Below are 72,089 nucleotides of genomic sequence, written 5' to 3' on the forward strand. Positions count from 1 at the left end.
GAGGGCAGTGCTTAGCCCTATGCAAGAAAAGAAATGACTAAATGCGAGAGGATAAAGCATTTCTTAGCTTGATGTGTTTGCGTTTGGAAACTTTTGTCGGTGTGAAGATAGTGATCTTTCTATGTGTATGTATTTGAGGACGTTCCTGTTATGTTCATTGTGCCTGCATCCAAAGAAAAATCGTGAGTTTTGTGGGGGAGGGGGGAGGGGGAAGGTTGGTTCGTGCTCTTGATTCCTTGCCTTTGCTCTTGTCTGGAGGTCCTGCTTGAGTCACCTCGAGTAATGTCTGGCTGCTATAAAAAAATTCCAAAAACATGCATTTGATAAATTGTTTATAAAAATGTAGTTGTTTGAAATATGTGATAAGGCATGAGAGCAAATAATTTGTTGAATTGATGACTGTGACACGCTTTTGAGACATTGCAACCTCCTTAACTCAGAATTTTTAGGATCCTCCTCAAAATTCTACCCCAGTTTAAATGCATATTTCTGGCAATACATTCCTTGGTGGTTCCAAACATGATGAGATCGGGCAAACTCGAGTTCTTGCCCCAGTTTCCGACCATAGGGGGAATGAATATTTTATTATGATGTGACCGAACCCACAGGGCTGCCTATGTATCCCCTCTTAAATGGGAATCAGGTCAAGCGTAGTTCAGTTACATCAAATAGAAAGTGCAAACATAATCTTAAACATAGTATCTCTTGACTGCGTCCGAATTGATGGGTTTTGGCCAAATCTCTCCATCCATTTCTGCAAGTATAAGTGCTCATCCTGTTAATACTCGGTGAACCATGTAAGGGCCTTGCCAGTTGGGTGAGAATTTCCCCTTTGCTTCATCCTGATGTGGGAAGATCCGGTTCAGCACCAATTGCCCCGGTGTGAATTGCCTTGACCTAACCTTTTTATTGAAAGTTCTTGCCATTCTATTCTTGTAGAGTTAACTATGACACACTACATTCATTCTTTTTCCATCAATGAGAGCTAGTTGTTCATATTGGTTCTGTACCCATTTTGCGTTGCTGAGCTCGGCTTCCTGTATGATTCTTAAGGAAGGGATTTCTACTTCGGCGGGAATAACGGCTTCACTACCGTAAACCAGTAGATAGGGAGTTTCCCCAGTTGATATACGAACTGTGGTTCGGTACCCGAGTAAAGAAAACGGTAGCTTCTCGTCCCATTATTTGTAATTGTCTATCATTTTCCTCAATATCTTCTTGATGTTCTTGTTGGCAGCTTCTACGGCTCAATTCATTTGCAGCCTGTATGTTGTAGAATTTTGGTGCTTGAACTTGAATGTTTCACACATAGCTTTCATCAAGTCACTGTTGAGATTGGCGGCATTGTCAGTAATGATTGATTCAGTTACTCCAAATTGACAAACAATGTGGTCCCAGACAAAATCTGCTACGACCTTCTTAGTTACCACCTTATAGGATTCTGCTTCAACCCATTCTGTGAAGTAGTTTATAGCCACCAGAATGAACCTATGTCCGTTTGAAGCAGCGGGTTCGATTAGTCCGATGACATCCATGCCCCAAGCAGAGAAAGGCCAGGGCGAACTCATTGCATTGAGTTAGTTGGGCGGCACTCGTATCATACAGCATGTATTTGGCATTGGTGACACTTTTGAACATAGTTGATGCAATATGTTTCCATAGTCATCCAGAAATACCTTGCCCTGAATATCTTCTTGTCCAAAAAGAACCATTCATGTGAAGTCCGCAAGTTCCAGCATGTATTTCCTCAAGCAATCTAGACTCCTCCTTGGCATCGACACATCACAATAATCCCAGGTCAGGAGTTCTTCTATATGAAATTCCTCCACTTTGAAAGAAATGATTGGCCAATCTTCGGAGCGTGCGCTTCTGAGTGTGGGTAGCATTCTCTGAATATTCTCTTTTTTCCAAGTATTCCTTGATATCGTGGAACCATGGATTTTCGCCGAACTCTTCTTCAACATGAGCACAATAAGCTGGCTGCTTATGAATTCCTATTGGGATCGGATTGAGGAAATTCTTGTCCGGATGTTGTATCATGGAAGACAAGGTGTCCAATGCATCTGCAAACTCATTATGAATCCTTGGAATATATTTGAATTCTATCTTTGTGAATCTTTTGATTAGCTCTTGTACGCAATGCAAGTATGGCAATATTTTGGTGTTTTTAGTAGCCCATTCTCCTAGAACCTGGTGCACCAATAGATCTGAATCTCCGATTACCAGTAACTCATGAACATTCATGTCAATGGCCAACCTGAGTCCCAAGATGCAGGCCTCACATTCCACCATATTGTTGGTGCACGGGAACCTGAGTTTTGCGGATACCGTGTAATATTTACCGGTCTCTAACACTAAGACAACTCTGATACCCACTCCTTTGAAGTTTGTTGCTCCATCGAAGAACATCCTCCAACCACTGTATGCCTCGGTAATATCTTCTCCTACAAACGATACCTCCTCGTTGGGAAAATATGTTTTCAATGGTTCGTATTCTCCGTCTACGGGATTTTCTTCCAAGTGATCCGCCAATGCTTGCCCTTTGACTGCCTTCTGAGTTACATAGACGATGTCGAACTCACTCAGCAATATCTGCCACTTTGCTAACTTACCCATAGGCATGGGTTTCTGAAAGATGTATTTTAGCATATCCATCCTTGATATGAGATATGTAGTGTACGCATAGAAATAATGTCTCAACTTCTGGGCTATCCATGTCAAAGCACAGCAGGTGCGTTCCAACAAAGAGTATCGGGCTTCATAAGGCGTGAACTTCTAGATCAGATAATATATCGTCTGCTCCTTCCTTCATGTTTCATCATGTTGTCCTAAAAAGCAGCCAAAGGCCCCATCCAACACAGACAAATAAAGCAGCAGAGGTCTTCCTAGTTCAGGTGGGACCAACACGGGCGGTTTAGATAATTACTCTATTTTGTTGAAGGCTTTCTGGCATTCTTCAGTCCAGCTTGTTGCAGCATTTTTACTCAGCATTCTGAAGATTGGCTCACATATCACCGTTGATTGTGCTATAAAGCGGCTGATATAATTGAGGCGCCCTAGAAAACTCATCACATCTTTCTTATTCTTCGGAGGTGGCAAGTCCTGGATAGCTTTGATTTTTGGCAGGTCTAGCTCAATACCTTGGCGGCTGACGATGAAACCTAACAATTTTCTAGCAGGGACCCCGAAGGCACATTTTGCAGGGTTCAACTTCAAGTTGTATTTTCGAAGCCGATCGAAAAATTACTTCAGGCTATGTGATCCGAACTCCTTTTAGATTTGATGATAACATCATCCACGTACACCTCTATTTCCTTGTGTATCATATCGTGGAAGATAGTCATCATGGCCCTCATGTAGGTGGCCCCAACATTTATCAAACCAAATGGCATCATATTGTAGCAATATATTCCCTATGGTATGATAAAGGCGGTCTTTTAGGCATCCTCTTCATCCATCCAAATCTGATGGTATACTGAGAAGCAATCCACAAAGGATTGGAATTCATTCTTGGTGCAATTGTCAATTAGTTTGTGTATGTTGGGCAGTGGGAAATCATCCTTAGGACTTGCTCTCTTCAAATCTCGGTAATTGACAATACTCTAACTTTCCCATCTTTCTTTGGAACTAGCACAATGTTGGCTAACCAGGTCGGGTATTCGACCACTCGGAGAACCTTGACTTTGATTTGCTTGGTGACCTCCTCTTTTATCTTCAAACTCATATCTAGCTTGAACTTTCTGAGCTTATGCTTTACCGGTGGACACATTGGATTGATGGGTAGCTTGTGAGCTACTATGGATGTGCTTAACCCACTCATATCGTCATAGGACCATACGAAGATTTCTACATACTTATTTAGGAACCTGATATACTCTTCTTTCTCTGACGCTGATAGATGAATGCTTATACAAGTTTCCTTGACCGTCTCGGAATCCCCTAATTTAACGGCCTCAGTTTCCTCCAAATTAGACTTCGGTTTATTTTTAAAATTCTCTACTTCTTTGACAATTTCATCAGGTATCACATCGTCTTCCAGATCTTCCGAATCACTGTCCTTATGTTACGTTGTCTCATTACATGTCACAGTCGTAGGTTCATCAGGATATGTAATAATTATGCCGAAAAGAATGTAGAAAGATAATAATAAATATGAAAAGCAGTAATGCATTAATAAAACTTTAAAATGTCAACAAGTACGACTCGATGGCTCGAGTAATTATTTTAAAACAAAATACTGAAAATGTCTTAAATGCTCAAAACAATTTGGAAATAAATCATGCTAATTTGTCAGGCTACCCAGGAACTCGGCGAGCCTGGGATGGTGCAGCGGTCCAGTTCTCGAGAACAGCTCCCTCTTCCAATGTCTGAATGGTAAGGTCTTTCTCCTCCTCCTCCTCAACAATTGCACTGCAGTCCATGTCTTCTTCATCTAGAAACAGCTTTCTCATGCCATCCAAAATCTCATCTTCCTCATATCCCCACATCATGTCAGCCTGGTGCAGAGGTGGTATGAGCTGTTCCAGTGGATAATAAGGGGCGCACCATGACGTTGTTCAATCCTGATATTCTTGCACGGTATATTCATACCCGAGTCCAAAGGTCGTGCCATGGTACTGTGGTTGTACGGTTTTGGTGATCCCCTAAAGCTTTTTACAAAGACCCTTGCCTGGTTCATATCCCGTCCATAGCAATATGTTTTCTATCTTCTTGCTCCACCATCGATCCTTTCAATTGCGTTCACCTGCTCAATGCGGTGATATGTTTCTCCGCCCAACTTCCTCCTATTTTCGATGACTGGAATGGTCTGATTGGTGTAGATGGGGTTGCTTCAATCTCCATGAATGATCACCTCCTGATGATTCCATTTGAACTTCACATCCTGGTGCAAAGTAGAATCCACTGCCCCAGTTGCATGTATCTATAGTCGTCCCAACAATAAGTTGTAAGTAGTAGATATGTCTAGCACTTGGAACTCAATATCAAACCAAGTCGGACCCATCTGTATATCAAGGTTGATTTCCCCGATAGTGGCTCTCTGAGATCCATCGAACGCCTTCACATTCATGCTTCCCATTCATATCTCGTGCAGGCCCTTACCTAATCTCTTTAGAGTGGTCAGTGGACATATGTTTAGACTAGAACCTCCATCTATCAGGACCCTGGCAACGAACTTGTCCTCGAATTGCGCTGTGATGTGCAACACCTTGTTCTGACTCAGTCCATCTGGTGGTAACTCAGCTTCATGGAAAGTGATTTTGTGGCTTTCCAATACCTGTCCGACCATGTTAGCCATCTCTCCACTAGTGATGTTGGTGGGTACATAAGCTTCACTTAGCACCTTCATCAAAGCATCCTTGTGCACGTCTGAGTTTTGCAATAGTGATAAGATGGATATCTGAGCAGGAGTCTTGTTCAGGTGGTCAACAACAGAGTATTCCCTTGCTTGTATCTTCCTCCAAAGATCACCAGTGCCAGTCTCAACAACAGGCAGCTTAGGTGCAGCTTCCTTGATTGTTCCTCCCAGATTCTCGGCATTTGTTTCTTCCATTTTGGCTTTTCCTTTTCTTCTTGCTTCCATAACATAATCCCACGGGACGATATCAGACTTGTAAGATGGTGTGGGAGCTACCATTACAGTGAAGGGTGTAGCTACCTCAACTTCAAATGGCACCTGGGTTTGTACCACAACTGGCATGAGGGTGACCGGAGATGTTTTAAGAGCGTCTCCCTCTCGAATGAGTCCAATGGACCCTTCCTGGTCCCACTCCTCATCAGTTTCTATCACTTTCACTCCCTCACCTCTGTGATCCGGGAGAGGTTTATTGCAAACGTTCGGTGCAGCTTCCTTTACTTGTATAACCTTAGTGTCGATCAGTGTCTGAATCTTGTCTTTCAGTGTGCGGCATTCCTCAATGGTATGACCCATCATGCCTAAATTATAAGCACATGTTTTGTTGGGGTTGATCCATTGGGAGGGATTTTCTACAACAACAGCAGGAATAGGGGTGACATAACCAGCGGCCTTTAGTCTCTCGTACAGTTGGGCTATAGGTTTAGCAATTGGGGTGTATTGTCTAGGAGGAGGTCTGCGGTCGAAATTTGGACGTGGCTTTGGGTAATTTTGGTGGGCGGGTGGAGGTGAATGGTAATATGCAGGTTGAGTGTTATAGGTATGGTAGGAGGCGGCATGGTATTGGTATTTTGAGGGTGAGGGTTGATATGTGGGTGGAGGTGTTTGGTATGTGAGGGGAGACTTAGGGCCCTAGGCTACCATCACGGCACCCACTTCATTTTTCTTTGAAATACCTCCTGATTGCAAAGCTTTATTCATGGCCTGCAGCTCCTCGAAATTAGTTACCATCTCACTCTTGATTACTTCTTCTATACTTTCCCCTAACTTGATGATGTCTGAAAACTTGTGATTTTTGATGACCTTCAATCGTTCATAATATTGCGGATCTTGTGCTCTAACAAAGAACTTATTCATTTGTTCTTCTTCAAATATTGGCCTTACCTTTGCTGCCTCCGATCTCCAACGAGTAGCATACTTGCGGAAGGTTTCTATCGGCTTCTTCATGAGGTTTTGAATGTAGAAAACAGCTGGCCCATTTTCCGTGTTGAACCTGAATCTGTCCATGAAATCTGATCCATACTTACCCAATTAACCCACTTCTTTGGGTTTTGACTGATATACCAAGACAAAGCGTCTCCTGTAAGGCTTCACATGAACAGTTTCATGCAGATTTGTTGATTCTTACCCACTCCTACAAGCTTGTCGCAGTATGTTCTTAGATGCACTTTCGGATCACCAGTACCATCGAACATTTTGAACTTGGGAGGCTTGTAACTCTCAGGCAGTTCCACATCCAACTGAATGCACAGGTCTTCATAGTTTAGACCTTCAACGCCTTTCCCACCTTCAACACTCTGGACTTTCCCTGTGAGCTTTTTGAGTTCCTCCATCATGTTTCTAATGAGCAGGTCCTTCTCAGTTGGTTCGGGTATGTATAGGGTTTGCTACAGGGTATGGGGTAAGGTTTCCACATATATTGAATTGCTTTGATGAGTTCCTGGAACTTGGGTATATGGGTGGTCGTTGGTCGAGTTTTGGGGATCGGGAGTAAAATGTGGTACATTTTGGGGAGTGTGATAAGTAGTGGTTTACGGGTATTGAGTTGGATGATGGTGTTGTTGTTGAGGGGTTGGCACTGGTGGCGGGTTAAGGTTCTGGGGAGGTGTAGGATTATGATACTGGTGTTGTGCGGGAGGATTCGGAACTATGGGTGGTGGATTCTGATTTTGTGCGTTTTTGTGGTGGTGTTTGGTTCTAGGTAGTCGGGTTTTGCTGGTTGAAGTCGGGAACATTGAGAGTAAGGGAAAGGTTTGCCAGATTTCGGACCTGCTCAAGCTCGCCCTGTAGTTCCAGGATTTTCTGCTCCAAACATAAGACCAACTCATTCTGCCCCGGAGTACTTCTACCATCTGAAGTTTCAACATTTTCTGCCACAGCAATATTATCTTTCCTGATACCACTTAAATCATCCATTTTCCCTTTGCCCTTGCTTTTGCTTTTCGGGTCGCTAGGTGGAGGAGGAGGTGGAGGACCTCTGAATCTAGTGTGGTATGCCGATGATGCCAGTATGCACGAACCAACCTTTGGGAATAGGAATAATCAAAAAAAGAAAGAAAAAGAAAAAGATAACCAAGTGAGTAAGGTGAAATAAAAGAGTGTTTGCAATATTTAAACATGTTTCACAAAGTTATGCAATAATTTGCGTCCTAATTTGGGGACCTCATTGTGCCCGAGGTAGGCCTAAGCGACACATAGACTTGGAGAAAATTGGTGTCAACGTTTGCTTCATTTCATTAATGCGAAAATGAGCCAAAACAATCTTTTACTAAATCGACAATAATATAATAAAGTTACTAATGGCATTTAGCCTTATTACATCGAAATCTAATCTAAGCTAGAAAGTATAAAAGAACATCATCTCCTAATCTACTTGGTCCCTGAAGGACCTTCTCCATGCTTGGCTCTTTTGACCCCATCAATCATGTTTCTCAGATCGCGCATATCTAGTAATAAGTAAGCTTTTGCCAGCTTTCCTCCTTCATCGTCGTCCATGCCTTGACAATCTGAAAGTCTCTTTCTCATCTTCCCTTCTAGCTCCATCAGTCCTTGTTCCACGTATTCCAATCTTTCTGTTGACTTAGTGGCATTCTCCTTCCATTCCCTTATAGCCTCCATGTTCACTTTGTGTTGCTCCAGATGTTTAGCTTCGGACTCGAACACCCTTTTGCGTAGCCTCTTGTACTTCACTTGTGCCTCAGCCACTTTATCTATGATCCTAGTGACTCCTGGCTTGACGTCCCCAGCTACGTCGTCTTCCAGCCATGATAGATAGTAGTACATATGAACGGCGTGATACCTGTCTGGTTCAATAGTTTCTCCTTCCACAATGATCTTTTGGTTCCACATGTGTTGCGCTTCGAACTTTAATGATATGACATCTCCCTTGAAACCTGCCTTGTACTGGACCATATTTGAAACCCGAGGTATGACTAGTTTTCTTCCAGCTTGTCTCATTACCCTTATAGGAGCGTAAGGGTAGATGTCTTGCAGCCCGATCAATACCAAGTGAGTAGTTCATTTTTATTTGATTATGAACTCACTACTAGGAAACCATTCAAACAGAAAAGGAAATTGCTCGCTTGTCAGATTGGTGAAGAAACACACCCAACTTACAGCATTTCCAGGCTTTGCAAACCTGTCTGGAATAAACGATATTTTCTTTGGGTGATGGTTGGCTATGTAGTCATTTAGTGGCCTTCGCATAAGCTATTGATGATACTCACCCCTCTAAAAGTGTTCCAGCAGCCAGACTTGTAGCAATAGATTGCAACCCTCAAAGTGTCCAAACTCATGCTTGCACCGATCTAGAGTACGGTACATCTCATCTAAGATCATTGGGATGATAGTATAAGTTTGTCCTTCGATACCATGCATTAAGGTCCTGGTGACCATGGCAAAGCGAGTGTGAATTCTTCTTCCTTTCATTGGAAAGATCAACAACCCTAAGAAGCAGACAATGAAAACATAAACCCGGCGATGCACCCATCCCAAAGAAGTAATGGCTAGTTCATCATGATGAAGACAATATGACTTGACATGCCCATAGCGCTCGTAAAGAAACTCAAAAGGGGTGTATGATTTCTTCAGACAGAGTAGTTCATCATTCTTCTTAAAACCCAACATTTTAAAAAAACCGCGGGGAGTGCAATTCTCTGGTACTAGCAATCCCGGACTATCCCATGGTAACTTAGTGAAACCCCCTATTTCTTCTAGGAGAGGATTCATTTCTATATTGCCAAACCGAAAACCACTCGTTTCTCATCCCAGAATATGGTAGCAGCCTCGATCAATTCCCTATTTGGTTGAATGTTCAGCAAAGATGGCAGGTCACCAAGTACTCTCCTCACATGATTCTTGTCACAAGGTGAAAGGTCTTTCCACCAGTCAAATAGCAAAGGCAGGATATTTTGGACCATACCAAACCTGGGGATTTCGTGCTTCATTTTATGCAAACAAATAAGAGTTAGACCTTTCCCCCTCCAGATTCGACTACTTACGCAATAATAATCAACATGTTGGCTCATTTTCTCCAAGTACTGCATATAACATGATAGTGTCCTTTGGAATTATGGAAATACCGTTGGACTTTGGACAAGGTTTATCTAAGCGAGTTGTTACGTTAATAACGCTTCAACCCATACTAGGTTTAGCATGATGCATGTACATAAATTGGAGTGGGGTTTCTAGAAGGGTCTAGACTGGTACTCCCAAGTGGACAAGTTGGGAGGTAAAGGCACGGGATCGTCGACTGCACCGTTAATCGACTAGTCTACCGCAAATAAGCCTTTCCGATTTTAAAAGGGTGATTTCAGGAAAGTGCGGACACTCATCAAGAGCCGCTATGTTGATAATTGGCACGAGTGGAGTATGATATGGAGCATACTTTATGCATAAATAATAACACATTGCCCAAGTATTTGCATGATAAAGGTACATAAAAGCAGTAAATAAAATAGCAAAGGTAAACATGAAAAGAAGATAAAAGAAAAGAAAGACAAAAGAGAAGTCAGTTTAGCTCATGAAAATGTACGAGAACGTAATGAAGCAGGTAAGGAAATAGGGATGGGAGAGTCATAATATAGCAATTTTAGACAAGATAAAGGAGATGGAGAGAGGTCATACATGTCATAGCAAATAAAGGAGAATAATGGAAGGGATGTGCATGTGACAACAATTTAAAATAGATAAAGGTGAATAAGGGAAGGGATGTGCATGTCATAGCAGTTTAAAACAAATAAAGGTGAATAAGGAAAGGGATGTGCTTGTAATAGCAGTTTAAAACAAATGAAGAAAAAATAAAGAAAGTTGTAAGGCCCCATCAAATCTTACCGAAAACCGGGGATTTCGTGGTGCCGAGGTACACTTATGTGTTGATGATTATAGCGCGGTACGGACTTTTTGGGTTGAAGAATGCACTAAATTGTTGATGAAAATTTTTGATAGAAGAAGGCAATTTTGCGATCCGTTTCGCGACAGCAGAACTGTTTCACGAGCCTAAAAAGTCCGTACCGCGACAGGAGAACTGTTTCACGAGCCTCATAAGGGTCGCCGAGTGAATCAAAAACTTGAGTTAATTTTAGGACCTTTATGCAGTCCATTATGCGGCCGCATAATCGTTTCGCGGATCGCACAATACATCGTAGAATAATCATCGAGATTTTTGGAAGGAAGTTCTGCGGTGCATTATGCGACCGCAGAACAGGTCTGCGGTGCATTGTGCGATCGCAAAACAGGTCTGCAGTGCATTATGCAACCACAGAACAGGTCCGTGGGCCGCTGACCCAACTCGAAATAACCCGGTTTTTGGAGATCAATTCTGCGGTCCATTTTGCGGGCCGCACATCAACTCTACGGTCCACTCTGCAATCGTAGACTTGGAATCGGAGGGTTTATTTTTTGATTTTTATAATCCGGCCCCATTTTGATAAATAGACTTTGGGGCTCGTTTTGAAGGCAAAATTCTGATATTTTTAGAGAGAAGTGAGAGTGTTCTAGAGAGAGAAAGAAGCTCAAGTACTTTGTTCATCAAGATCTTGTCCAAGATTTGAAATCCAACAAGTAAATCTCACAAGATCTTCACTCAAGAGGTAAGGTTCTAACCCTAGTCTTCAATTTCAAGTGTGGGATAAAAGATGGGTGATTGGGAGTATGATTCTTGGGTGTGAGAGTATTATGTATAAATGCATGTACCAATAAGGTTTGTGGGAAGATTGTTTAGCCCAAATGGGTAAATATTGGGTTGTGAAGTGAAAGAAATCTTGTGGAAGAACCTTATAACCAATTTGAACATCTAGTGTTTGATAAAATGCTCAAATGAGCTGAAACCATGAATCTCTCCCTAATTATGGTTCAAATTTTATTATATCTCTAGTTGATTGGAAATGCTAGAAGTGTTGGGACGTTGTGGTAATTAAAGGGAATCTCAAGCAAGGTAAGTTGGCTAAACTCTTCTCTTAGATTGTGGTATTCATATAATTTATGTAAGTCCCGAGTTATTCATTATAAAATTGGCTATTCTGAATAAGCTTGTGTTGAAAGATATATGTTCAATATGTATCCCAACTGCTTTTATCATGTTATGTTATCATTTGAGAATGTGTTCAAAGTATGGGCTGTGCGTTTAAAAAGTTTTGACTTTAAGTCAAGTTCAAACGAAGGCTATTATGCCAAATTTTGTAAAACTCTCTATGTGCCTAAGACTCTTAATTGCTCACATATGTACTAAAAACCTTGATTTGAAATGCCTTGTTGTTGATGATGATGATGATGTTTGAAAGTGAAAAAGGTGAGCATGAAATACTAAATACGGCCGACGTGCCAAGAATGATTTTATAATTATGGCCACTAGTGCCAATGAAATGAAAAGATATAATAAACATTTTGGGAGTATCGATAGTCACCGAGGAAGGGTAAGTTGAAATAAACTAACCCCGAAACTACACGTGCCGGTGTAGGAGTTGATTGTGATTATTACCCTTAATTGAGACGAGATGATTGATAGAAAAGGATGATGTCGATCTACACAACATTGTGGTAAAACGGCCTAGCGGACGCCATGCTGCACACATGGTGGTGATTGTGCTGGAAATTATAATTGAAATTATAATTGTGGTTGATGTCTCAGATGAGACGGCCTAGCCGATTGGGTCGTGATTGGACTCCGTGCTAAAAGTATGGTCGTATTGTGAATGGTGGCATATTGGTACTAAATATCTCCCAACTTAAAATATGGAAATTTATTTGAACACTATCTTGGTCATGACTTGAGGTTTGATGTTGTTTGAGGCTTCCACTGATATTATGATTGTACTTGCTTGTATTATTAATCGTTCTATTGATAGGGTGTTTTATCATTTATACAAGTACTATTCCATATGTACTAACGTCCCTTTTGCCGGGGGCACTGCATCTTCAATAGATACAGGTGGTTCCACAGCAGGAGACATTGATCAGTGATAGTGGTACACCCTCTTCCCAGCTGACTTGGTGAGCCCCACTTCATTTCAGGGTCATGTATAATTTGTTCCTTGTGTATTGTGTTTGAGGTATAGCCGGAGCCTTGTTGCCAGAACTATCATAGTACTCTTTTGTATCTATTATAGGCTCCGTAGACATAGTGTGGGTTGTATATTAGTGTTGGCAAAGTCAAACAAGTTATGTTGTGTTTGAATTACTTGTTCCACTTCAGACTACGAAAATATATATTCTCTTTATTCATAAGTGAGTTTGGGTAGAAAGTATCTAACATGCTTGCTTGACCGGGTTCACGCGATTGAGCGCCGGTCGCGCTCCCCGAGTTCAGGGCGTGACAAAAGTAATATACATAAGTCAAGTTCGTTATGGTAAGAGCCTAAGTATCTCCCCAGCAGAATCACCATGCTGTCGCGCCCCATTTCCTTGTGAAAGCAGGCTTCGACGTGTGAAAACTCTTTTAAAGAAGTATTAAAAGAGAAGAGTCGCCACCTAACGATTTTTTAAGGTGCGTTAGGGCACCTATTTACAAATAACTCTGTTTGACTAGTCTGTGTAACCAAAGATCCGGTAAGGGCTCAAATTACCTCAAAGAGAAGGTGTTAGGCACTCTTCGAGGTCCATAACTGTGGGTCCCGGCCGAACTTTAAATTGTGTGGATTATGTAATTAGGCTAGGTGATCAAATAAATATGGGTAATTTAGAAGTCGGAGAGTCTTATTAAAACACATGAGAATCGGTAAAAATCTTAATGACTACAAGGATACAACTACATTGATCTATGTTAAATGACTAAGTGTAGATAACAAGTACATAAATAAAGGGGGTCCTAAGTTTTTTAGCCTAAAGGATCACCCCGTGCAACGTAAATAATACTTCGCAACTCCCTTGAGGTAGGGGTTGCTCATATTATTCAGCGGGCACATACTATCATCTCCCGCTACCCGATTACTATGTTAAAGTTGTTTACCTAAAGGCGCTCTAATTCAATTCTAGGTCGTACCCTATACGTGCACTACTCGTCCTATGCCTATGGTCCAAGAGGCTTTGGACCTCTATTTGGGTGGTTCTAGACTTCACTTAGGATGCTCAAAAATGATAAAACTAGCGCACATTCAAAACATATAGGACTACACATAAATGCAAGAAAGGGTTCAAGTTAACCCCCCACACATAAACAGCAAATTGCACGCGGGCAGATTCAGCAATAGACAGTTTCCAGTATCGTACAAGCAGCGTTGCAACTTTAGGCTAACAGATTTGCAGATTAAAGGCATTACAAACCTATAGGCATGATCTCTAGTTATCTGCGTAATGAGGAAGTGAAACGATCCTAGAATTCTAAATTACCGGTGTTGATTTTACAGACATGTTTCTTAGGTAGGTGATAGTGTCATATATACAGGATTTCTAGTGGTTAACAATTGAAATTGATTTTATACACTTTATCCTTATAGGCATGTCGTCTAAGTGTGGCAATGCGACGAAGTAACAAAGTAATTGATTAATTGATTAAGATCCTATAGTCATGATATCTAAAGGAGCAGCGTTCCAAGAGCAATAGAAACAGTTGATTGATTGATTAATTGAAACCCTATAGACATGGTATCTAGATGGACATTAGCAAAACATATGTTATTGTATCCTATAGGCATGCTATCTAAAGAGTTTAGTAGTACACCTGGAAACAAGTGTGGCAATTACTTGAGCCAACATGTTCTGATAAGTTAAGTGAAGTGTGTGCGTGATTCCTATAGGCATAGTTTTCTATGTGTACACAGAAATAAAGCATATCGAAGCAAAGTAACAAGCAAAGCAAGTAGGTACTATAGGCATGTTTTCTACCCGTTTATGCAAGAATTAGGATACCCCCAACCCATTTTTCACTAATCTCCCCATCGTCTGTTTACAAATTATTATAGGCCCAGAAAGAAATAATACATACTTAAAGATGACAAACTATAGACTGCAACAAGTACAAGCCCGCTAAGGCAATCACAAGCCCAATACAAAGTAATCCAGGGATATCCCAGGCCTTCAATAGCCTTACTCCCGGGCAAAGCAGGTGGCCCAAACCACAGGCTCACAAGAAAACAACTAGAGTGCCCCTGAATCATATGACCAAGTCCAACAACACATATGGCCCCCTCCCAGGCCCAAAAAATAAATTATTTACCTAAATGGATGCCAAATTTGACCAAACGGGTAACAAACGACTCATAGAATTAATTGAACAACTTAAACACTCAGTTCTTAAAAATGTAACTAGCAGCAGCTTTAGTCAAGATATATAAACAAGATCATGCTAAATTGGAAGGCATACAAGACATATATAAGGCAAGTTTATGCTTATCAGTCCAGAACAAAGATTAAGAGCAACAAGATTAACCATCGTAGGATAGTAGACTATTTCAAACAAAGTTTCAAGAAAAAGCATGGTCCAAAATTATCCTAAAAGCCTTAGTCAGGGGTTTGAACATGGGAATCTAGTAGTGCTATAGACAAGAGCAAGTGAAGTACAGTCTTAACATGGAGGCTTTGACATAAGAACCTAATGAGAATGCGACAACATAACAACATGCTAGTGGGCATAGTTTTGCAGACATATCACTTAATTGAATCACGAGGCTTAACATACTGAGCATAGATCATAGCACAAAGACCCTAAAAGCTCATGTTAGGTAAAAGACTAAAAGCATACATCAATTCTAGGCTAACAGGGGAAACAGACACCAGGATTCATGCTAGTTGACTATACATAAGAGAATAATCTAAACATTGAAATCTACCCAAGAGATTTTAGGCAGTGCTAAAGGATACAAGATTAACAAGTCGAGGAGTACAATCACCAGAATTGCAAATAGCAGAAAAACATGTTCAGTTGGACATTAAGACAGTATTGTAACATGGGATTCACATGGTCATGGTCAGTTTTTAAAGAAACAGTTGATTAAACATAAAAGACTCAGCATAAAGGAATTCATTCAAGCAAGGAGATAATCCCCTAAGAGTTTCAGTATAAGAACCCAAGGCAAGGAATGAGAAGGATCTCATAACAAAAAATAGGTAATCAGAATAGTCAGAATTATTAAAGTTGCACACATATAATAGGCATGCATCAAAGCTTAAAGTTCAAACAGGTTCAGGTGCTAGAAAAACAAAAAGGTACAGAATTAATTCCAAAGGAAAACAAGAATACCAACAGAGGCGAACAATAGCATATTGATTCACAAAGGCCTAAATGGCATGAGCATACAAAGCATGAACACAAGCAAAAATAAAATTACGAGAGTCTTAGTACTTACCAGTTTGCAGAACTAAAGAGCAAATAAGGTTGAAAACTAAATGCCAGCAGCAGCTTGCTTATCAGTAGCAAAGAGAGAACGGCAGAAAACCAAAAACTCTCAGTGTGTCAGAGTTTCCAAGGGTCTCAGATGAACCCCGGGCAGTGCTCACACTGAGAGAGGTTAAGCAATCGAATTCCGGTGGCCTTAGCTTTCAACCGGCCAAGAACAATAGATTTAGAATAGTATCGAGTGAGTGAGAGTATGGGAGAATAGTTCTTCCGGTCCGTTAAAGGGGATTAGGGGTGGGGTTTATATAGTAGTGGAAATCGAACAAGCAAACATAGAAAAAAATTAATCAATCACAAAATAAGGATAGAATATCACATGCAATCAGTAATAGAACCGGTAAAAGAGAAATTGAAATTTCAAACCCTAGTTGAGTCCAATGGCCATGAATCTGGTCGGAAATGCGAGAATCGTTCATTGTAGAGTATATATAAATAAAATATTGCCATATCTTCACAAAATCGGAGTCAATCAGGCTTGCTATTGAAAGGATTTCTTACCAAAAAATAGAACAAGAACTAAGTAACACCACAGATGCGTATACAATAGCAAAGTATCACAAAATGGGTAGGTAAATCATGGATTTATTCCATTTTAAGGTTGGAATCGGAGAGAAATCAGGAGGCGGCCGCTGGGGTTTCTCAGAAGAGGGAAGGGGTTGAGAGGTTTTGAGGGCGACTGATAGGGGAAAATGGGATTAGGGATTAGGTCATGGGGATATAAGGAAAGGTAGGGAATTATTATGGGTAGATGATCATTTGAGATTAACGACCAGGATCAAAAAGGGAAGTGGGGCGGGTCAGGAGATGGGTATAGGATAGTGGGCTGGTGGTGCTAGGTTAAAGGGTATTGGGCCAAGGTTTTTGGTCCGAAAATTGGTCCTATATTGGGCTAATAATTAAATACACAAAAATTGATAAAAAAACTAATTTATAAAAATAATTAATAGATAATAAAATATTACTTGTGAAATAAAATAATTGAAAATATTAACTTAACATTTATAAAAATAAAAAAAATACTATTTTAGCATGAATAATGTAATATATGTAATTATGCATGGAATATAGGCTATTATTGCAAACTTATGTAAATGGCTCAAAAATGCAAAGATAATTATATGAAATGAAGTAAAATATTATAAAACATATATGTAGATGTAAATAATAAATTTAGATGATTAAGTCATTACAAAATAATTTAAAAGGATAGTTAATAAATATTCAAGTAATTTAATTGCAAGAAAATCAATTTTATAGCTTTAGAAATTATGAAACATTATAGAAAATACTTGTATAACTCTTGTAAATTAAATAATGATGAAAAATGATATTTTGAAAGTATATATACTATTTAAAAAAATATGAGGGCAAAATTGGGTATCCACAACGGGCGGCGGGAGTCTGGGCACCTCCCCCAGCCTATGACGTAGACGGTGCAACTAGAATCGAAACCTCCTGATCTAGGCTCGTGCACAGCCAAGATCTGATAAGGCCTCCTGAAGGCCAGGAATAACGATAGGCATTGTCGGTGCCCGAGCTGGTCCCACCGGCTCTATAATATCCGATATTTTCTCCTTAGTTGGAGCAACTGGTGGATCCACATATGCTGCTCTAGCTGTAGTACGAGCTCTACCTCGCCCTCTACCACAGCCCCGGACACTCGCGGCCCTAACTGGTGGTACTGGTGGCCATCCTCTGATCCGGCTGCATGTGTCCTCACCATTTGTGAGAGAATAGCAAAGTCGAAGTTCAAACTTAGGAAATAACAAATTCGCGCAACAAGAATACAAGAAATTGAAGTTTTCTAAAAGTTTGGTAGCCTCTCGAAGATAAGTACAGACGTCTCCGTACCGATCTGCAAGACTTTACTAAACTCGCTCATGACTCGCAAGACCTAAGAAACCTAGTGCTCTGATACAAATTTTTCAAGACTAAACTCCCACCGGAGCCACGACGGCGCCTAACACTACTTGCTAGGCAAGACAATAGTCATACAAACACAACGAATTTGGAGAAACATGGTTTGATAAGCTCAACAATGGAAATCAAATGAAATATTAGATGAATACAACAAAAATACTGCTACAACTATCCCAAAGATCTGGCGTCATCGAGTACATGAAAACTACTGAGTATCATAATACAAGGCCAAATTCTCAATAAAACTATCTAAATAGTAGAATAGTAATAATAGAAATAATGAAAGAGAATTTCAAGGTCTGCGGATGGTATAGCAGTTACCTCATAGTCTCCCAAAAGCTAGTGGCAATAGAACTCTAGAGATCACCTTATCCGGAAGTACCTGGATCTGCACACGAAGTGCAGAGTGTAGTATGAGTACAAACAAAACTAACATTAGGCTGAAAGCAGTGCCGAGCACAGAAACAACAATCGGAAACCAATATTAATAACTGAATACAACTCAGGATATAAAGGAAAATAGTGTAAGCATGTAGCTCAATGATATCATGTTCAGCTCATCCAAATATTAGGAATTTAGGCATGCTTTCCATATATAAAAGTTAAAGCCCAGCACAGATAAAACATTTCATTTACCAGCTAGGATGAGGAAGGTACATCTTTATGCCTACATGTCAAATATAAATGTCAACTCAACAATATTACAGTGGATCCATCAAGAATAATCACACTTAGCACTGTACGGGTGCCTGGCATATCTGTCCATCATCAAGCACGTATATAAAACATTGTGCCTGGGCCCACTACTAGTATGCCAGACTCCGAAGGGGCGGATCTTACCCAATCACTAATCATAATCATAAAGCCCAATAGTGAGGTCTACTGCATGAACCACCCCATATCAATAACACTTAGCTCAATATGAGCCTGGCGTATGCGTTACATCAAAATCAATACCAAATCGGTTCTATAGCCCAAGCTCGGTCATCAACCGGTCAAGTCTCAGTTAACCACATCTCACAGTATTTAATTCAACAATGTTACACATATGAGGCATCAACAACATATGAGGAATCAAATAAGACAGTACTAAGATATATCATACATTGATATAGCATCATGACTGAGAGCATGTGTACAATTAAGGTAAGTAGCTCAGAAACAGAAAAATGGCCCTATCGAGTCTCAAACAAATAGCACATAGCCTAGAGATGATTTTTAACATGCGTCAGAACTCAAATGATCATACAGATTAAGAAACACGAATATAACTAGGCATGATATCAAACCAATCCCTTAATAGTCTAAAAGCCACCTCAAATTATGAATACACTGGTGCTCGCACACACGTCCGTCACCTAGTACGTACGTCACTCCAATACCTTTCATATTACATGGTTCCCAGAGTTAAATACCCTCAAATCCAAAATTAGATATATTACGTACCTCAAAACGCACAAATCAATCATCCAAAAAGACCTTACCACGCGAATCGGCCTCTGAGCGACTCGAATCTAGCCAAAGCTACTTAATATCATCAATAACAACCATCAGAAACAATTCCAAATGATAAAGCTAAAGTCTTGAATCAAATATGCGAAGTCAACCCAAAAAAGTCAACCCCGGCCAGCACCCCAAAATCCGATAAAATTCACAAATTCTGAACACACACTTAATTAAGAGTCCAACCATAATAAATTCATCCAATTCCATCCTCAAATCGACCCTCAAATCACTGAATCTCACTCTCTAATAACATAGCCCAAAACTCCCAAATTTCACTTAAAATTCACATAAACTAGGTTTAATAATCAATGGGTAATCAATATCTATCACTAAAAGTGATCAAACTTTACTTACCTCTTCAATTGTGTCACGACCAAAACCGATGGGCCACGATGAGCACCTGGTACCTTACTCAACCGAGTACCAACATAACGTATCTTTTCGTATCATACTATCATAGATAACTGAGCCGAAGAGGCTACCGTGAGATAAGTAGAATATAACATGAAATACCAACTTATACTTAAGACATACGGGCCTATAAGGCCAAAATAACCACTCGTACACTGAACATAGGCCGACAAGGCCATACAGTCGTTTACGTACATGACATCTGTCTACAAGCCTCTAAGAATACATAATTGTCATAAAGTTCGGGACAGAGCCCCGCCATACCAAACAATACACGTCTAAATCATACTGACCAAATAAGCAACTCCGGAGCAAATGGAGTGCACCAACACCTTCCGCTGAGCTGATAGCCTACTTGGAGGACTCTCGACCTATCTATCGGGACCTGCGAGCATAAAACACAGTGTCCCCAGGCAAAAGGGATGTCAGTATAAATAATGTACCGAGTATGTAAGGAATAAAAATTAGTAAACAATAGACATGAGAGAAACATGGAGTAAAAGACTCAACATGTAAGTCTGAATAACTCTGTGAATCATTAATATATGCAATGTCATGCATATGAGTATAAATGGCATACCATGCTTAGGTATATGCGTTCATAACATCATCAAGCCTCTGAGGGCATTCCCATCATATCGTCTCGGCCACTGTGGGCAAATCATCAACGTATACCAGCTGATCAGGTGGTGGTGTATATATAATGTCGTAACCTTTTCCCATATCCTATATACATATAATATACACGTATATAACACCATGTGGTCATGGGTCAATGTACATATATAAATGCATGAAATGCACAAGAATTTCGTTAATAAGATTTATCGGAATGTCATAAAAATCAATATACCTTTCGGATAAACTTTATCAAATACGTATTTTTCTGAGACCCATGAACAGAAGATATAATAATAATTCACAAGGGGAATCAAGAATATAGACACCCCTAGTATTTCTATGAATAGAGTCATTTATGAAAGTTGCGTATTTTGCTTGTTTCATTTGTATTATTTGGATCATGACAAAAATAAAGAAGGGATAGCCTTAACATACCTGAACCGATTCTGTTTGCAATCCCTCTAACCCACGTCTTTTGCAAAAAATACGTAATGGCGGATCGAAGTAGGGGAAATTTCGTATGATATTCTTGAGAAAGATTGTACCGTACTCCCTTAGAATCATAAAATTCTGTTGCTATTATGCTAAGAAGTCTCGTATGAATTTTGTTTCAAGAAAACTCACGTTACTACCATTCAAATGCTTGTATGAATTGTTGAAGCATTTTCATCTGTTACTTAGTATTACTAAGTAATGACCATCTTCATTAGATAAGCCTTTTGTATTTAGTGGGTGTGGGCCCCACTTATGTGTGACTAAGCCACAAAATCCTCTAAATAAGCCACCACCTCTTTAAGCATATGACTAGATGTCAACTTGCTGCCAACTTTCCAAAATCCCACGTGGATTGTCATCCCCCTTATAATTATCCAACAAATCTCAATTAAATATTTATCCAAAAATCCAATAATTAACCAATTACCCACATAATTAAGAATGATCTCAAATTACATAAAATACTACTCAATTTTAACACACTTTGTACACCTTACTATTATGGTCATGTGGTACCTTGTATGGCACTAATCCATAAATACCGAGTATTTTAGCTTGGACCGTATTTTACCCCAACATGTCAAACTTTGACGAAAATTCATTTTTTTTATTTGCTTACCCTCTCACCTTCACGAATTTACTCATCACTTGTTTGAAATAGCATAATGCTTATAATCTCAAAATAATCTCCTTCCCGAACTTACGTCGATTAGCTTACGACGAAACTTTAACGTATGAAAATGCGGAATGTAACATCTCATTTCCGAGCTTATATCAATTTACTTATGTCGTACTTCCACGTATGAAAACATGGGGTGTAACATCATTCCCCCCTTTGGAACATTCGTCCTCGAATGTTGATTGATGCACTTATCATTTTCATGCCTTATGTCTTCTTAATACTTTAGTACTCTCCTTTCTATCTAGGCAATTGTTCTGTGAATAATTTCAAAGGCCAGGGCATTTCCCCTTTTAGGCCTCTTTCTCACACCACGACTTATGGTTGGAATCCTTTCAATCTCGTAACCATTGCTACCTTCTATCATGCAGCCTGTACGACTCTGACCTTGTAAGTGCGCCTATGCGACTCTTCTCTCCTTTTTCCTACAGCTTTTAGCCCATCTCTAGGCCTCACTTTGTAAATATATACAGAGCTTGACAAGATGTCCCTCTGGGCATCTATAGGTATACTCAAGTTCTTCGCTCGGTACTTTGTCAAACTTATGAATATTGCTATATCTTATTTCATAGGCCCGGTTATCTATCCACATGACTTTACTGCAACTAAGTAGGTCATAATATACCATAACTCTTACCTCGATTTATCGTTACTGAGGTATGCTACCAAACTCCAGGTTACGTTCGTTGTTTATCCCATATTTTGTGACTTTTGTCCCTCCATTGTTGATTCATCTTAATGTTGATCTATCATCTACCACTGATAACTTGATCTCTTATGTAACACCGCCGCTAGGGCTCACGTCTCATCGGGGAACATCTGAAGTAATTTTCCTGACCCACCTGGGGGCGATACCATACTTCCATAACCGTATTTCATAGCATTCCAACATGATTCATCTTATGGGTGGGGTATTCTAATCTCGTGCCGTCCATGAAATCAAATCATTACTCAATCGAAGGCCCAAACATCATCCTTTATTTATCACAATTATACCCTTAGTCTACCACCAGGGCATCATTCCATCTCTTCTAAATGCTATTAGTCTTAGATTCCTTTGAGTTCATTCAGGCTATACTGAACTTTCCATAACTTAGAGAAACCATCAACTCTCTTGTTTTCACGGGCTTAATCCCGAGGACTTATCCATTTTCGCCATCTTCACACTTGCATTTTTCTTATTTTTACTCCTGTCTTCCTAAAACCTTGTCGCTTTACCATACTTTAGCTTGCGACCTACACATATCGATTTATACTACTCGCAATATTCCTTCAACTTGCTTGCACCATAGATTTCCTTGTGTTATTCTGGAACATCAAGCGAGACATCGCATCGTCTCTAACTCTCCTTTACTCTATTAGCTAGACCTCTCGATACTTAGAAACCATAGGTTGGAAGATATGCCACTGACGATGCCGCTATCATTCCCGGATACTGAATCCCGGTGCTTCTAGCCTTCTATCTGAAGTATGGACCATTCACAACCTTATGCACTTGAGTATCTTGTATGTTGTTCACCTTTACCTTACTTGCCTTAAAATCTTGCATCACATCTTATATTCCTTTCATAACCTCCATTCCACATAGGTATAATTCACCTCCACAACTTGAAGCTCTATTATAATACTTGCATCTCTGGTGCATACACAATCCGATGGGAGCTTCATACTAACTTCTTATGAGGCTGGTACTCTTCTAACTGGCTTTCTCGTAGAGCCATTATAGAATATGGTTGTTGTAATATCTCTTTTGTACCTCTGATATTAAGAGTGATTCTATAATGTTCTCAATCATGATTTCTATAATTTTCTATATCCAATAATTTCACCTAGGGGTACGATGATACTATTTGTGAAGAAGAAAGATGGTTCCATTAGGATGTGCATTGACTACAGGCAATTAAAAAAAGTAACCATCAAGAATAAATATCCACTGTAGCGCATTGATGATTTATTTTACTAGCTTCAGGGTGCTAGAGTGTTCTTTAAGATTGACTTGAGATAGAGACACTATCAGTTGAATATCAGGGCTTCGGACATTCCTAAGACGACTTTCAGAACCCATTATGGGCATTATGAGTTCTTGGTGATGTCTCTTAGCTTGATTAATGCCCTAGTAGCATTCATGCATTTGATGAATAGTGTGCTCTAACCTTATTTGGATTTATTTATCATTGTGTTCATTGATGATATCTTGGTATATTCCTGCAGTAGGGAGGACCACAGGCAGCATTTGAGGACGGTGATTTAGGCTCTAAGGGAGAAGAAGTTGTATGCTAAGTTCTCCAAGTGTGAGTTCTGGTTGAATTTAGTGGCATTCTTAGGCCACAGGGTGTCTCGTAAAGGGATCAAGGTAGATCCGAAGAAGATTAAAGTTGTTCAAAGTTGGCCCAGACCATCTACGACCACAAAGATCAAGAGTTTTCTGGGTTTGGCTGGTTATTAACGTCGCTTTGTGGAGGGATTCTCGTCTATTGCAGCTCCGTTGACCAAGTTGACTCAGAAGGGCGCTCCATTCAGATAGTCTGACGAGTGGGTGGAGAGCTTTCACAAGCTCAAGACTCCTTTAACTACAACCCCAATTTTAGTATTGCCCTTAGGATTAGGGTCGTATACGGTCTATTGCGATTCTTCGCGTGTTGGTCTTGTGTGTGTGTTGATGTAGTACAATAGGGTAATTTTCTATGCATCACGTCAATTGAATCCATATGAGATGAAGTACCCGGTGTATGATTTGGAGTTAACAACCATCATACACGTGCTCATGATTTGGAGGTATTACTTATATAGCGTGTCTTGTGAGGTGTATACGGATCATCGGAGTCTCCAACGTTGTTTAAATCGAAAGACTTGAATTTGAGGTAGCGGAGATGCTTGGATATGTTGAAGGATTATGATATCACTATTCTTTATTATCCGGGGGAAGCTAACATAGTAGTCAACGCCTTGAGGAGAAAGGAGGAGAGTATGGGGAATGTAGCATTCATTCCCCCTATGAAGAGGCCTTTAGCTATGGATGTTCGAGCGTTGTCCAATATATTGGTGATTTTGGATATTTCGAAGCCAAGCAGAGTCCTTGCTTATGTTGTTTCACGGTCGTCCTTGTTTGAGCGCATTAAGGAGTGCCAGTGTGACGATCCCTATTTGATTGTCCTTAAGGACACAGTGCAACATAGTGATGCTAAGGAGGTGACTACTGGTGATGATGGTGTATTGTGGCTTCATGAAGCGCGACCGGCGCTCAACCGAGATATCCTAGTCACCTAAGCCTACTTGATACCTTCTACCTAACCATACCCATGAATAATGCGAGGATCAATAACAAGAGTTAAACATGATAGGATAAAGTGTGCAACATCAATTTTCATCACTTTTAGAAACTTCATTTCCGATTTCCAAAATGTAACATTTTCATAGTTAAAAGTGGAAACATGTCTGATATTTACAACATTTTTAGTTTGCTGCCCCAATCAAAATACAACCCACACCATGTCTACGGAGCCTCTAATGGAAACAAAAGAGTAATATGAAAGTGCCAGTGATAAGGCCCCGGCTATACCTCAAAATATAATGTACAAGGAGCAAAAAACACAAGACCTCGATAGGAAGTGGGGCTCACCGAGTCAACTGAGGGTGTACTGCTAGCAATGATCAATGCTGCCTACTGTGGAGCCACCTGCATCCATTAAAAATGCAGCATCCCCGGCAAAAGAGGCATTAGTATATATAGAATAGTACTAGTATATAAAGCTAAACACACTCTCAATGAATAGAGCGACAACACAAAAGGAGAGAAACATGAGATCAATGAGAAAACCAAATAATAATAAAATACCAAGTCAAGAGTGAGGTAAATCTTCAAGTAAAAATCAATGTTTTAGGTTGGGAGATCTTTAGCACCGATACACCACTGTGCTTATAACACAGAGTCCGATCTCTGACAGATCGGCTAAGCCATCTCACCCTAAATTAAGAGGTTTGACATAGAAACACAACACCACCATGTGCGTGACATGGCGTCCGATCTCTGCGTATCATGCTATTTTTGATTGTCACACTAAGACCGTGACGTTTGCTATTTGGGGTTGCCAAGGTTGGATGGATGGGCTCTTTGGGTCACATTCCTAGTAGAGTAATTTTTTTTCGAAGGCTCAACAAATGGTTGAAAAGGGGTATTTGGCGTATCTGGGTTTTGTGAGAGATGTTAGTGCTGATACTCCTACGGTAAATTCAATCCCTGTGGTGAGGGAGTTCCCATATGTGTTTCCTGCAGACCTATCAAGCACGCCACCCGATAGTGATATTGATTTTGGTATTGATCTGGTGCCGGACACTCAACCCATATTTATTTCACCATGTTATATGGCTCCTGCTGAGTTGTAGGAGTTGAAGGAGCAGTTGCGGGAGTTGTTGAATAAGGGTCTCATCAGGCCAAGTGTTTCTTTTTGGGGTGCACCAGTGTTATTTGTGAAGAAGAAGGATGGTTCCATGAGTCCTGGGACCCCGTCCGATCAAATCAACAAGTCCAAGTACCTAATCGAAACTTATCCAAAGACCCAAATCATCACGAATAACATCAAATATCCAAACCGAAGACCAAAATCCATCTCTTAACTTCCAAACCTTCCAACTTCACCTAACACGTTCGAATCATGCCTAAACATTTTGGATTCCAATTAAACTTCACACACAAGTTCCAAACTACTAAATGAACCTATTTCAAGTCCCAAAACAACAATCCAAGTCCAATATCATCAAAGTCAACTCCCGGTCAAACCTATGAATTCTCCAAACGTTCAAATTTCAACTTTTGACAATTAGTGCCAAAACATTCTAGGAATCTCCAAATCTAAATCCGGACATGCGCCTAAGTCCTAAATCACTATACGAGCCTATTGGAATCCTCAAACCACCAAGCTGAAGTCGTCAACTCAAAAGTCAAATCTTGGGCAACTCTTAACAATTTAAACTTCTAAAATGAGACTAAGTGTCCAAAGTCTCTCCCAACTTCTCGAAACCAAATCAACTAATCCCATAAGTCACAAAAACAATAAGCACACATACATAAAGTATCAAATAGGGGAACGGGGCTCAAATGCACAAATTGACCGAACGGGTCGTTACAATTTATTACGCATATTAGGTATAAAAGGTTCATGATTCTTCATCATTGTCAATTTCTTTATTTATGTTAGAACTATTATAATATAAATATTAAAAATTAAAAAATTAACATGAAAGGTATTATAATTATATTACATAATTTCAATAATAAAATAATTTATATAAGATAAAATTTTAATGGACTTTAAAGTCCTAAATATTAGGACTTCCTACATAAATCAAATACAAAATATTATTAGTTAATTTTAAAATCTTAAATATTAAAAAATTAATTAAATAATTATTTTGTGCAATATGAACTCTGTTTTTAAAGTGAAAAAAAAACGAACAAGATTAAGTTGGGTTTCCATCGAACCTTGGACCAAAAGAGTCATAATAAGACATATTTAGGGACTATTAATAATCAGAATTATGCATAAGGGATCAATATAAACTTATCCCTACACTTTAGGGACTATTCAGGTTATTTTGTTCAAGTAATATTACTTGTACGGCGCATTTAAACTTGCAAGAGTGTAGAAGCAACAGTACCCTTTTTTGTTTTTCTCCCAAAAGCTCCCAAAAGCTCTACTTTTCTAGAAAGATGAAATGAGAAGACTGAGGAGAAAAAGAAGAAGAATCTACAATGCATTCCAGTTTCTTTAACCAATGTAAACTGAAGACGAAAAGCTGGAAACATAGTCTTTCGTCTGCACAAAGAGTTTACCCAAAGGTTCCAGTGTTGGAAATACTTCCATTTCTTTTTTCCGGTTTTGGGGAGAAGAAAGCACAGGAAATATGGGTGACCCATTTGAGGAAGAAGTTGAAGTCCCTCCATTTCTTCTTGAAGCACCCCTGCCATCCTCTGTAGAGGCGATGCTCAGAAAAATCTGCAGCGAGCAGTGTCAAGAACCACCGGACGTTGGCATAAGGAGAAGGCTGGGTTCCATTGGCGAACAAGGCTCACTAACGATTCTCAGAATCATATCATCTCGGCCCATAAGGAAGACTCTCTCTGCTTTTCTTGTTTATTTGATGGATCGCTACCCGGATTGTCTCTCCTCTAGCCCCTTCGCTAGTCCTCAGAAACGCACCTCCCCTTCTCTCCTTCCAACCCCAGGTACTCCCTTTCTCCCAATTTATATGACTTACCAACTTTGGACACTTATATGTTTCTACTTTCATTCTTAACTATGGTCAGAGAGTAAACGTGTACAAGGTGAAAGCTCTACTAAACCAAAGCCTAAGATTGGCTCCTCGCCCTGTGTACAATTTGCAAGCCCTCACAGAGTTGTTCGCCAGTTATCATTTCGCGATGAGCCATCGCCTGAATCTAATTGTAGAACACCGCCACCGAATATCAGCCAACAGTTGATGATTCTCAGTGAACTTGAATTCAGGAAATTGTTTCTAGTACTGAGCTACATTGGAAGGTTAGTCCAAGTAGCCTAGTCTAATTGGAATAACTTAGTATTCGTATGCGACCTGAATTTCTCTTGTTGGCAGCAAGACGTTGGAAGATGTTATATCCCCTAAAATTGCTGATGATATTGTAAGAAAGAAAACTCTTCCCATGACTGATTTTGAATCAGAAATTTGGAATGCCTTCGGAAAAGCATGTTATGCTGAGTCAGATCGATCAAAGGTACATACCACTCCTCAAAGCTGATTCATTTTTTTAGTTAACACAAGCATATAGTGTATCTCACCTATCTATCTTTGCATTTTCTTCATCGTTCAACTGCATCCATTTCTTTCTCTTTTTTTTTTCCTGTTGCTAATTGTTAGAGATACACACACGTAAGTTGTACTTGTGGTGAAGGTAGTTCTGAAAGATATGCAATTGTGTTAGTTTATTCCTTCATTGATTTCATGGAATACGATTAGCCTTGGTATGTCTACAACATGTTTTACAAATCTTCTTCTTCATTGCAGTACTTGGACTGGGATTGCGGGAAGACACATCTCTACTATTGCCACATTAAACAGAATGGATATTGTACCTTCAAGGTTCCTATTGTCAATCTGTAGTCACTCTTTCCATGGATTATTTTCATAGGAAGCCTTACCTCTTGTTAATGGTTTTTCGAAATCCTCTTTTCCATCTAAGTTTTGAGGGAGTACTGCCAGCCTTTGAAGAACTTTTGCATACTGAGCTTAGAAATGAAAAAGAAACTGTTATCTTAAGCAGTATGCCAATTCATTTTCTTTATATATTATTTTCTTGTTAGGATCTTTAATCTTATTTTTACTTATAAAATAGATTTTTTTATATTATACTTTATTTTAAAAAATTTAAAGAGATTTTAGCTTTTTCATTGAACCTCAATTCTGGCTTTAGGATTTCTTTGGTGGAATAGAATTTGATAGAATTTAATTCATGTGCTATCCTTTTGTTCTTAAGCTTATATTTCCTAGTTCCTGGTTTGACATTAATCAAATTAGGCTTTGAATTATCCAGGGTCCATATTTGAACACAACAAGGACTCACTTACAGAGAGCCCTGGGGGACGAAAATGTATTGATCGTCAAATTTGTTGAAGATGCATGTTGTGCCAATATAATTGTTGAGGAAGGCATTCTTGTTGGCTTCAGACGTTACCGGTTTTTTGGTGATATTTTGTGTTCTTTTCCTTGATTTATGACATTTCCTTTTCTTTGTTTATTGTACCTCAATGTTTTAGGGTAGGTTTTGTTGAAATTCTATTTTGGTTCTTTTGGAAAGAGGGAAAGAAGAGAAAAATAACTTGTTGAAAACTTGAAATTGGTTGTTAGCATAAAAGAAAAATTTGCTTATGTAGGAATTTCGAGCAACATAAGGAAAGTTTTCTAATTCTCGAAATTCCAAATTATAATGACATAATCATCAAGAATATTCTACACAATCTAAGTGATTTTCTCTACTTTCATTAACTGCACAATCATTAAAATATCTTTCACGATATTCTTAATGATTTTCTTGACTGTTGACATGACCTCTCAATCTCAAGGTGGTGAAACAACATTTTTTTTTTGAAAAGATGAGTAAAGAAACTGCTGTTGAAAGTGATTGTTAGCCACATTAAAAGAGGACCTCTTTGAGTTGTATGAAAGAAGGAAAAGTTCCTTGTTCTTGATTATCCAAATTATTTTGGCATAATAATTAAAATATTCTACAAAATATTTGAATGATTCCCTTGATTTATATATAAAGAATATTGTTAATGATTCTACACAAGTTCTGGATCTCCTGACTTTCAGTACTTCACATCATGCCACCATCATGACCATGATTTCATTATTATTCTTGTTATTTTTACTGTTATTATTGTCATAATTACATGTAAAGATCCAAACACTCTGATGGTTTCTTCTTCTTTTCTGTGAAAGAAATATTCTTCATTGTTAAATCAATATTATTGTCATAATTACTGTTATACCTGATAATTCTAACCTTTGGCTCCTTTCTACTTCTTTTTCTCACAGCATGATTCTTGTGCAGTGTACAAAGATGATAAAGAGAGGAAGAAAACCCCAGCCATAATGAAGACAAAAACAGCTTCTCTGAAGTGCTACTTTGTTAGGTTTGAGTCCATTGAAACTTACAATCATGGAGGATCCTATGTATTTGCTGCCAAAAGAACCAGCGAAGCAAGGTGTCATTTCATGCATGTGCATATGGTTTCTAATATGGCAAAATATGCAGCCAGGTTTGTCCTTGATAGTCATCTTTGATATTAATTGAGCTTTCTTGGTCGAGTAGTAAGATTACACATATATGCAGGCTTTCATTAATTCTCTCAAAGACAATTAAGCTTCAAGTGAACCTTGCTTCTGTCACTATTGAAAGAGTTGAAGATATACTTTGTCGGGTATTGTTTCTTCTGTTTTCAATTATTTGTACTTCCTGTTGTGATTTTCTGGCAACTATGTCGAGCAAATACGTTTATCCTTTTATTTTAATTAATTTTAGGATGAAAGTGGTTGTATTATTTGCGATGAAGATGGCGAACCTCGCATACATACTGATGGAACTGGTTTCATATCAGAAGATTTAGCTATGCGGTGTCCCAAAGATTTCTCCAAAGCAGAATATATTAAGGATGAAAATTATGAGGTATGCATAAATTTCTTATTTTAGATATACGTTTACTTTCGTATGGCAACTTATTAGAAGAGAAACCCTGAATTTGGAATCTGTACTTAGAGATTTACAGTTTCAATGCGGTATAATGAGCTTCCTGGAGGACTTTTTAAAGAAAAAGGGGAAACCAAAATTTTAGCTTGGACAAAGAGTGGGATTAAAGATGACAAAAGGAAGATTTAAATATAATCTAGATTTTTCATAAGCTACTAAAATTCATTAGGTGCCTTTGTTTTTAGGAGTTTAGGGTATGTGAAGTTTTTATACATGACTAATTTGATTTCAGTGAGATACGGAAATTCAACGTTTTCCTACTTTGAATTTGCAATTCTTGTAGAATAGAAGCTTTGGTGACTTACAAATACCTATATATTTTAGTGGTAAGAATCCTGGCTCATTTTCGTCAGTTCATCCAAAGCATTTTGATTCTTCTTCTCTGCATTCACTTTTAGTTATCTGGAATTTCTGGGTGGAATGTATAGATGGTTTGCTTTTCTTTTCCACTCATTGCCTACGTGTGATACTTTTGATTAAAATATGTTCAAATGTTCACATTGTATGCCATGTGTAATCACCTTAGTCATACGAAAGAAAACATATATCTAAAGTAAGATCTATGTTTGAACATGGCATAGGATTAATGTTTAAATGTTCACATTGTGTTCTATCGAACCATGATCCTTTTTGGACAAGCTTTCTTTTTAGAACACAATGTGAACACCTAAACATAGATCTTCCAAGAATCAATGCGTAGTGACATACCATATACAATATGAGAACATATATAAGTAAATAAAATCAGTTGTATAACATGGGAGGCCACAACTATTAGTAATTTACACATGGCATACTGAGAGAGCTCCAATTTGTACCTAATGGTGTACCACCACCCCTATTAGTGAGGAATCGTGTTAAGTGTTTCATAATGGTGGAGGATGTTGTCTTCTTATATGGTTTTGGCCGATCCTCACTTATGAGCTACCTTTTCGGATTGAGTTACGTCCAAGGTCCATTCCGTTAACATATTCTCAAAGCAAGCAGAGGTCTTGGCATCATATACTAGGTATACACTCATAGAGAGTAGACATCATCCCTGTCACGTAGGGATGCTAGCATGTAAAATCTACCCTCATGGTAATGTAACACAAAACTAATTCCATGTCTTGTATGTGTAACTCCCAATGCTTCCTCCTGAAAACTTTGTCACCATCCAAATCCCGTAATCCATGACCGGCACCCGATAACACAATCTCTGTCAGGTGAACTCATATCCTTTACTACCTACTAATCATTAATACATGCATATGAACACTCCTTTGGCCAACTTAACATTCATATACTTATAACCATAAATAATTAAACTTTAAAGATGGGTCCTTCGCCGAACACATACACAATACATTCGACAAAGGACGAAATCATTTATCTAAGCCAAAAGTACATATACCACTCCCACAGGGACACATGGACTTCTAGATCTTCTAACAAATATAACATGACATCGGGACTCACGCAGCCCGACTATACATGATAGAAAAGACTGTAAATAGCACCCTTGAACTCCTAAGTGGGATCCATCAAGAGATAAGAAGAGGAAAATCCTAGCTTGATGCGCTGCCTAGCAGAATGCCTGCACCTAGGAAAAGTAGACAATCATAGAGACGTGAATACATAAAATACTCAGCAAGTATCATAAATCTCCCTCCAAAAGGTGGGGCAAGTCTTTAAGCAAACATGCATATCATAGTAATTATAAAGAGGTTTGTGTCAGCTATAAGCTGATCAAATTGGCTTGTAAGCTCTTTTTTTATTTATGCGTTTGGTAAACAAACTGGCTTAGAAGCTCAAAATTTCGCCTTTGATCGCTTCTGCCTCTTCTACCACCTTTTCTCTTACCATCTTATGGTGTTGCACCTTCTGTGTGAATTTGCTAACTTCTGAAAAAGTTTGATATTCCTATTACCTTCTTTTAACCAAAGACATCTAGACTTTTGGTGTCATGAAATCTCTTCTACCTTTGCAATCTTTTTCAGTTCCATCTCAATGTCCCTTCTTTAGCTTTTTCTTCCTGGTTGAGTTGCTAGTAATCAACCTCCTCGTTCAACGTCTCCAATTCTGCGAGAATTTCTTTCTTCCTCCTACCTAACCTTCCAAACTCTTCCTTGTTCCATTTTTGATATCCTTTTAACCTCTAACTTCTGCATTAGCACCTGATCAAGACTAGCAATGGCATTATAGCTCTCCCATCATTCCTTTAGCTTCTCCGTGAAACCTTCAACTTGAAACCACATGTTCTCGAATTTGAAGTAATAACTGGTTTGCAACCCAATCTCCACATTCTAGCAGCACATGCTTATGATCTGAGAGCATTTTGGCAAGATTGCTTGATAGCTTTAAAGGCCTCATCTCATTCAACTGATACCAAGAACCTGTTTATCCTTGATACTCGTTGATTATTCTCCCCCCTTTCCCATGTCAATATTCTCCCGTGTAATGGTAAATCTATCAGTGCCATATCTTGTTTAAAATTGTAAAAGCGTCTCATGGATCTTGAGCTCCTTGTACTACCCCTCCTTTCTTCCATGAATCTAACTACATTAAATCCCCCTCCAACCACCCATGGTCCCTTCCCATAAACCCCTTATTGCATAACTCCTCCCATGTGTATTACCTTTCATTTTGAGTTTGTGGTCCATACACCCTTGGAAAGTACCACCTTGAATTTTCTACAAAACTTTCGAACATGCAAGATATTGAGAACACCGCCTGCTCTTTTCTACCATTATTGACTCCCTCTTAAGTCTTATTCCATAATTTTATTATCCCCCTTCGTTGCCTTTTGTTTTAGATTCAGCCCAAAATGCCCATATGTTGCCCCATATTTGTCTATCTAAAGAGTTTGTATATTCACCAATTTTCGTCTCCTAAAAACCCAAAATATCCACATTCCGCTTTCTGATTCATTTAACGGGTATATTCCATGTCAAAAGTTTGATCTTCATTGAGTCAGTTTTTCTGCTCTTCCTTCCCCTCCTGCTTCCTTCACTGCAATTCAAGCAACATTGCAGTTGTTGCAAATCTAGTTTGTTCATTTTTTTTTTGGTTGGTTTCTGGCCTTGGACTCATATGTTATATCTTTGTACTCTTCTCTCCTCCATCCTTAACACATATTTAAGATTTCATGTTCAAATCCCTTCATATCCCCCCCCCCCCCCCCCCACCTCCAAAATTGTTTACTCACTTTCAATAAATTCCTTCTGACCCATGTTGGAACTTCGATGACGAGTGATACTTTTCCGGTATCGTATGGTTGTTGCCATACCATGGGAGGAGAGGTGCTTCTGAGATGGTCATGGATAATTCACTCTCAGACAGTGAAATTTCTGTATTACATTCCTCCAAGATGGGCTCTGACCCCCCTAAATATGACCCTTCTTGTTCAAAGCCTTCCTCTTCTTTGTCAGCATCATCGTCCTCATTGCTAGGGTATGCCTTACTATCAGAATAGTGGGCAACATTTCTACCGAAGAATCATACGCTTGGACTTGTATCTTAATGTCGATTGGGTCCAAGTAGGATTCAGATGAAAAATTTTTGGGCTAAATTAAGGAAATACTTGAGTTTATTGCAAGCCCAATCCTCCTTTGCCACAGTTCGCTATACCTTGCCCCTCATTTGGGCATGTATTAGGATTACCTGTCTATTTTGGTTCACTCGCTTATCAATGTTATTTGATGGCCATGGTTCTTTGTTTCGGTTCTTATTGAACCCAATATTGTTTCTTCCTTAGGACTGGATAATTCCAAGTGCCGGTTTATTTTTAAAATTTGAAATCTAGCCTTCCACGTGTCCTCTTGCACTTTCTCCAAGCTCTCGGTATGTGTGTGACTCCCCTCCCGTAGTGCCCTGTGCGTTGATTGTGTTCCTTTCACTGGAGATCACTGCCTTGCCGAGTTCTGCATTAGCGACTTTATTGATGTGTGGTAAAGGCGTGATGTGTGGTTAGGCGTACGTCACGTTACCCCAGGCAAAAGCTTGGTATTTAAGTGAAGGGGTAGAGTGGCCGTTATCCACCAATTTTGAACATGCTTCATTGGTTATCGAGAATTTCTTGGTTAAAAGGAAAAAGGAAACAAAGGAGACCAGACAAAATTATAAAGAAATCTCACTATGACAGGAGTTTTTCCGCTGTTTCTCATGATAATCATGGTTTGGACCACCTTTCATTTCCTTCGAAACTCAAATTGGTTTTGCACGTGATCAGTTCCACTATCTTTTAGTGAAGTTAATTGGAATTTTGTTAAGATGGACAGAGAATGTCTTTACTTTGTAAACTCAAAGGATTGCATTTGTTCAGTTTTACATAAGAAGGATGAAAATGAACAACCTCAGTATCAAGAGATCGTAAGTGAGTAATTCAGTTAGTTTTTGAGATCTATTAGAGCTCCGTCAAGTTAGACCAAAAGTATTCCCATTTCGTAAACTTAAAGGACAAAATCTGTTCAATGTTATATGAGAAAGACGAAATTAGACCAATCCTTATACTTGAGGGACCATCTGTGTAAAAAGCTCTTAGGGTTTGTGCATCATCATTTTCCTTTGCTGATATTTGTTTATTCTTGGGTCGGTATATCTCCTTTAATCATGTATTCTTTATCTTACAGAATTTTGTTGATATTGTTGACCTTGAAGACATGATTGCGGAAAGAAGAGGAAATGGTTCTCTGAATAAGGAACCGGTAACTTATCTTAGAATACTTTATACTTGACTAATCATAATAAAAGAGTAATTTATAATTGATTTTCCTCAATAAGCTTCACTAACTATTTCATTGTTCTTTCTCCAAGCCTTTGTTGATGCAGTGCCGCCTTTTTAAAAATGGTTGTGCTGTCAAGGGAACTTTTCTTGTTAATAGAAAGGTATTTCTCCATCTGTCAGTTAAGATATGCCATTTGTTTAGTCTTGTGTCTGATCATTTGTTCTCTTTAGCTTTGACATATAACATAAGTCCTAGATTATGCAGCAAACGAACAAAGGATATCTGACATATGCGCATTCCCATGTACCCCTGAGCGTTCATTTGTTAGATGAATCCTGAAGAGAACCTGATCGAATTACTAGCTCTTTTTTATTTAGATTCTGATCTCCTAAGCATATCAAATTCAATCTAATTTCCAACTCTAAAAAGCAATCTAAAAAAAGGAAAGAATTATACAAAAAAAAAATGCCCCTGAAAGTTCTATGGAGAGGTTGCCTTAGCTTAAAATTTGACATTTACACAAGAAAAATGCCCCTGAAGTTCTATGGAGAGGTTGCCTTAGCTTAAAACTTGGCATCATCTCTTAAGAGTAGTATTTTATTGAAAGGATAACATAGAAACTTTCTATTCTATAATTGCCTAATTGGTTTACCATCAAAAACTCGAAAAATCTTGTCATGGAAGAGTACCATTTTTTTAATTATTGAAACATGTGATAATCTATGAAAAAGTGAATATGAGTTGATAATTAGCCACATAGGCTTATATTTTGTTGTTTGAATGGTTGGGCTATGTGATGTATTTGACATCTATTATGTTGTTTATGCTTTTTTATTTGAAACCCTTGCTTTTTTGAGAGTTACTTTAACTATGTGTTTATCTGAGTACCTTCTACATTAATCAGAATAGATGATTTAAAACTTTCACCATTTAATTTCATTACGAAGGCCTATTTGGGAGTGTGTTATGCTAAAGACATAAGTGCTTTTAGCATGATGTCGCACTTCTTCAAGTGTTTGGTAAAACTGTTCTAAATTGATTTTAGTTCGTAAAGTTTGTGGTAAGAAAAGCACTTTTGACGGGGACCAAGTTAGGAGCTCTTCAAATTACTTTAAGGCCTAAAAGTTGGGCACCATTTCAAAAAATGTTTGTTCCCTGTCAATTAAACAATAAAACTTTTATTTAAAGTTAGTTATGTGCAACGGAAATGCTTTTAAAGGTTACTGTACCATACACATGCAGTTGATTCTTTGCGGATCACTTTGCTGGCTAATTAATAGATTTAGCATTGTAGTTTGAAGTTTTCAGGTAGTGCTTTCAAACAGAGTGCTTTTGTATAAGTACTTACATAAGGCTTTTAAAAAGTAGTCTTTGACACTAGTTAAAACACTTCTATAGAAGCTACTGCATTCCAAATTAGACCTTATTAATTCTTCGTCCAGTAGATCCTTTAGCTAGAAACTTTTCCAGCACTATTAGAAAACTTTTAGAGAAGCTACCGCATTACGAACTAGATAAGGATTGTCCAAATTTTATTTCTTCGTCCAGTAGATCCTTATTAATTTTTCCAAATTTACCTTTTTCTGTTTATAAGGATTGTCCAATTTTACCTTGTTTTAATGGAGAATCACATTTGGCTCATACATTTTCAACTGCAATTGTCTTTACCCAGTTATTACAATATTCATTGTGTTCTTTCTCAAATATTCATTGTATTCTTTGCGTTTGCACTAAAATGTTTCAGCTAATATAAACTTTCCAGGTCCCATTTGTTTGTTTGGTTTTTGTGTTGCTATTTAGTCTTTCACAAATTTCCTCACTTTTTCATCACTCTCTTAGATTGGATCTCGAAAAATTCAGATTCGACCCTCAATGGTGAAGGTTGAGACAGACCCAACAATTTCAGCTCTACCAACTTTTAACTCATTGGAGGTAGTTGCAATCAGGTACCTTCTTTATCTCCCGTGCACCGATATTCAATTGTGTAAATTGAGTAAAATGTTTGCTTCGAGGCTGTTTCAGAGGATATATTTTGCCAATGGAAAATGAAATAATTTGTTATTTTTTGGTATGTCACTGATTACTGTTAAATTTACCCAAGAGGAGATTAGCATATCCCTCTTTTTATGAAATAAAATCCTCCATTCGGCATTAATGTGATATCTTCATTTCTTCCCTTCTTTGAATTTCTTATTCAAACTCGGTTCCCTTGTTAATGACACCTCTCAAAGTTAATCGGTTCCCTTGTTAATGACACCTCTCAAAGTTAATCCTCAACTTGTCTGTGATAGTCTTATGTTTTCCTCTTCAATAATTTTCTCAATATGCTTCTCTCTTGTTTTCTTTTTGTATGCGTGTGTATGTGTGTTATTTAGATATTAAAATAATTCAAGAAAAGTGGCGCAAGGGGGTGCAACCCGTTATGATTATCTTTCTTCGTTGTTCTTTTTACTTTTTCCTCTATGATTCCCGCTCTCTTGAAATTAGAGAAAACGTTGGCTAAAAATTCTATTTGTCTTTTTTTTTATTCTTTAAATTTTCCCTGGATTTAAAGAGAGTACCTTTTGAGTCTCGGTTGTTGCTATTTTCTGAGGGTGGATGATGATCTTGTTGCCTCTTAATGCTGTAAGCTTGTTTCAGGAAGAAAAAAGATTGCAGGTTATGTAGAACTGGGGTTGCATTATTTCCCCAAAAATATTTTCTTATTCTTTTTCTTTTTCCCGCTGGATTTGGGAAAGAGTAAATTTTGCATCTCAGCTTATGCTATTCAGAATTCGTGGAATTAAATGAGGGTGCCTTGCAGCGGCGAAGCCACATGGTCATAAGGGTGGTCAACTTACCACCCTTCGTCGAAAAATTACACTGTGTACATAGGTAAAATATTACGTTTTAGAGGTATATAACATATTGAATACCCTTTGTCGGAAATCTTTTTCACTTCTTTTAAATTTGAACGCCCTTGGAGAAATTCCTAGCTTCGCCACTGGTGCCTTGTCACCTCTTAATGCGTTAAGCTTGTGTCACGAAGACACGACCTGTCACAACTTTGCAGTATTGTGAAACTGGAATTGAATTGATTCCTGGTCACGAAGTTAACTGCAAAGGTTTTACGACTTTGAGTAGAAGTAGCTGAGTATGTGTGAAGTGTTGTCAAAAGCGAAAAGCGCAAAAAAGCGCTAAAGCCCTGTTGGAGCTTAAAGCTTAAAGCGCACTTAAAACGTGGGCTTCACTGAAAAAAAGCGCACTATGAAGAAGTTTTTAAATATATATATCTAATATTTAGAGAACATAATAGGCACATAATAATAAATATATATTGCTTATAATGAAGTAAAACTTCATCAAATCATCAACTTAAGTCTTAATAAGAAAAGATAAACTCATTCTAAATTCCACTTCTGATCACTAAAATAATATTCCTCCATATAATCTTCCCCAATAGGGTGATTCTCATTGGTGTCACTAGAACTATAGCCTCCAATCTCCTCTTCCCCTGTGAAGTGTTGTCAAAAGCGAAAAGCGCAAAAAAGCGCTAAAGCCCTGTTGGAGCTTAAAGCTTAAAGCGCACTTAAAACGTGGGCTTCACTGAAAAAAAGCGCACTATGAAGAAGTTTTTAAATATATATATCTAATATTTAGAGAACATAATAGGCACATTATAATAAATATATATTGCTTATAATGAAATAAAACTTCATCAAATCATCAACTTAAGTCTTAATAAGAAAAGATAAACTCATTCTAAATTCCACTTCTGATCACTAAAATAATATTCCTCCATATAATCTTCCCCAATAGGGTGATTCTCATTGGTGTCACTAGAACTATAGCCTCCAATCTCCTCTTCCCCTGACTCATCAGAAACAATCTCATCTTCTATGTCAACAAACTCAATACGTGGAGCTCGGGAGCTTGAGGCATTGGCTGCAATATCTCCTGACTGTCTCTTTTGTCGCCTTGTGTATGTCAAAGCGTTCTCACTACCCGACTTTCTTGCAACATCACCCCAAGTCAAGCTATCATCACCAAACACCAACTCACCTTCTGCTTCCACATTAACACCCATCTTCCCAACTAGCCACTCATTACTATGATCAATGTTATCCAATGAGATTGGATCAATAACACTCCGCAAGTCATAACGGGCTTTTAAAGCACGATTATACTTGACATACACTAGGTCATTCAATTTTTGATGCTCCAATCTGTTTTTTTTTTTTTTTGTTGTATGAATCAGTGTTTTAAAAGGCGTGAGCGTAAGGCGAGGCGTTTTACATAAGCCTCAGCGGGGCGTAAGCCCAATAGGTATTTAATTTTTAATATTTTATAAAATAATATAATGACAGTAAATATTTATATACAGGTAAAATTGTATAAAAATTGAAGAAAACTATATATATGTGTGCTCCATCCACACAAAAAACTAATCAAAATAATCTATCATACGTTACTTACAAGCACAAGTAATTTGAGTCTAAAAGAATAAAGTTTTCTATATGGAGGAATAAAAAGGATGATTAGCCTGCAATTTGAACTTTGAATTTGCTGCTATGAAGAAGAATGTAGTTCTCTTAGTATTTGTAAAAAAAATTAAATATTCGTTGCTTTTGGGAGATATTAGCAGACTAGCGGACAAGATAACAAATTGGACAACCATGAATTAGGGCTTAAATCAATAAAAAGGTCTTTTACTTTTAAATTTAATACTTTTGAGTTCCTTTTTAAACCTTTTGAGTAATTACCAAACTGACTTTTGAGAATTTGGGTATTATATGAATGACTAATTCAACAAATTTTGTTTTAATTTGAAAAAGTCTCTGGGGCTTACTCCTTACTAAAAAAACGCGCCCTGAACGCCCGGGCGTACGCCCCGAACGCCCCGAATTGCGGAGCGTACGCCTCTTGAGACTTTCGCCCCACACCATCGCCCCGGGGCGTTTTTGGTACACCTCGCCCCGAGGCTCGCCTCAGAAACACCTTTTAAAACAGTGGTATGAATCTGTTGCATGGAATATCCTAACATTAGTGATATAGTCTAATTGATTAACTAAGCAAAGAAAATAAATAAGAAGTATACCATTACGAGTACTTACCTGCTCAAATACGCTCACACCCAGCAGCACTAGTCGTTAAACCCAAAATTCTAATGGCTAATTTTTGGAGATGAGGAGCTGAATTACCATATAAATTCCACCATTCAACTGTAAAAAGTGTTATGTTGACCATCGTTATTTTTAAGTTAATGTAACTATGCAAGTATTAAGTAAAATTTTAAATATAAACTAATAATTGAGAATTTAAAGGTTAATATTTTCAGTTACCAGGAGATCTTGTCATTCTAGATCTTTTTGCAATTGGAAGGCCAAATTGTTGTTCAGATTTAGTGTACAGTGGTATCTCAGATATAATCTTGTCTTGTACTTCAGTGTTTGGAACCAATTTTTCAATACAAGCGTACAACCCATCTGTTACTTCTCTACAATTTTCAATAGCTGAATTTTGATAGAAATACTCTGGATTTAGATAATGTCCAGCTGCATGTAATGGATGATGCAATTGGCATTGCCATCTTTCATCAATAATCTTAAAGATATCTTTATACTTTGCAATATTCCTGTCAAATGCCTTTGCAATAGCCTCCTTAGCTCTATCCATAGCTTCATAAATATACCCCATTGCAGGTTTTTCCTCATTATCAGCTAATCGCAACACTTTAACAAGAGGCCCCATTATTTTCAAAATATACACAACCTGGTTCCAGAATGTTGTCATCAAGACGGTATGAGCTACACTTTTTCCCTTTGGTAAATTAGACCATCTACTCATCACCCATTTGTTAGATGTAAATATTGCTCGCAAATTAGTTTTTTGACACTGCAATCGTTGCAAAGCCAGAAAACTCGTTGCAAATCGAGTAATCCCACATTTCACCAACTCTTTATTTTTTGTGAAATCTCTCATCATATTTAAGACTCCCGAGTGCCCATAAATGAAACCGACAAGGGTAATTGCTCTTTGAAGGACCTTCTTAATGTTTGGAATCTTCCCTATGTCTTCCAACATAAGATCTATACAGTGGGCTGCACATGGCGTCCAGTATATGTGTCTTCTTTTTTTCTGTAAGAGTTGACCTATAGAAAAAGAAGTAAATAGATATGTTAAAATTTAGAAATTAGCTATAGAAAAAAGGTTGATAGATATATTAAAATTTAGGAATCAGAACCTTGAATGAATCGATATTAGAAAGTAAAACATAAAACTTAAACATTTAAAGCAATAAATTCTTACCGGCCAACACAAAGTTGCTACCATTATCACTTATAACTTGAACCACATTATGCTCTCCAACACGCTCCACATATCTATCAAGCAATTCACATAGTTTCTCTCCGGTCTTAACAAATGAGGAAGCATCTATTGACTCCATAAACACTGTTCCATGCGGAGAATTCACCAAAAAATTTATCAAAGTTCTTTGTTTTCTATCTGACCATCCATCCGCCATAATGGAACATCTATACTTCAACCATTCTTCTCTATGTTTGTTTATAATCTCATTGGTTAACTCAACCTCCTTCCTAAGTAACGGAACCCTTAATTCGTGGTAGCTTGGAGGCTTCAAGTTTGGACCATACCTTCCTATAGCCTCAACTGCTTCCTTAAAACTTTTTGAGCAAGCAACATTGAATGGGATCCCATTATCGTAAAAGAAGCGAGCAACTTTTTGAATTGTCATGGCTCTTGCTTCTTTATCACATGAATCTTTGATATTTGTTTGCGTAAGTGTTCCTTGCTTTTGTAGAAACACATCCATGGGTCCCTTTCCTTTGGCCAATTTCTTACTAGAGCCACTAGGAAAGCTTCCTCCACCTCTTTTCTTATGAATGATCTCGTGGACTTCATCTTCTCCACCAACATCGTCTTGATAATCAAACTCATCAAGTCCAGAAAATTCGTTAGTATAGACTTCCTTTCTTATTTTTTTCTCCCCCATGTAATTTTTCAATTCCTCTCTAACCTCTTGTGGGCATACCGCACACTTTGCTGCATTCCTAAAGTTCCCAATCAAATGTTGTTTTGCCCGATTAATTCCACCCGTGGTTATTTTTCCACAAAAAATGCATGTGACTCTTGTAGTGTCATTAGGATCCTTCAAATGATTATATTTCCAGCCGGGATCCCTTCGATTGCCTTTGGACAAGTCCTCTGCCATTTCTAATTCTGAAAAAACAATAATATATATAATGCATCTTGCAAGCAATTATAATTTTTAAATAGTAATACTAATACATAACAAGAACACAAAGTTGGACAGTCTTTTGTCATTTATAATTCTGAAAACTTATTAAAAAGTAATATGTAATGCATTTTGCAATTATTATTATTTTTAAATAATAATATACAACAAAAATTTTAAAATAATAATATACAACAAAAATATAAGGTAGGCAGATCCCCTGCCATTTTAATTCTGAAATAAAATAAATTAATATTATGACATTTTGCATGCAATTATAATTGGTAAATAATGATATACAACATACAACAAGAATATAAAGGTGAACACCACTGGGGTCCACCACTATGCCATGACTTCTAAGAAAGTGTTGAGTCCACTATTTGTGTCTTTATTATTATCCTCTCTTAGTCTGTTTATAGATGTTGCATATATAGTGATAGTTATATAAAAGTTAGACAACATCAATCATCAAACGAAGACAAGTGTCCCATTTAATTCTACAAATTTTCTACAAAGACAAAAAAGACTAACTATAAAATTTCAGCACCAAACCCATTTATTTTCTAACTTTACCAATTTATTCACTTTACCAAAAAACTTAATCACAAGAAAAAGACAACTCAGTCAACTACTCATCTTTAATGGAGAATTCTTTTGTCTGTATCTCTTATTACAAATGAGTAAAAGAAGAAGAAAATGAGTAGAAGAGAGAGGCATACAAAAAGTATAAGAGATAAAGAAACAGAGAAGAGAAGAAGACCTGTGATAGAGGCTTGTCCCGCTGCAGTTGTTCGATTGTCTTTTTCTTGCAGTCCTTCAACTCCTCTGGTCTTCTTATAATTCCATCATTTTCTCTTTTCTTAATTTTTTGAGAAATCTGATTTGCTCCCTTAATTAACTTTTCCATATTACCCAGGCTATTTGCCTTTAAATATGGTCTAGGGAACTGTGACCACTAACTTATTATAATTTTAAAAAAAGGAATGTAAAGGTCTTCTGACACACGCGCTTCGCTTGAGGTCATGTGGAGCGGCCAAGTGTTTGTGCGCCTCGCTTTTGCGCTTAGGCGCGCTTTTAATTTCACTATGATTAATAGTAGCATCCAGATTAGTAGTGAGGATGTTTTAGCATCCAGATATTTGCTGAAATGTTTTCACAAACTTCAAACATGGGCTCTTCAAATTCTACCCGTTATAAATACTCTGTTTCTTTTACCGAACTTTTTATGTGTTAATGAAAATCATAGTAGGGGTGTTTCGCATATATGTCTAACTCTCAAATAAATAATTCAAAATACAAGGGATTTATGATAAGATACAGTTTTTGAATTACAAACTAATCTAACATGAAGGTTGTTAGTAAAGTAATGTATCATAGATACACCTAAGGTAAAATCTTGGATAACGTACGCTCGCTTGTCTCTCCAAATGTAAATTAAAAATTTGGACATTTTATCAAGCATGTAGAGTTTATGCAATTTGAGGAAAAACCTTAGCTAAATGTAAATCTCAACTTACATGAACAACAACATACCTAGTGTGATCCCACAAGTGAGATCTGGGGAGGGTGGGGTCTACGCAAACCTTACCCTTACCTCGTTTGAGGTAGAGAGGCTGTTACCGATAGACCTCAACACAAACATCTAATGTTATTTACGTATCTAAACATTAAGAAGTGTTTTATCATGATAAAAGTGTTCCCAGCAAACATCTTGAACTCCCAAGTGTCCTTTAAGATGAAACCAAGTTTATCAAGTCATAATAACAGCTTTATGGAGTCATGCGGATTTGATCAGGGATGATGTATCATTTCCAATAAGAAAAGTGAACGGATGAAATATGTATACAGATACTTGCATGGTGAACATTCTAACTTCAATTATATTACTCCAGCTATTTGTGTTCTTTATGGGATAGGGAGATGGGGTTGGGGATGTTCGTGAACAATAAAAGAGGTTTCTTCTCCTAGATGTAAGTGTTGATTCCAGATCTACTAGGTCTTAGCTCTCTGTGTTTTGTAGTTTGCTGGAACAAAGAATGAAAATTACAGACTCTTGCAGTTAGTTTTGGATGCATCAGGAAATGTGTATCAAAGTTAGAGAAATTTTTGTTAGTTACTCATTGCTAGTGACTGACATTTTTACATACGTTTCACTCCCTAATACTTAGTTTCTCTCTTTAAGTCATAGACCGAGGAAGACATACCTCTCCAAGCATTTAATTTCTCTGCTGAGCTATGGAGGAGTCGGGAATGAATTCTTTATGGAGATTTTGGGAAGTGCTTTGGAAGAGACGAAACAAGTGTACTTAAAGAAGCGGGCAGCACTAAAAGGTAATAGCAAAATAAGATGCTCCAATTGCATTTGTCTTTTTTTTTTTTCAATTCTGTCAAGTCTTATAACATATCCACGGAATCACCCATACTGCGAACTTATATCCTACTGTCTTCTCGTGTCTTATGATCATACTCCCTCCGCCATAAAAAGGTAGGAGGAAGCAGTGTCCAACTATTTCTTTGACTCTCTCTTTCTCATTTAATCTGTGAAACTTTTTTGCTGAGTCATTTCTTTAACTATTCAAATAGTTGCTATCAACTATAGAGAAATGGATGATGATTGTTTAGCTGCAAGGTTGATATCATCTGGTGTACCTCTCAATGAACCTCATCTCCATGCTCGCTTATCTAGGCTGGCGAAGATTGAACGATCTAAACTTCGAGGAGGAAAGCTTCCTCTAAGTGACAGCTTTTATCTTATGGGAACAGCTGACCCCACTGGTGTACTGGAAAACAATGAAGTTTGTGTTATTCTGTAAGTATACTGATGTTTGAATCATTATCTGTACACGCTTCTTGAGCTTTTATAAGTTTTTGATGTTCTTTGTATGAGAGATAATGAAACATACCTACAATGGGAACTGTAAGGATGTTTACAATTCAGAGAAGTGGTTGTTTGGAGTTGAAGCCATGGCCTTCGGCTTTACAAACTTTGTCTGGACATAGAGTGAAACTACGAGCTCCCCCCCCTCCCCCCTTCCAACTGCAGAAATTAAATGAAAAATTATTTTGAGAATCTGTATTTTCGAGGGAATGCATTGGCTTTTTGCAATCTATAGGTGGCTAAACATTTATAAAAAACAAACAAAGAGGTGACTCCACTGTTCCTTGACATAGATAAGGCTTTGCCTGAGGAAATTATGATGGTTACGAGCAAATAAATACTTATTTCACCAATGTGCTTTAGTTTTGTTGCTTCTGTCCATTAGTTCTTTCTCTGTCCTGCCTTCTTCACCTTTTAGATACTTTCGCCATAATGTTTAGCTACTGAAATTCTTTGTTCCTGTTCAGTTTAACCATGATAACTGAGGAGAGATGCTGAAAATGACATTTACCATTATTTTGAACTTACATTAAGCAAAAGTCTTATTTCAAAGATAATTTAAGCTTTGAAACATGAAGACTGGTTGTAGATTCTGATCTAATATGTTTTAATTTAGTATTCTATATCTTACGGGGAGAATCTCTGCTACTGTTCCCTTTATCAATTTTGCACTGCAAATGCAGAGATAGTGGTCAAGTTTCAGGGCGTGTTTTGGTCTATAGAAATCCTGGTCTTCACTTTGGGGATGTACATGTGATGAAAGCACGATATGTGGAAGAGCTTGTAGATATTGTTGGCGATGCCAAGTATGGTATATTTTTCTCCACTAAAGGTCCAAGGTCAGCTGCTAGTGAGATCGCCAATGGTGACTTTGATGGTGACATGTATTGGGTTTCCATAAACCGTAAGGTTGGTTTTCAATTCTGGTTTGTCAAGAGTTACTTTCTGGAAAGAAGGGAGAGTACTTGTATCTGTTTCATGACTGGTATTGGTTGTTTTCCTAGAATTTATGACTGCCTGTTTTATAAGAATACAGTTGTACAACATTTGATTTTTGAATTTCAGCTGGTAGATTCTTATAGAGCAAGTAAACCATGGACTCGTATGCATTCAACTCCTAAGGCAGTCAGCAAAAAGCCAACTGAATTTTCAGCTGATGAATTGGAATATGAGCTGTTTAGGCAATTCCTGGGAGCAAAGTCTAAAGGGTATGCTTACTGGTCTATATCATTTGTTCTGGTGTTCAATTCAAAAATTTAGCAATCTAAACACCGTAATTGCTGGCTGAGAGCTTTTAAACATGATATCCACTTCAGAGGGATGCTTTAGCAGGAAAAGGTGTGGTTTTTGTGATCCGGCGAGCCGACATGTTTTTGAGGTGTATTCCTTAGGATGGAGTGAGTCAATCTAGGTGGTCCATAATGCGAACGGAGGAAAGCACAGCACCAGAATACTATCTTCTAGATGGCCTGCGGAATGTGCAAAACTTATTGTCAATTGCTACATCTTTAACAAAATATTCTGTCATGACTGAAGTTGAATATTCTAACAATTCTTGTTACTGATACTTCTAGTCATAGTTAACAAGTCCATATATTACTTGTTCAAAATTGTTTGTAGTTTCTTTGTCCTTGTTCCTGATGTAGTCTCTTTCTACTGTTTTAGTGCCAGTATGTCAGTGGCAGCTGATAGTTGGCTGGCATTTATGGATCTTCTTCTTATGTTGCGAGATGATGATGTGGATGGGATGCATAGCTTGAAAGGGAAGATACTTCACCTGATTGACATCTACTATGATGCATTAGATGCACCTAAAAGCGGGAAGAAGGTTAGTTTAACTTGAGAATCTGCCTTTTTGTCGGTGGCTGATTTTATTCTCTAACTCTTCTATTATGATACCTCAAAACGTTCAAGTTTGAATATAAAAAGTTTTCTAGCCTTCAACCTTTTCAGCTCGGAAAAAAAAGCTCCTTTTGACCATGTGCAGAGTTTTTATCTAACACATTGCCTGTTTCTGGCAAGACAGGTTAGCATCCCTCATGATCTGAAGGCAAACAGGTTCCCACACTATATGGAAAGAGGCAACCCCTTCAGCTATCATTCAACTTCTATTCTGGGTCAGATTTATGATTATGTCGACTCATATCCAGATGAAGATTTGTGTATAACAGGTGAAAGCTCCATTGTTGCATGCATAATACTTCAGCTTATGATTCCAATCAGTTTTTATAGTTTAAATAGCTCCATTCTTGCATGTGTAATGTCTGGACTTATGTTTTCCACCAGATTTTATAGTTTCTCTCTTTGTGCTTCATGCAACACAAGCTAACTAGTAAATTGATCGGCTGAATCGTACGTTGATGATTCAATTGAACATCGAAGCAGTTAGAGTGATCATTGTGTTACTTCTTTGTTGTCTGTAGAGATCTCAAAACTACCTTGTTTTGATGTTGAAATCCCTGACGAATGCATGGCATTGTGGGGAGAAAGATATGAAGAGTACAAAAAGGACATGACAATGGCCATGAACTCTGGCTGTGAAGTGAAAAATTCCGCTTGCAATGAAGTTATAAAGAAGTACAAGAAGGTTAGTTTTTCCTGTATACGGGCATGTTTTGCCCTTCCTTTAATGAAATCTTATTACTTTATCAAAAGGAGGAGGTTAGTTTTTCCTGAAGAAAGATGGTCCTCGATACATGAAGTGAAGCTTTATTGATCTCTTGCAATGCAGCTGCTCTATGGTGCTCCAGAGTTTGAACAAAGTGTGAGAAAGACCAAAGACATCTTTAACGAGGCCCTTGCATTATATCATGTAACATATGATAATGCCAGGATCACATACAGCATCGAAAAATGTGGTTTTGCCTGGAAAGTAGCTGGTTCTGCTCTCTGCAGGATCCACGCCATGTATCACAAGGAAAATGCCTTTCCAATTTTGCCATCTATTTTACAGGACATATTGTAGACCGACCTGTTGTAACTCTGTAGGATTGAAGTTAACAAATACTAGCATTGTTGCTAGTGTATTATAGAATTTCAAATTGTACAGGCTCGTTAGCAATCGGGCATGAAGGAGTGATGTGGCATAGATGAGGATTGCTATTTATCTTTTTTTCAACAATTTTTTCCTCTATTAATAAATCCAACTGGTACCTCCTAAACAGTCGCCTCTTAATTACACTGACAGTCACGTCAAAAATAGTGTAACAGTTGCAACACTAAATAAAAGTAACGGCGACATTTTGAAAGGACACAATCCCTACGTTATAGGAAGGTTACAACAATGAACAAATGCAAGAGAAAAAAGAAGCTTGGAACAAATGCGAAAAAAGAAGAGAAAGAAAGATAAGAAATTAAATGGATCGTGCATTATCATATGTTGGTAAAATAGAACACATGTTCCGGCCCAACGGAGGATATTTTAGTAACGGGCATCTGGAAGTTGCTGTCACTGTAAGGTATGCATTATATATTATATATTTCTGCTTATACAAGATTTAGTTATAACTTCTGTTATTTGTGCTTAAAAAGAGATTTGTATACTCATTTTTTGAACCTTTCTTTCTAGAATGTGAAACTGCATGCTAAACTACAGAAGCTGCTTTTTATTCTATACTCATTGTAGATTTTAAAGAATCCTCCTCCTATTTCGTTGAAGTTGCAGATAATGCTATGTACCTTATGTGAGTTTGAAATAGATTTCCAATTTTAGTTCCTTGTGTAAGGGGAAAACGGTATACGAATGGAAACTTTTTTTTTTTAACTACAAAATGTGTATAACAAGAGGAAGGTTAGCTCTCTCCATTTCTATTATGTAATAACAACATCATTTTGGATCTAGAAAAGTGATGAAGCAAGAATAAAAGGACTCTTCAGTTTGTGTGGTTCATTTATTATGCCTTCTTCCATTTGACGCAAAAGTTTGTAAATCAAAAAAAGGGAACACCTCTAATAGAATGTTGAACTCTTCACCGATCATAGGAGACAATGACTCTACTTCCATTGCTCCATTTGAAGTAGTTTAAAGTTCTGTACTTTAAATTTTTTATTCTCCTTTCTTCTTCTTATGCGACTACACAAAAGCTTCATTTTTGTGGGATGTAGTGTTACTTCAGAATTTTAGTATCAAAGTTATAAGCTTTAGTTTTGTTTCTTTTTTACTACAATAACTAAGTTTATGTGTGTTTTGGTGTTTCAGAGTCTTTGAAATAGTTAAAAAAATTTAACTTAGATATTCTTGATACTCCTTTCTTCTTATGCGACTACAAAAGCTAAGCTTTTTGTTTGTTTTGAGTGTCTCACAATCATTGAAATAATTAAAAATCTTGAACTTTAGAATCTTGATGTTTGAAGGATAACATAGCAAAATTGTCCATTCATTGGTCTCAAAGAAAAAGAGAAATTAAGTCGGTGTAAGCAGACAGAAGAAGTTTATTATTTCTCTTAATTTCTACCATAGGTCGTGATAGCGCCCAACGTCGCCGCTAGACAAGCCAACGGTGAACTACCCATTTAATTTCTCATTCTAATATTTTTAAAATCTTTGATTTTATTTAATAAGAAAACAAATAGTAAGTGAGCGTAGTAATGTAAAGCATAAACTAAACGTGAAAGTAAGATAGTGAATTAAATAATCGAAACCTATGAGTATCTACTAGAATTTTCAAAAACCAGTGTCACAAGTGCACGAGTATCTAGTAGAATATACAAAACTCTCTAAGAACTACTGTCTGAAATGGAATAGACATAAATGATATAAACATAACAAGAGAAGGCTCCGGGTGCTGCAGAACGGAGCATGAGAAGCATCTCACCACTAGGCCTCTGGCTAATGCGGATGCGTGCCTCGACAAATTCCAGATGCACCTGCCTCAGGATCTGCACAATATGTGCAGAAGTGTAGCGTGAGTACGTAAATAACGTGTACCCAGTAAGTATCTAGTCTAACCTCGAAGAAGTAGTGACGAGGGGTCGACATCGACACTTACTAGTGGGCAATATACATAATGTACATGAATATTAAATAGACATGAAATACAACATCAATAATGGAATAAGAGGCAGCAATTAAATGATCCTATAACAAAATAACAATTAAAATTTCCAAATATCACATGCAAATCTCAACAAGTAAGGGCCAACATGTATTTATAAATTCCCTAAGTCATGGGAGATATATCAAGTATAATCGCACTCCAAGTGACAACACACACGAGTTATACCGAGGTCGTACAACCCGATCCATAAAAATCATGTACATACACTACCAAGGTCATACAACCCGATCCATGGATGCATCCCATAATATATAAAAATATTGCCGAGGCGTTCGACCAGATTCACAGGAATAGGGAAACTCTTGGGATTGTGAATTATGTATTTACAACTCCAAGGTAATCCCATAAAAGAATATAAATTTCCATCAATAATTAAACATTCTGCCAAATCTCTAAGTAATGAAGTTCGATTTAACATAATCTTTAACCAAATTTTACTTATTAATTCAAGCAATTAAACTAGCAAGTTGAGTTCAAATAGTGCAAGTAAAAGCATAATAAAGGCCTATGTCTACCTGGACATAACATGAAATTCAGCTACGCACGGACTCTCGTCACTTCGTGCGTACGTATCACCCACAATTAGTAGCAAATAATAATTTAAACACCTATGAGGTTAATTCCCTCTTAAAAGGTTAGGTAGTAGACTTATCTCGTTTCCACGTCCACTTTTCGGTCCACAAATCACTCTAAAAGCCTCAAGTCGGTGCCAAACAATCCGAAACTAGCCAAAGGTTGTACAAACTAATAAATAATTGCTCAAAAGTTCATAATTTAACTATTAGAGTAATTATCCAACCTAATTTGGAAGATTCCTAAAATTCACCTCCGGGCCCACGTGCTTAGATTCCGAAAAGTTTTGTAAATAATTGTTACCCATAACCTCACAAACACAAATATACAATTTTTACCCAATTCTATAATCATTTTCGTGGTCTAATCTCATTTTTATCATAATCTAGGCTTTTCAGCAAACTCCTAAAACTTTTCACTTTTTTCATGTTATAATCTACCCATAATCTATATATTTAACTTACACTGTATAGAAATAACTTACCTTCAATAGCTACGTGAAAAACCCTCTCCAACAAACTCTAAAATTGTCCAACAAATGAGAGAAATGAACAAAATAGCCAAACTCCCGATTTTAATAAAGTCTCTGCCCAGTTGCCCCTTCTTCGCGATCGCGAAGGCAAAGCCTGCCCAAGCCTTGAAACTCTTCTTCGCGAACGCGACAGGGTCCTCACGATCACGAAGGCTAGACCAGCCCAAGCATCGCGAATGCGAAGAGAAATGACCCACAGACCCCTGGCCCTATAACCCTTCTACGCGAATGCGACCAGGCCATCGCGAACACGAAGGCCATAGGTACTGAAGCTTCGTGAACGCGGCCTCGTCTTCGCGAACGCGAAGAGAAAAAATACCCAGTCCTCAAATCCTTCATAGCAAACGCGAAGGTCCTTCACCGTTCGCACAGAGGGAAACCAGAACCAGCACACCAACAGTTTTGGACTTAGCTCCGGGCGGTCCGAAATGCACCCCCGGGACCCCGTCCAAATGCAACAATAAGTCCATAACCATAATACGAACCTACTCGAACCCTCGGAACATATAAAATAACATCAAAACTAAGAATCGCACCCCAAAACCAAAATGAATCAACTTATGAACTTTAAACATCTCAATTAGCTCCAAACACGCCGAATCATACTTAGACTACTCGGAATTACCCCAAATATTGCGTACAAGTCATAAATCACTATACAGAACTATTCCCGAGCTCGAAATCCCAAACAAACCTCGATAACACCAAAGTCTACTCCAAACCAAATTTAAAGAACTAGAAAACCTTTAATGAACCAACTTTCAACATTAAGCGTCGAAACGCTCCCGGATCACCCGAAACCAGATCCGAACACACGCCTAAGTCCAAAATCATCGTACAAACCTATTGGAACCATCAAATCCCGATTCTGAGGTCGTTTACTCAAAATGTTGACTCAAGTCAAACTTGGCCATCTTAGGCCACTATTAAGGAACTGAGTGTTCCGATTTCAACATGAACCCTTCCAAACCTAAACCAACCATCCCCACAAGTCATATATGTCACGCCTCGACCTCAGGGAGCGCGACCGGTACTCAACTGAGATAACCCAATTAAGCAAGCCTACTAGATGCTTTCTATCCGACCTTACCCATGAATAGAGTGAAGATGTATTCCATTAATTAAACAATGAGAGGATTTCATGAACAACACCAATTCCATTACCATTGGTTACTACATTTATAGTTCCCAAAAATACATTACACATTCATAGTTTGAAGCGGAACATGTGACACAAATAGAACATTTCTAGTTTGACTTTTTCAAAACCAAGATACAACCCACACTAGATCTACAGAGCCTCTAATGGATACAAAAGAGTGGAATGATGGTGCCGGCAACAAGGCCCTGACTATACCTCAAAACACTATACATAAGGAACAAATGATACAAGACCCCGAGGTGAAGTGGGGCTCACCTAGTAAGCTGAGAATAGGGTGTACTGCTATCACTGATCGATGTCGCCTGCCGTGGAACCACCTGCATCCATTAAAGATACAGCTCCCCCGAAAAAGGAACGTTAGTACATATGGAATAGTACTAGTATGTAAGACTAAACACCCTCTCAATAGAACGAGTAGTAGTACAATGAGAAAGAAACATGGAATCAATGAGAGCCTCAAACAATATTAACGTGTCAAGTTAAGAGAAAGGTAAACTTCAGGTACATTTCAATATTTTTATATTGGGAGTTCTTTAGTACCGATCTACGCACCTAACCCAACCCACTAGGTAAGCTAATTAACAACAATCCAATTCAATGATATTTAATGAGAAAAATAAATGATAAAATATCAAAACCTTTATACACTTCCCAAGGACTGGTAGTACAAATCATGAGCTTCTAAGATTTAGAGTTTACAAATCTAGTATGAAATAAATACACCATATGTTTGAAATATACATGAACAAATTAATAATTCTAAAGCTACCAAGAACAAGAGAGATCTATGACCCGAATGCAGGTACATCTTCAATGCCAGCTCCAGCCATACACAACAACATCAGCATCCAAAATCTACACGCATGGTGCAGAAGTATAGTATGAGTACAACCGACCCCATGTACTCAATAAGTAACAAACCTAACCTTAAATTGAAAGCAATGATGAGCTTGGAAAATGATCAGATTCCAACACCAATAATGAACAACAACTCATAACAATATGATAAAAGTAGTATAAAAAACAACTCAAAGATATGATGCTCAGCTTATCCACAGTTACGGGGAAAAAAGCATGCCTTTCAAGTACAACTGTAAAACCCAAATCTTACACCGAAATCACCAAAATATGAGTATATTAGAAAACAATAATTTTTCCCAAAAACTTTCAACAACAGATAAAATATTTCAATCTCTGATGGCATGAGAAAAGTACGTCTCTATGCCTGCATGTCAATGTGCATGAGAAGTCATGCATGTCACAATACCATGTAGCATGAGGAAATGCATCTCTATGCCTGTATGTCAAATATACATGTCAATGCAATGCATAACAGTGATGGACTCATGTACTCACACTCTCAGAGTACTGAATCTCACTATCTCGCACTCCCACTCATCATGCTCAATCCCTCAGCACATTCAGTGATCTGAGTCGAACTCAGGCTCCATTCCTTGCCTTCTAACTAATGGGCACATCTATGTAGACAGCTTCTTCTCAGCCTTCTTGGGTTACACCCCACACTTATCTTTCTCACTCACCACAACTTTCTCTTTCGAGCCCTTCACTTTCCATTCAACACTTGCAGTTGGTTTTTCTTTTTGCACCCCTTTTCTACATCCATCTTAAACGTCACAGTTTCCTCACCCACACTAAGCATGAGTTTTCTCTCATGTATATCCAATATCGCTCTACACGTTGCTAAGAATGGTCTTCCTAGAATAAGGGGGGCCTCCTTGTTTTCCTCCATTTTCACCACTATAAAATTCACAGGAAATACGAATTTATCCACCCGAACTAACACATCTTCTAATATCCTCTTGGGTATCAGAGTCGTTTGGTCTACCAGTTGTAAGCATATTGGTGCAGACCTTATCACTCCAATCTCTTCCTCTAGTTTTCTATAAATAGATAGAGGCATTAGATTAATTGAGGCACCAGAATCACATAAAAACTTATCAAAAGTAATAGAGCCTAAAGAGCAAGGTATAGTAAAACTCCCTAGATCTCCACACTTTTGTGGGAGTTTATTTTGCAATATCGCGCTGCAATGCTCTATGAGCTTGACCACTGAGGTCTCTTCTATCTTCCTCTTCTTTGTAAGGATCTCCTTAAAAAATTTAGCATAAGAAGGCATTTGTGAGAGCACTTCTGTGAATGGTAAGTTCACATGAAGTTGTTTCAGCAATCCAGAAATCTCTCAAATTGCTTGTCCAGCTTTTCTATATATAGCTTTTGGAGGAAAGGTAAAGCAGGAATATGATGGCTCTCCTCAGGTTCCTCCTTTCTCGAAGTTTCTCCCTTCTTAATTTTCTCAGCTTTCATCTGGCACTTCTTCTTTTTATCAACATCATTCTTCAGCTGCTCCCCACTTTCTTTTTCAAGTTTCACATTATTTTGGATCGGGGTGAGATCATTCAACACTTGCTCACTTCTCAAGGTTACAACATTCACTATTTCTTTAAGATTTCTTTCAGTATCAGTAGGGAGAGTTCCTGGAGCCCTCTCAGATAATATTGTTGCAAGTTTCTCAACCTGTCTCTCCATCTTTTGAAAAGATGTACCCAGTTCTTTGATAGCTGCTCCATGGGCGTCCAGCCTCTCATCTGTCTTGATAATGAAGGCCTTTATTAGATCCTCTAGACCAGGATGAATGGGCTGTTGAGGCTGATATTGCTGCCTCAGTTGATTTTGGAATGTTGGAGCTCCTTGTCCCTGGGGTCTAGAGTTATTTTGTTGCCATACATTTGCGGTACCCCCGGGTGAAGTCCATGAAAAACCGGGGTGCCTCTGTCTCATTGCATTAGAATTGCAGTTTCCCACAACATTCACTTCCTCAATTGAGGCTTGACACTCATGAGTAGGGTGTCCTCTTCCACATATATCACACGCTGCATGATGCTCACTTTGTATCAATACTAAGGTTAGTTAGCTTTCTTATTTCTTTAGCCATAGCATTAAGCTGTACCTGCACAAATGTGTTAGCATCAACTTGGTGAACACCATTTGATCTTCTTCTTTCAGCACTCTCAAAGTGCCACTGATTTGCATCTTCAGACAACTCATCAAGAATTGTAACTATCTCCTCTGGAGTCTTCTTCATCAAAGGGCTTCCAGCTGCATTGCTTAATGTTCTACGTGAGGTCGGTGTCAATCCATCCCAAAAGTCCCAGAGTTGCATCCAGAGTTCAATTCAACTATGTTGATATTTTTAACAATCTCCTTAATCCTCTCCCATGCTTCAAAAACAGTTTCAGTCTATTTCTGGCAAAAGTTATGGATTTCTCTTCTAAACATGGCCGTCTTAGCTGAGGAGAAATATTTATCAAGAAATTTTCTGGTCATCTCCTCCAATATTCTAATCGATCCAGTGGGCAAGATTTGAAGACACTACTTTGCATCATCTTTGGGCGTGAAGGGGAATGCCCTTAAGTACACAGCATCTCGTGACACACCATTATATTGAAAGGTGTTCATAATCTCCTCGAAGTCCATTAGATGTGTATTTGGATCTTCATTCATCTTCCCTCTGAAGACACAACAATTCTGAAGGGTTTGAAGCCACCCTTGCTTCAATTTGAAATAGTTAGCTGCAATTAGAAGTGGTCTCACACTTGATAAGCCTTGATTGTATACCGGTATAGCATAGTCGCCCAGTGATCTCCCAAGAATAGCTAAGTGTTGATTTTGAGCAATTCTCCCACCCCTCTCTTCTTCATAGATAAACTGTGCTTCTCTGATAGCTGCTTCCTCAGCATCCCGTGTAGCTTTTTCTCATTGTTGGGATGCCTCTCTTTCAACCAAATCTACATTATCATCACTATTTCCAGCCATAGGTTCCTTGGTTGAGGATCGCCCAACCTTTTCTAATGCCTCGGTGAGATTTCTTTCCTTCCTCAGTTGTCACAGTTGTTTTTCTATCTCGGGCTCGTATGGTAGCACCTCTATTGCTAAAGCTCGAGTCATGCACCAATCTAAAATGTAACATGTGCACAGTCAAAGAACACCAAATGTAGAAAGGGAAAAATAATATAAAATAAAAAGAAAACTTCTTAAATTAGCACTACAAACTATTTCAAACACTATTGATTTCCAATCCCCGACAACGATGCCAAATTTTGAAGAACACGTGCACAAGGATTTCATCATGCTCGCTAGATTTGTCCATTCTTAGTGACGGTAGAGCTAGATTTTGACGAGCTCGAAACACACACATAAATTATGCTCGCTAGTCAAATATAGTATAGTATAATATCATATCCACATGGATTGGATTTAAACAATATTCTTGTAGTTTCTAGCTTGATCGCTATTCAAGATGATCAACAATTGAGATTTATATGATTGATAACTAAAATTAACTAAGACTCTAGAGCTATTGACTAATGACAATTGGAACAAAGAAGGTTATCTGTTGTGGAAAATAGGGGTTGATAGGATAGGTGCAAGATAATTATTTGGGATCTAACTCTAGATAATTCACTTATAATGTTTAAGTGAGTCTCTCGAATTTACTCAATTATTAGTTCAAACGTTAGGCAAAAACTCCTCTCTCGATTAAGTCTTAACCTCACAAGATGAATCAATTTAAGCATGTGAAGATATGCAAGAATGCGTAGTGGATTGGTCTTTAGGAGAACCTCTCTCGATTATTCTCCTAACTAGGTTTAATCAATGATTCAACTAGCCTCTCTAGATTACTAAGAAGAATTAAAGAACTCAACCAACAATATAATGCAAGGATATCACAAGTTATGCCTCTCTCGATTACATGAATTAGTGAATATAGATGCAACAATTAAATCATCCAAAATGATTCAATACATAAAACTAGAGTTATAATCCACAAACAATCATCAATACACCAAACCTATCAAACCTTAAATGGAACTACTCTATAGATATGGAGCAATTCATCACAAATAAAATTAAAGTATAGGAAAACATAAATTCGATCCAAACTCTGGTCTTGAGTGAAGAAGGAATGATGAAATCCTTGTGCTTTTGCTCCTCCAACTCCTCCGTAGCTTACTTATGTCTAAAGTATGTCAAAAGTCCAGAAAATAACGTTTCCCATGTATTTATACCAAGTAGGATCGAACCCAGACAAAACCACCTTCTCCTAGCCGAAATAGGATTTTCACTTTGTAAAAATTGCACAGGTGCGCCGCATGGGGCGACGCTCCATGCGGGGCATTAGTGGGGAAATCCAGAGAGCTGATTGTTTCACTTTGGAAGAATTTTGCACTTGCGCCTCGCGCCTCGCTATGCATGGTGCGGGGCGGTAGTGCAGTTTTCTCAGAGTAATTTGTTTTCTCATTTTTTGACATCCAATTTTGGTCCTCGACCCTCGAACACAATCCCGGCTTAATCCCTTGGGCTTTTATTTAGACTTCAAAGCTCCAAATAGCTCGGATTATCTCCACAATATCTACATAGATCGGAATCACTCATACAAGGCATAAACTACATAATAAGTGCAAAACACTATCAATTAAAGTTCAAACACGGATATAGTGCAGTGAATTAGAGTGCAATAAGTGTCTAAAATATGAGATTATAGCCTCCCATCAATACCCCACACTTAACCTATTACTCGTCCTCGAGCAATCAAACTACACTTCACATAGACACGGCCTTTTAAAACAACTCTCATAACTCATCACACCAAGAATATTTAAAACAGATTAAGCACAATACTTTAACATCCTACCCTCAAGATTTGACTCAAAAGCACCACGCATTATTTATAACCTGCTCACTTACTCTAACAAAGAGGTCAACGACATTATCTTTCCTTCATGAATCAATTGCACTCACACAACAATAGAGAGTAGTTTCACACACAATGAAATTTAAGAATAATTAGGAACTCAAGATAGAAAGAATTCACTCACTCTCAGAAACAACATTCATATTCCACAAAATACGTACCATAGGCTTGCCCGTAGTGTACTACTCTACTAATTGAGCTCACTCAGTCAAGGATCAAATAAGACTTTAATCAGTTGTAATGTAGACTGCAGGAAAGGTAGGAATTTTTTATATAAGAGTGACTACACCTCCCTAAGAACTTTAATACATATAATTAACCATTCAAAACCCCACACTTATGTCAAACCATAACTCCACGTTCACATCAATATACATTAACTCCCTACTTCTTTAAGAACAATTACATCAAGAGTCACCACTCTCAAGGAATAGTTTTTCCACAACAATACACTTATTTGTTTTTTTTTTCTTCAAAACATTGCACATTTCTCCTTATTTCAATAGTTCCACTCAAAAGCCAAACCAAACCACCCCACACTTCACTTTTACAAAGTTCATAACGAATTCAAGTGCTCACGAAAGGTACAAGGTTCAAATAGATGGTCAATTCAAACAAATGATTAGGGCTTGTAATGTTGTTGCCAAAGAAATAGGATTACATGCTCAAAGGGGTTAACTACGGTACATAACAATCAGGTGGGCAAAATCATATATCTAGCTCAACAAAGAAACGCTTATATCCCTTCCAAGACTGAATAAAACTACCATTTCGCTTTGCAAACACACGGGGCAAGTTCTAGACATCAAATGCAATGCACAAAATAACATAAAACCTCACACACACATGGCACATAACTCACTCAAGATTGGACTATCAAGACACTCTAGTCAAAGCAGTTAAGCAAAGTTAAGATCATACAACTTAAGGTGCTTATGCAAGAGTCAAAAACTAAGCCTAAGCGTCACAACTAAAGCACTAACTGTTCTCAAGGTATAATAAAGTTAAGAGATATTGCCTTCAATTCAATTTATATTATACGGTTTCCTACTCCTAAAAAATAAAAACTAACTACACCCGGTTCAAACAAAACCCTTGGAAAAGAATCGCGACACACAGAAAAACCAAGGGGAAATTATTACACTACCTACAAAATAAAATCTTTTTGTCTTTTTTCTTCCGACTTTAATCCCTCAAGAAACTTGTTGATGATATCCATCGTCAGGAAAAATCAAAAATTTTAAAAATATTTAAAATATTTATATTTGTTTTTCAAATTTCTTTCTATCTCTAACTACTAAAACAAAGAAAATTAAAACTAATATACATACATACATAAAACATATCCCCCACCCACACTTTAAGTTGTGACATGTCCCAATGACACACAGTTAAAAAGCATAAGGTAAAGGAAACTTCCTAAAACATCTAGTCGGGATATGAGTCAAAGTCAGGCTCCATTCCTCGCCTTCGAATTAATGCGCACATCCATGCAGACAACTTCTTCTCAGCCTTCTTGGGGTACACCCCACACTTATCTTTCTCACTCACCGCAGCTTTCTCTTTCGAACCCTTCACTTTCCATTCAACACTTGCAGCTAGTTTTCCTTTTTGCACCCCTTTTCTACATCCATCTTAAACGTCAAGGTTTCCTCACTCACTCTAAGCATGAGTTTTCTCTCATGTATATCCAATATAGCTCTACCCGTTGCTAAGAATGGTTTTCCTAGAATAAGGGGAACCTCCTTGTTTTCCTCCATTTTCAACACTATAAAATCTACAGGAAATACGAACTTATCCACCCGAACAAACACATCTTCCACTATCCCCTCGGGTATCAAAGTCGTTTGGTCTTCCAGTAGCAAGGATATTGGTGCAGACCTTATCTCTCCAATCTCTTCCTTTAGTTTCCTATAAATAGATAGAGGCATTAGATTAATTGAGGCACCAGAATCATATAAAGACTTATCAAAAGTAATAGAGCCTAAAGAGCAAGGTATAGTAAAACTCCCTGAATCTTCACACTTTTGTGGGAGTTTATTTTCCAATATCGCGTTGCAATGCTCTGTGAGCTTGACCACTGAGGTCTCTTCTATTTTCCTCTTCTTTGTAAGGATCTCCTTCAAATATTTAGCATAAGAAGGCATTTGTGAGAGCACTTATTTGAATGGTAAGTTCACATGAATTGTTTCAGCATATCCAGAAATCTCTCAAATTGCTTGTCCAGCTTTTCTCTATATAGCTTTTGGGGGAAAGGTAAAGCAGGCATATGCTGGTTCTCCTCAGGTTCCTCCCTTCTCAAAGTTTCTCCCTTCTTATTTTTCTCTGCTTTCATCTGGCCCTTCTTGTTTTTATCAACATCATTCTTCAGCTGCTCCCCACTATCTTTTTCAAGTTTCACATCATTTTGGATCGGAGTGGGATCTTTCAGCACTTGCCCACTTCTCAAGGTTACGACATTTACTGTTTCTTTAGGATTTCTCTCAGTATCAGTAGGGAGATTTCCTGAAGCCCTCTCAAATAATATTGTTGCAAGTTGCTCAACCTGTTTCTCTAGCTTTCGAAAAGATGTACCCAGTTCTTTGATAGCTACTCCATGGGCGTCCAGCCTCTCATCTGTCTTGATAATGAAGGCCTTTATTAGATCCTCTAGACCAGCCTGAATGGGCTGTTGAGGCTGATATTGCTACCACAACTGATTTTGGAATGTTGGAGAACCTTGTTCCTGGGGTCTAGAGTTATTTTGTTGCCATACATTTGCGGTACCCCCGAGTGAAGACCATGAAAAACTGGGGTGTCTCTTTCTCATTGCATTAAAATTGTAGTTTCCCACATCATTCACTTCCTCAATTGAGGCTTGACACTCATGAATAGGGTGTCCTCTTCCACATATATCACACGTTGCATGAGGCTCACTTTGTATCAAGACTAAGGTTACCTTCCTTATTTCTTTAGCCATAGCATCAAGCTGTACTTACACAAATGTGTTAGCATCAACTTGGTGAACACCAGTTGATCTTCTTCTTTCAGCACTCTAAAAGGGCCACTGATTTTCATCTTCAGACAACTCATCAAGAATTGTAACTATCTTCTCTGGAGTCTTCTTCATCAAAGGGCCTCCAGCTGGATTGCTCAATGTTCTACGTGACCATCCCAAAAGTCATGGAGTTGCATCCAGAATTCAATTCCACTATGTTGCCATTTTCTAACAATCTCCTTAAACCTCTCCCATGCTTCAAAAACAGTTTCAGTCTCTTTCTGGCAAAAGTTATGGATTTCTCTTCTAAACTTGGCCGTCTTAGCTGGGGAGAAATATTTATCAAGGAATTTTCTGGTCATCTCCTCCAATATTCTTATTGATCCAGTGGGCAAGCTTCGAAGACACTACTTTGCATAATCTTTGAGTGTGAAGGGGAATGCCCTTAAGTACACAGCATCTCGTGACACACCATTATATTGAAAGGTGTTCATAATCTCCTCGAAGTCCATTAGATGTGTATTTGGATCTTCATCCATCTTCCCTCTGAAGACACAACAATTCTGAAGGGTTTGAAGCAACCCTTGCTTCAATTCAAAATTGTTAGCTGCAATTGGAAGTGGTCTCACACTTGATAAGCCTTGATTGTATACTGGTATAGCATAATCTCCCAGTGATCTCCCAAGAATGGGAGCTATATTTCCGAACTGGTCTGCAGTCAAGTGTTGATTTTGAGCAATTCTCCCACCCCTCTCTTCTTCATAGATAAACTATGCTTCTCTGATAGCTGCTTCCTCACCATCCTGTGTAGTTTTTTCTTGTTGTTGGGCTGCCTCTCTTGCAACCAAATCTACATTATCATCACCATTTCCAGCCATAGTTTCCTTTGTTGAGCATTGCCCAACCTTTTCTAACGTCTCAGTGAGATTTCTTTCCTTCTTCGGTTGTCGCAGTTATTTTTCTATCTCGGGCTCGTATGGTAGCACCTCTATTGTAAAAGATCGAGTCATGCACCAATCTAACCTGTAACATGTGCTCAGTCAAATAACACCAAATGTAAAAAGGGAAATATAATATGAAATAAAAAGAAAAATTCCTGAATTAGCAGTACAAACTATTTCAAATACTATTGATTGCCAATCCCCGGCAACGACGCCAAATTTTGAAGAGCACGAGCACAAGGATTTCATCATGCTAGCTATATTTGTCCATTTTTAGCGACGGGTAGAGCTAGATTTTGACGAGCTCGAAACACACACTTAAATTATGCTCGCTAGTCAAATATAGTATAGTATAATATCGTATCCACATGGATTGAATTTAAACAGTATTCTTGTAGTTTCTCGCTTGATCGCTATTCAAGAGGATCAACAATTGAGATTTATATGATTTCTAACTAAAATTAACTAAGACTCTAGAGCTATTGACTAATGACAATCGGAACAAAGAAGGTTATCAGTGGGGGAAAATAGGGGTTGATAGGATAGGTACAAGATAATTATTTGGGATCTAACTCCATATACTTCACTTCTAATATTTAAGTGAGTGTCTCGAATTCACTCAATTATTAGTTCAAACATTCAGCAAAAACTACTCTCTCGATTAAGTCTTAACCTCACGAGATGAATCAATTTAAGCATGTGAAGATATGAAAGAATGCGTAGTGGATTGGTGTTTAGGAAAACCTCTTTTGATTATTCTCCTAACTAGGTTTAATCAATGATTCAACTAGCCTCTTTCGATTACTAAGAAGAATTAATGAACTCAAACAACAATATAATGCAAAGATAATACAAGTTATGCCTCTCTCGATTACATGAACAAGTGAATATAGATGCAACAGTTAAATCATCCATAAATGCTTCAATACATGAAATTAAAGTTATAATTCACAAATAATCATCAATACGCCAAATCCATCAAACCCTAACGGGAACTACTCCATATATATGGAGAACTTTATCACAAAAATAGTTAAATTAATGGAAAACATAAATTCAATCCAAACTCGGGTCTTGAGTGAGGAAGGAATTATGAAATCCTTGTGCTCGTGTTCTTCCAACTCCTCCTTAGGTCGAATATGTGTCAAAAGTCCAGAAAATAATGTTTTTCTATGTATTTATACCAAGTAGGGTCGGACCCAAACGAAATTACCTTTTTCTAGCCGAACTAGGACATTTACTCTATAAATCTTACACAGGTGCGCTGCATGGGGCGACTCGCCTTGCGGGGCTTTAGTGGGGAAATCTAGAGAGCTGATTTTTTCACTTTGCAGGAATTCTTCACTAGCGCCCCGCGCCCCGCTACGCATGGCGTGGGGCGGTAGTGCAATTTTCTCATAGTAATTTTGTTTTCTCATTTTTGACATCCAGACTTGGTCCTCGACCTGAACGTGATCCCGACTTAATTTCTTGGGGTTTTACTCAGACTTCAAAGCTCCAACTTTTTCAAATTAGCTCCAAAACATCTACATACCTCGGAATCAATCCTACAAGGCATAAAACACACAATAAGTGCAAAACTCTACCAATTAAATCTCAAAACAAGTAATGTGTAGTGAATTAGAGTGCAATAAGTGACTAAAATACGTAATTATACCCTACCATCAACACCCCACATTTAAATCATTGCTCGTTCTCGAGCAATCAAACTACACTTCGTAAAGACACGACCTTTATAAACAACTCTCATTGACTCATCACACCAAGAATAATTAAACAGATTAAGCACTCCACGTAACATCCTTGCCTCAAGATTTGACTCAAAAGCACCACACACTTTTCATAACCCGCTCACTTACTCTAACAGAAGTCAATGACATTACCTTTACTTCATGTATTAAGTGCCCTCACACAACAATAAAGAGTAGTTCCACACGTAAATAAAATTTAAGAAAAATTAGGAACTCAAGATAAAAGAATTCACTCACTCTCAGAAACAACATTCATGTGCCACAGAAGACGCACCCTAGGCTTGCCCATAGTCTAATACTCTACTAATTGAGTTTATTCAATCAAGGGTCAAGTAGGACTTAATTTTGGTTGTAATGTAGGCCACATGACAGGTAGGATACATTGAGATATAAGAGTGACTACACCTCCCTAGACACTTTAATACATACATTTCATTGTTCAAAACCCTACACTTATGTCAAACCATAACTCTACCTTCACATCAATATAAATTAACTCCCTACTTTTTTAAGCACAATTACATCAAGAATCATCACTATCAAAGAATATTTTACACAATAATTCAACATTTTTTTCTTTTCTCTTTCAATTCAAGTGGCTCTTACTTTTCCAATACAGTGCACATTTCTTCTTATTTCATTAGTTTCACTCAAATGCCAAACCAACCACCCCACACTTCAACTTTTACAAAGTTCGTACCAAATTCAAGTGCTCATGAGAGGTACAAGGTTCAAATAGATGGTCAATTCGAACAAATGGGTAAGGCTTGTAATGTGGTTGCCAAAGAAACAAAATTACAGGCTTAAAGGGGTTACGTAAGATACATAACAATCAGGTGGGTAAGAGCATATAACTAGCTCAACAAAGAAATGCCTATATCACTTCCAAGACTGAACAAAACTACTATTTCGCTTTGCAAACACACGGGGCAAGTTCTAGACATCAAATTTAATGCACAGAATAACACAAAACCTCACACACACATGGCACATAACTCACTCAGGATCGGACTCGTCAAGACACTCTAGTCAAAGCAATTAAGCAAAGTTAAGATCAAACAATTTAAGGTACTTATACAAGAGTAAAAAACTGAGCCTAAGTGTCACACTAAAGCACTCACACTATTCTCAAGGTATAATAGAGTCAAGAGATATTGCCTTCCATCTAAACCATAGCACAAGGTTTCCTACTCCTAACAAAAATAAAAACTAACTACACCTGGTTCAAACAAAACCCTAGAAAAAGAACCGCGGCACAAAGAAAAAATAAGGGGGACTTGTTACACTACCTAACAAAAGAAAATCTTTTTTTTTGTTTATTTCGACTTTAATCCCTCAAGAAACCTATCGAATGATATCCATCGTAGGGAAAAATCAAAAAGTTTAAAAACAATTCAATTTTTATGTTTTCTTCAATTCTTTTCTATCTCTAACTACTACAACTAACAAAAACAAAACTAATATACATACATACAAATATCCCCCACCCCACACTTTAAGTTGTGGTATGTCCCCATGACACACAATTAAAAAGTATAAGGTAAAGAAAACTTCCCTGAATGTTTAGTCGAGGTCTGAGTCAATGTCGGGCTCCATTCCTCGCGCCCGAACCAATGCACACATCCATGCCGATAGCTTCTTCTCAACCCTTTTGGGGTACACCCCACACTTATCTTTCTAGCTCAGTGTAGCCTTCTCTTTCGAGCCCTTCACTTTCCACTCAATACTTGCAGCTGGTTTTTCTTTTTGCACCCTCTTTTCTACATCCATCTTAAACATCACAGTCTCCTCACCCACTCTAAGCATGAGTATTCTCTCGTGTACATCCAATATAGCTCTACCCCTTTCTAAGGATAGGTGCAAGATAATTCTTTGGGATCTAACTCCATATACTTCACTTCTAATGTTTAAGTGAGTGTCTCGAATTCACTCAATTATTAGTTCAAACATTCAGCAAAAACTCCTCTCTCGATTAAGTATTAACCTCACGAGATGAACCAATTTAAGCACGTGAAGATATGAAAGAATGCATAGTGGATTGGTCTTTAGGAAAAACTCTTTTGATTATTCTCCTAACTAGGTTTAATCAATTGATTCAACTTGCCTCTTTCGATTACTAAGAAGAATTAATGAGCTCAACCAACAATATAATGCAAAGATATCACAAGTTATGCATTTTTCGATTACATGAACAAGTGAATATAGATGCAACACTTAAATCATCGAAAAATGCTTCAATACATAAAACTGGAGTTCTAATTCACAAACAATCATCAATACACCAAATCCATCAAACCCTAAAGGAAACTACTCCATAGATATGGATATATTCATCACAAATATAGTTAAAGTAATAGAAAACATAAATCCAATTCAAACTCGGGTCTTGAGTGAGGAAGGAATGATGAAATCCTTGTGCTCGTGTTCTTCCAACTCCTCCTTAGCCCCCTTAGGTGGAATATGTATCAAAAGTGCAAACAATAATGTTTTTCCATGTATTTATACCAAGTAGGGTCGGGCCCAGACGAAATCACCTTTTCCTAGCCGAAATTGGACATTTACTCTATAAATATTACACAGGCACACCGCATGGGGCGACGCGCCATGCGGGGCATTAGTGGGGAATCCAGAGAGCTATTTTTCACTTTGCAGGAATTTTAAATTAGCTCCCCGCTATGCATGGCGCGGGGCGGTAGTGCAATTTTCGTAGAGTAATTTTGTTTTCTCAATTTTTGACATCCTGACTTGGTCCTCGACCCCTAAACATGATCCCGATTTAATTCCTTGGGCCTTTACTCAGACTTCAAAGATCCAACTTATTCAAATTAGCTCCAAAACATCTACATACCTCGGAATCAATCTTACAAGACATAAAACACACAATAAGTGCAAAACACTACCAATTAAAGCTCAAAACAAATAAAGTATAGTATAATATTGTATCCACGGGAATTGGATTTAAACAGTATTCTTGTAGTTTCTAGATTGGTTGCTATCCAAGATGATCAACAATTGAGATTTATAAGATGTCTAACTAATATTAACTAAGAATCTAAGGCTATTGACTAATGACAATCGAAACAAGGAATAAGAAAAGAAGGTTATCAATGGGAGAAGATATGGTTTTTATAGGATAGGTGCAAGATAATCGTTTGGGATCTAAATCTAGATAATTCACTTCTAATGTTTAAGTGAGTCTCTCGAATTAACTCAATTATTAGTTCAAACATTCAGCAAAAACTCGTCTTTCGATTAAGTCTTAACCTCGCGAGATGAACCAATTTAAGCACGTGAAGATATGCAATAATGTGTAGTGGATTGGTCTTTAGGAAAACCTCTTTCGAGTATTCTCCTAACTAGGTTTAATTAATGATTCAATTAGCCTCTTTTGATTACTAATAAGAATTAATGAACTCAACCAACAATATAATGCAAAGATATCACAAGTTATGCCTCTCTCGAATACATGAACTAGTTATTATAGATGCAACAATTAAATCATCCAAAAATGCTTCAATACATAAAACTAGAGTTATAATCCACCAACAATCATCAATACACCAAATCCATCAAACCCTAAAGAGAACTACTCCATAGATATGGAGCAATTCATCACAAATATAATAAAAGTACAGAAAAATATAAATTCGATCCAAACTCGAGTCTTGAGTGAGGAAGGAATGATGATATCCTTGTGATTTTGCTCCGCCAACTGCTCCTTAGCTTCCTTAGGTCTAAAGTATGTCAAAAAGTCTAGGAAATAATGTTTTTTCATGTATTTATACCAAGTAGGATCGGGCCCAAACGAAACCACCTTCTCCAAGCCGAAAGAGGATTCTGATTCTGTAAACACTGCACAGGCGCGCTGCATGGGGCGACGCGCCATGCGGGGCATTGGTGGGGAAATCCAGGAGTGCCCCGCTACGCATGGCATGGGGCATAGTGTAATTTTCTCAGAGTAATTTTGTTTTCTCCTTTTTTGACATCTAGACTTGGTCCTCGACCCCCGAATACGATCCCGACTTAAGTCCTTGGGCTTTTACTCAGACTTCAAAGCTCCAAATAGCTCGAATTAGCTCCACAACATCTACATAGCTCGAAATCACTCCTACAAGGCATAAAACACACAGTAAATGCAAAACACTACCAATTAAAGCTCAAACATGAATAAAGTTCAGTGAATTATAGTGCAATAAGTGACAAAAACATGAGATTATAGCCTCCTATAAACACCCCACACATAACCCATTGCTCGTCCTCGAGCAATCAAACTACACTACATATAGACACGACCTTTTTAAACAAATCTCATAACTCATCACACCAAGAATATTTAAAACAGATTAAGCACAATACCGTAACATCCTAGCCTCAAGATTTGACTCAAAATCACCATGCATTATTTATAACCCGCTCACTTACTCTAACACAGAGGTCAACGACATTACCTTACCTTCATGAATCAAGTGCCCTTACACAACAATAGAGAGTAGCCCTCCACACAATGAAATTTAAGAACAATTAGGAACTCAAGATAGAAAGAATTCACTCACTCTTAGAAACAACATTCATATGCCACAAAAGACGTACCATAGGCTTGCCTGTAGTGTACTACTCTACTAATTGAGCTCATTCAGTCAAGGATGAAGTAGGACTTCATTTGGTTGTAATGTAGGATGCAGGATGGGTAGGATATATTTAGATATAAGAGTGACTACACCTCCCTAAGTACTTTTAATACATACAATTAGCCACTCAAAACTCCACACTTATGTCAAACCTTAACTCCACCTTCACATCAATATACATTAACTCCCTACTTCTTTAAGCACAATTACATCAAGTTACCACTATCAAGGAACATTTTTCACAATCATACGCTTATTTTTTCTTTCTTTTTCAATCCAAGTGGCTCTTTCTTTTTCAAAATAGTGCACCATTCTCTTTAGTTCAATAGTTCCACTCAAAAGCCAAACCAACCACCCCACACTTCACTTTTACAAAGTTCATAACAATTTCAAGTGCTTTCGAGAGGTACAAGGTTCAAATAGATGGGCAATTCGAACAAATGAGTAAGGCTTGTAATGCGGTTGCCAAAGAAACAGGATTACACGCTCAAATGGGTCAACTAAGATACATAACAATCAGGTGGGTAATAACAACACTTACAACTGGTTTTTCTTTTTGCACCCCCTTTTCTACATCCATCTTGAAAATCACAGTTTCCTCACCCACTCTAATTATGCATTTTCTCTCGTGTATATCTAATATAGCTTTGTCGCTAAGAGTTGTATTCCTAGGAGTTCTAATTCACTTAGATTCACTCAATTATTAGTTCAAACAGCTAACTATCCCGAGGATACATTTTTTCATGTATTTATACCAAGTAGGGTTGGGCCCAGACGAAATTACCTTTTCCTAGCCGAAATAAGACATTTACTCTGTAAATATTGCACAAGCACACCGCATGGGGCGACGCACCATGTGAGGAATTAGTGGGGAAATCTAGACAGCTGATTTTTTCACTTTGCAGGAATTTTACACTAGCGCCTCGCTACGCATGGCGCGGGGCGGCAGTGCAATTTTCTTAGAGTAATTTTGTTTTCTCATTTTTTGACATCCAAAATTGGTCCTCGACCCCCGAACGTGATCCCGACTTAATTTCTTGGGCTTTTACTCAGACTTCAAAGCTCCAACTTATTCAGATTACTCCAAAACATCTACATACCTCGGAATCAATTATACAAGGCATAAAACAGACAAGAAGTGCAAAACACTACCAATTAAAGCTCAAAACAAGTAAAGTGCAGTGAATTAGAGTGCAATAAAATACGTAATTATAGCCTACCATCAACACCCCACACTTATAGCTCGTCCTCGAGCAATCAAACTATACTTCATAAAGACACAACCTTTTTAAGCAACTCTCATAACTCATCACACAAGAATATTTAAAACAGAATTAGCACAATACTGTAACATCCTCGCCTCAGGATTTGACTCAAAAGCACCACGCATTTTTCACAACCCTCTCACTTACTCTAACACGTCAAGCACTACCTTTCCTTCGTGAATTAAATGCCTTCACACAACAATAGATGGTATTTCTACACGTAATAGAATTTAAGAACAATTAGGAACTCAAGATAAAAAGAATTCACTCACTGTCAGAAACAACATTCATGTGCCGCAAAAGATGTACCATAAGGTTGCCCGTTAAATGGTGATATCATAGTTCTTTTGTAGCTCTAACCACCTCCATTGCCTTAAGTTCATATCCTTTTTCTTGAATAAGTGATAGAGACTCATGTGATTCATGAACACCTCGCAAGATACACCATAAAGATAGTGCCGCCAAATCTTGTGCGCGTGAACAATGTGTGCTAAATCCAAATTATGTATTGGGTAGTTCTTCTCATGGGGTTTCAACGGACGCGAAGCATAAACAATCACCCAACTATCCTTTATCAACACACACCTAATGAAACTCGCGAGGCATCATAATAGACTGTATAAGAACTCAATCCCGAAGGCAAAACAAGAATATGAGCTATAGTCAAGGTAGTCTTGAGCTTCTGAAAGCTCTCCTCAAACTCATCAGACTACCCTAATGGGGTACCCTTCAACGTCAATCTAGTCAATGGGGCTGCTATAGATGAAAACCCCTTCACAAAATAGTGATAATACCCAGCCAACCTAAGGAAACTCTGGATCTTAGTTGTAGTAGAAGGTCTGGTCCAACTCTAAACTGCCTCAATCTTTTTTGGATCTACCTTAATCCCCTCACTAGATACCACGTGGCTCAAGAATGCCACCGAGACTAACAAAAACTCACACTTGGAGAATTTAGCATATAGCTTCTTCTCCCTCAACATTTAGAGCACAATCCTCAAATACTGCTCATGCTCCTGCTAGCTACGAGAATACACCAATATATCATCAATGAAAACTATGACAAAGAAATTCATATAAGGCTGAAATACGCTATTCATCAAGTGCATAAAAGCTGCTGAGGCATTAGTCAGCTCAAAAGACATCACCAAGAACTCATAATGGCCATAATGGGTCATGTAAGCCGTCTTCGAAATATTTGAAGACCTAATCTTCAACTGATGGTACCCCGATCTCAAGTCAATCTTTGAGAATACCCTAGCACATTGAAGTTGATCAAACAAATCATCAATACGCGGTAGTGGATACTTGTTCTTGATAGTAGCTTTGTTCAACTGCCTATAGTCAATGCACATCCTCATAGAACTATCTCTTTTCTTCATAAATAGTACCGGTGCACCCCAAGGTGACACACTAGGCCTGATGAAACCCTTATCAAGAAATTCCTGTAACTTCTCATTCAATTCCTTCAACTCCTCTGGTGCCATGCGATATGGTGGAATACAGATGGGCTGAGTGCCCGATACCAAATCAATACCAAAATTAATATCCCTGTTAGATGGCATGCCCGATAGGTATATAAGAAAAACATGTGCGAACTCCCTTACTACTGGAACTGACTCAATAATAGGAGTATCGCACTAACATTTCTTATGAAAGCCAAATACGTCAAATACCCGTTCTCAACCATCCATTGAGGCTTCAAATATGAATTCACTCTACTGGGAGTATGA

General features: G+C 38.0%; 5 protein-coding genes and 1 non-coding gene across 7 annotated transcripts; 2 read left to right on the top strand and 4 right to left on the bottom strand.

Annotated features, from left to right (window-relative positions):
- Positions 1–1,247: 1,247 nt before the first annotated feature.
- Positions 1,248–1,568, bottom strand: LOC138906052 (uncharacterized). Its single transcript, XM_070194572.1, has one exon. The coding sequence runs from the start codon at positions 1,566–1,568 to the stop codon at positions 1,248–1,250; it is 321 nt and encodes a 106-aa protein (XP_070050673.1).
- Positions 1,569–27,247: 25,679 nt separating this feature from the next.
- LOC104089287 (probable RNA-dependent RNA polymerase 3) lies at positions 27,248–48,859 on the top strand. 2 transcript variants are annotated; one of them, XM_009594141.4, is made up of 19 exons: positions 27,248–27,817; positions 27,899–28,130; positions 28,204–28,342; positions 28,633–28,707; positions 29,159–29,309; positions 30,179–30,386; positions 30,461–30,548; positions 30,650–30,793; positions 35,485–35,559; positions 35,669–35,740; positions 37,420–37,526; positions 45,003–45,151; positions 45,404–45,629; positions 46,382–46,607; positions 46,764–46,906; positions 47,364–47,526; positions 47,725–47,869; positions 48,122–48,285; positions 48,430–48,859. In XM_009594141.4, the coding sequence occupies exons 1-19, from the start codon at positions 27,496–27,498 to the stop codon at positions 48,661–48,663; spliced, it is 3,063 nt and encodes a 1,020-aa protein (XP_009592436.1). In that variant the 5' UTR covers positions 27,248–27,495; the 3' UTR covers positions 48,664–48,859. The 2 variants fall into 2 exon arrangements, with proteins under 2 accessions (XP_009592436.1, XP_009592437.1); XM_009594142.4 differs by having other exon boundaries at positions 45,009–45,151.
- LOC138906820 (uncharacterized) lies at positions 39,317–42,793 on the bottom strand. Its single transcript, XM_070196524.1, has 4 exons — positions 41,869–42,793; positions 40,902–41,711; positions 40,694–40,781; positions 39,317–39,785 (listed from the first exon to the last, which is right to left on the bottom strand). Exons 1-4 carry the CDS (start codon positions 42,791–42,793, stop codon positions 39,317–39,319), a joined length of 2,292 nt encoding a protein of 763 aa, XP_070052625.1.
- A 5,727-nt stretch (positions 48,860–54,586) lies between the features above and the next one.
- On the bottom strand, positions 54,587–55,159 carry LOC138906053 (uncharacterized). Its single transcript, XM_070194573.1, has one exon. It carries the CDS (start codon positions 55,157–55,159, stop codon positions 54,587–54,589), a length of 573 nt encoding a protein of 190 aa, XP_070050674.1.
- Positions 55,160–60,393: 5,234 nt separating this feature from the next.
- Positions 60,394–62,134, bottom strand: LOC138906054 (uncharacterized). The gene is made up of 4 exons (XM_070194574.1): positions 61,940–62,134; positions 61,551–61,763; positions 60,976–61,463; positions 60,394–60,706 (listed from the first exon to the last, which is right to left on the bottom strand). Exons 1-4 carry the CDS (start codon positions 62,132–62,134, stop codon positions 60,394–60,396), a joined length of 1,209 nt encoding a protein of 402 aa, XP_070050675.1.
- LOC117274973 (small nucleolar RNA R71) lies at positions 61,980–62,086 on the top strand. The gene has a single exon (XR_004505133.1). It is a non-coding gene; the product is annotated as a small nucleolar RNA R71 (small nucleolar RNA).
- Positions 62,135–72,089: the final 9,955 nt, after the last annotated feature.

This window comes from Nicotiana tomentosiformis, chromosome 2, assembly GCF_000390325.3.
Source record: "Nicotiana tomentosiformis chromosome 2, ASM39032v3, whole genome shotgun sequence".
Classification (NCBI taxonomy): domain Eukaryota; kingdom Viridiplantae; phylum Streptophyta; class Magnoliopsida; order Solanales; family Solanaceae; genus Nicotiana; species Nicotiana tomentosiformis.

Coding starts and splice junctions, on each gene's coding strand:
- LOC138906052 (XM_070194572.1), bottom strand. CDS start 1,568: ATGAGTTCGCCCTGGCCTTTCTCTGCTTGGGGCATGGATGTCATCGGA.
- LOC104089287 (XM_009594141.4), top strand. CDS start 27,496: ATGGGTGACCCATTTGAGGAAGAAGTTGAAGTCCCTCCATTTCTTCTT. Junction 28,708..29,158: donor ATGGATATTGTACCTTCAAG/GTTCCTATTGTC, acceptor TGAATTATCCAG/GGTCCATATTTGAACACAAC. Junction 35,741..37,419: donor CTTTTCTTGTTAATAGAAAG/GTATTTCTCCAT, acceptor TCACTCTCTTAG/ATTGGATCTCGAAAAATTCA.
- LOC138906820 (XM_070196524.1), bottom strand. CDS start 42,793: ATGGCAGAGGACTTGTCCAAAGGCAATCGAAGGGATCCCGGCTGGAAA. Junction 40,782..40,901: donor TAGAATGACAAGATCTCCTG/GTAACTGAAAAT, acceptor CACTTTTTACAG/TTGAATGGTGGAATTTATAT. Junction 39,786..40,693: donor TTAACGACTAGTGCTGCTGG/GTGTGAGCGTAT, acceptor AAAAAAAAACAG/ATTGGAGCATCAAAAATTGA.
- LOC138906053 (XM_070194573.1), bottom strand. CDS start 55,159: ATGCCTTCTTATGCTAAATTTTTTAAGGAGATCCTTACAAAGAAGAGG.
- LOC138906054 (XM_070194574.1), bottom strand. CDS start 62,134: ATGACCAGAAAATTCCTTGATAAATATTTCTCCCCAGCTAAGACGGCC. Junction 61,764..61,939: donor ATGACTTTTGGGATGGTCAC/GTAGAACATTGA, acceptor GTGTAAGTACAG/CTTGATGCTATGGCTAAAGA. Junction 61,464..61,550: donor CACTCGGGGGTACCGCAAAT/GTATGGCAACAA, acceptor CAGCCTCAACAG/CCCATTCAGGCTGGTCTAGA.